A 60,479-nucleotide genomic window follows, 5' to 3' on the forward strand; every position below is an offset into this window, starting at 1 on the left:
ACCATATTCTCGTTGTCTGCTGGTAACTAGTGATTTTCTGTCTTCCTGCAGGCATTTAGTCACTTCTCGTTTGAGCGTTCGGCCCACCAGCTGATCGTGGTGGACATCCAGGGGGTGGGGGACCTCTACACGGACCCCCAGATCCACACAGAGAAGGGCAAAGACTTCGGAAACGGAAACCTGGGTACGGCTTTCTCTCACACAGTCACACTGTTAGCAACACAAAGGTAGACTGACATTTTCAGTTGTGACCCACCTAGCGAAAGACTTTCAAATAGATTGCAACATACTTGTGTGTGTATTACAGGTGTGCGGGGCATGGCGCTGTTCTTCCACTCCCACCTGTGTAATAAGATCTGTAAGAGTATGGGCCTCACACCCTTTGACCTCTCCACTGCAGAGAAAAGCCAGCTGGACTGCACCAACAGACTGCTGGTGAGACCATATAAATATATTGAAGTAGAATCAAAGTGTGTGAGACCGATGACACATAGCATCACATATCATCCTAGTTGTAGCCACAGGCATCGTATTACCACAGAAATTATATTAGCACATCACAGACAGGATACGACCTCGGAAATTATTTCAACACAGGCCCGAGACGTCATGCTACTGTATGCAACTTTTATGCAGCTATTTAGAAGTGTCTTTTAGTCGTCATATTTAACAATATTTTCAACCCTCCCCTCCAATCAGAGGTCGGCCCAGACGGTACTGAGGGGTAGTGAGGAACAGTGTGGTTCAGCTCGTGTTCGTACCATCTCAGTGGGCCGTGCGCCCCCACTTCTCTCCCATCTGTCAGAGACCTCGACTGGGGACGACACTATAAGTGACTCCATCCCCTGCTCGCCCCTCTCCTTCCCTGGCTCCCCCCTAGGACAGCACTTCTCTATGGGCTCCATGGGCAAGTCTACTCTGGGTAGGAACAGGGCTTAGAGGTTATAGTTCACCCAACTAACACTTATCTAATTTTATGTTAATCTAGAAGGTTATCTGTGGGCCTGTAATGTCAGTGACCCAACATCTGGGTTTGTTTTATTAGCTGCAGCCCAGCATTAGCATGACGTTCCAAATAGCATGCCTAAAGCCCCATTAAAAACTAACTAAACGGTGTTGTTATTTGATACCCTAGACTAGAGGTTGAATGAACAAGGGCTCTGTTTGAGATACAGTTGAACTACTTCAACTCTTTAAAAGAAAATCTGCCATTCTTCTACTCTAACATCTGGTTTCCCTCAGGTTGGTCTTTCGTAAATGAGAGGGATGAACGGGAGAAACACAACAACCGCAGCCACAGCCCAGAACACAAGGTCAGTGAAGGCTTTGTGGGAATGGCTCTTACGATCCTGATCACAAGAATGACATTAGTTGTGGTTGACATAAACTGAGGCCTGTGCTTGTTTTCTGTAGGACTCAGAGAATGGAGGAGACAGTGGGTGTCCAAGTGAGAGGAGGAGTGAAGGGGACCCCAACAACCATGCAGACGGGGGACATTACTCTTCTCTACACCAACACTCAGTCTTGGTGAGCTTGTCAGTCATAAATACTTTATGACAACAGTCAACTACTTCCTCTTTAGTCTTGTATTGTTTATAGCTGACACCAAAGTTATTGTTTGTTTGCTCACCATTTACATTTTAGTAATTGAGCAGATGCTCTTATCCAGAGCGACTTACAGTAGTGAGTGCATACATTTTCATACTGGTCCTCCATGGGAATCAAACCCATAACCCTGGCATTGGAAGTGCCATGCTCTCCCAACTGAGCCACACTGGACCACCATGACATGGATTCTCTGACGCCCCAACATCAAAAGCTGTTAACCTATTACTCTCTATATAGCCATGTGAGTGTGAACCTGGCCTTCTCTTTAGCTCCGTTTATGTCACCGTGTAGGCCCGCCCCACCTCTACAGCAGTCTGAGTCAGACGGGTAAACAAAATAAATGACCATCATCAAAGCCACCTTCGCTATAATCAAATAACCCCTTGCTCATCTTTGTCGCCCCCTATCCTTTGCTCACTAATGTAGTGTTCCTGCTGTCTAATCTATGGCTCCATTCCATGGGATAACCGACAGCTAACTGGGTTTTTGCTGCTGTGTCTGTCTCCTTGCTAGAGAAAGGTTCCTAGCAGATCCTCCCTTAACCCAAACCTAAATTCTCTTGCTGTAAACGTCTCCAACAGCCAACAGCCCTGGCCTCTGCATGAAGTGGTCTAACCCAGGCCTTTGCAGGGTGGAGCACTGACGTTGCACTGTGTCAGCTGATGATTTGACACATGCTTGTTTTCTAAGGATGTATGCTTAGTAGGGGCAAAAGTTCTATTGCACCCAAGAAAAGGAATGCAAACTCAGTAGCCGCCCTGTGTTTTGGTCTTATTCTATGTGTGTCCTTGTTTGGCCTCTCCATGTCAACATGTTCACCTGCCCCCTCCCTGATCAAATCACCTAACCAATCAATAGGTCTGTAACTGCCTGTTCCATCTCACTGCATACCTGGGGTATGATTAGCATTAGTGTTAAATCAGATATGTACACGTTGAGGCTTGAGTACTATGAACATGCATACATATACAGTGCTTCATTGACCTTTTCTATGCTCTCTGTCTGTCTAGCTGACAGATGAGAAATGGAGTGTCTACCACTCTTCTCGTTCTCACGTCCACCGGCCATCCTGTGTTGCTGTGGAGATGGAGAGACTCGACTCTATGATCCTGGAGAAGAAGACCGGGAAGTCCATCTTGGGGAAAGTGAGTGGCTGGAACACACACACACGCGTGTACACACACTAAAAACACACAATAAATCTCCTTTTGCCTCTTCCCCAGGTCCACCTGGCGATGGTGAATTACCACGAGGTTGGTCGGTTCTGTGAAAAGGAGGAGCAGTGGGACCAGGACTCAGCCATGTACCACCTGGAGACGGCAGCCATGTGTGGGGAACTAGAGGCTATCATTGCCCTGGGACAGTGTTACCTACAGCTGCCACACCATATACTGTCAGAGATTGAGCTAGAGGTATCTCTTTCTCTCTATCTCTCTAATACACAATGTGTATTTTGACCCCTTCTCTATGTTGTAATTCCATGCTGTATGTTGTTTCCTTGTGATCAGGACACCTCAGGGAGCCGTATGAAGGCTTTTAAGTTCCTGCTGCAGGCTGCTGAGGCAGGAGACAGACCCTGTATGATCCTGGTGGCCAGGGCCTTCGACACCGGCATCAACCTCTCACCAGACAGGTCAGAGACTGGGGGGACATATCAGATATCAACTAATGATGGGACCATCTATGATGAGAAGCTATCAACCCAGAACAATACAGATTACACAAATAAAACTAATAGAGAGCAGTCCCCAAGACACAGACTATATCAGGACTGTTAAATGGATGTTAAATGAAAAGCGCTTCTTCATAGAAAACCTATAAAAACCTCTGTGGTTCTCAGGTCCCAGGACTGGAAGGAGGCGGTGAGCTGGTACGACTGTGCCCTGAACATGACGGACTATGACGAGGCAGGCGAGTTTGACGGCATGCAGGATGAGCCTCCCTACCTGCTGCTGGCCAGAGAGGCTGAGATGTACCAGGAGGGGGGCCCTGGCCTGGACCGAGACCCACAGAGAGCAGGTAAGTAAGCAGAGAGAAACACAGCTGAACTTAAACTAGAACTAAACCCTAACTTGAGCCCTCAGTGTGATAACCTCTGTTGTACTTACAGTGACTAACCACAGACTCTCTCTCTGGCCCAGGTGATCTGTTCACACAGGCAGCAGACGCAGCCATGGAAGCAATGAAAGGCCGACTGGCCAACCAGTACTATATGAAAGCAGAGGAGGCCTGGGGCATGATGGAGGAAGAGGAGTAGGATACAGAGGGGACGTCACTCTGCAAGGCCAAAGGAATCGGCTAATGTAGTGATGGATACTTGTCCCTAATGTTTTAAAGTTTACAGACACTTTTACTGTGATTTCCAAAATGCAGTGTGAGTGTATGATCTGTGTGTGACCAATTATGCAGCTGTCCTCTGGCCTAGCTATGTTTCTTGGTGATAACTGAAGGAATTGTCTTTATTTTACACTCTTTCTGTTTGGAGCTGGTCTTTGTCTTTTCATCCATTTTCCCCTTTTCTATTCCTGTCCCCATTGCCCTTTTGAATATAGTGTATTCAGACCTCTTGACTTTTTCCACATTTTGTTACGTTACAGCCTTATTCTAAAATGCATTATTTTATTTGTTTCTTCTCATCTATCTACACACACAACCCCATAATAACAAAGCATAAACAGGTTTTTAGAATTCTTTTGCAAATTTATATTTAAAAAAATAAATAAACGGAATTATCACATTAACCTAAGTAGTGAGGACTTTGTTGAAGTACCTTTGGCAGTGATTACAGCCTTGAGTCTTCTTGGGTATGACGCTACAAGCTTGGCACACCTGTATTTGGGGAGTTTCTCCCATTCTTCTCTGCAGATCCTCTCAAGCTCTGTCAGGTTGGATGGGGAGCATCGCGGCACAGATATTTTCAGGTCTCCAGAGATGTTTGATCGAGTTCAAGTCCGGGCTCTGGCTTGGCAACTCAAGGACAATCAGAGACTTGCCCTGAAGCCACTCCTGCATTATCTTGGCTGTGTGCTTAGGGTCATTGTCCTGTTGGAAGGGGAACATTTGTTCCAGTCTGAGGTCCTGAGCGCTCTGGAGCAGGTTTTCATCAAGGATCACTCTGTACTTTGCTCCGTTCATCTTTCCCTCGATGCTGACTGGTCTCCCAGTCCCTTCCGCTGAAAAATATCCCCACAGCATGATGCTGCCACCACCATGCTTCACCGTAGGGATGGTGCCAGGTTTCCTCCAGACGTGACGCTTGGCATTCAGGCCAAAGAGTTCAATCTTGGTTTCATCAGAACCAGAGAATCTTGTTTCTCATGGTCTGAGAGTCTTGAGGTGCCTTTTGGCAAACTCCAAGCTGGCTGTCATGTGCCTTTTACTGAGGAGTGGCTTCCGTCTGCCCACTCTACCATAAAGGCCTGATTGGTGGAGTGCTGTAGAGATGGGAGAACCTTCCAGAAGAACAACCATCTCCACAGAGGAACGCTAGAGCTCTGTCAGAGTGACCATCAGGTTCTTGGTCACCTACCTGACCAAGGTACCCTTCCCCAGATCTGTGCCTCGACACAATCCTGTCCCGGAGCTCTAAGGACAATTCCTTCGACCTCATGGCTTGCTCTGACATGTACTGTTAACTGTGGGACCTTATGTAGACAGGTATGTGCCTTTCCAAATCATGTCCAATCAATTGAATTTACCACAGGTGTACTCCAATCAAGTTGTAGAAACATCAAGGATGATCAATGTAAACAGGATGCACCTGAGCGCAATTCCGAGTCTCATAGCAAAGGATCTGAATACTTGTGTAAATAAGGTATTTTTTAAATATATTTACAAACAATTCTGAAAACCTTTTTTCACTGTCATTATGGGGTATTGTGTGGAGATGGATGAGGAAAAACAATCCATTTTAGAATAAGGTAACAAAATGTGTTAAAAGTCAAGGGGTCTGAATACTTTCTGAATGCACTGTATGAATGTGGTTGCAATTTAGAAGCAAATTACTAAACTGAAAAGAAGTTATTTGAAGTTTGATTTGTAAAATGAACATTTCATGAACAAATAGTTTTTGTTGACTTTGTTGGTTTTGCCTAACACTTCTGTATGTTAGTAATAGACTTATCGAGTGCACTTGTTGCATTGTTTGCATGCTTGTGTATAAATTAATGCATGGAACTAGCTATATGTAAATGTCTCTTTTGGAATAAATAAACGTCTATTGCATTGTAAATTTGAGAATATAGTACCAGTCAAAAGTTTGGACACACCTCCCCATTCAAGTTTTTATTTTATTTAATTTTTTTACTATTTTCTACATTGTAGAATAATAGTGAAGACATCAAAACTATGAAATAACACATATGGAATCATGTAGTAACCAAAAAAAAAAGTATAAATATATTTTAGATTCTTCAAAGTAGCCACCTTTTGCCTTGATGACAGCTTTGCACACACTTGGCATTCTCTCAACCAGCTTCATGAGGAATGATTTTCCAACAGTCTTGAAGGAGTTCCCACATATGCTGAGCACTTGTTGGTTGCTTTTCCTTCACTCTGCAGTCCAACTCATCCCAAACCATCTCAATTGGGTTGCGTTCTGGGGATTGTGGAGGTCGGGTGATTGCGGAGGCCAGGTCATCTGATGCAGCACTCCATCACTCTCCTTGGTCAAATAGCCCTTACACAGCCTGGAGGTGTGTTTTGGGTCATTGTCCTGTTGAAAAACAAATGACAGTCCCACGAAGTGCAAACCAGATGGGATGGCGTATCGCTGTGGTAGCCATGCTGGTTAAGTGTGCCTTGAATACTAAATAAATCACTGACATTGTCACCAGCAAAGCGCCATCACACCTCCATGCTTCACGGTGGGAATCACACATGCAGATATCATCCGTTCACCTACTCGGCATCTCACAAAGACACGGCGTTGGGACCCAAAAATTATATTTTGGACTCATCAGACCAAAGGACAGATTTCCACTGGTCAATTGTCTATTGCTTGTTTCTTGGCCCAAGCAAGTCTCTTCTTATTTGTGTCCTTTAGTAGTGGGTTCTTTGCAGCAATTCGACCATGACGGCCTGATTCATGCAGTCTCCTCTAAACAGTTGATCAAATCAAATTATATTGGTCACATACACATGGTTAGCAGATGTTATTGCGAGTGTAGCGAAATGCTAAAGTTTGTTGAGATTTGTCTGTTTCTTGAACTCTGTGAAGCATTTATTTGGGCTGCAATCTGAGGGGCAGTTAACTCTAATGAACTTATCCTCTGCAGGAGAGGTAACTCTGTCTTCCTTTCCTGTGGCGGTCCTCATGAGAGCCAGTTTCCTCATAGCGCTTGATGGTTTTTGCAACTGCACTTGAAGAAACTTTCAAAGTTCTTGACATTTTCTGGATTGACTGACCTTCATGTCTTTTAAAGTAATGGTGGACTGTCATTTCTCTTAGCTTATTTGAGTTGTTCTTGCCAGAATATGGACTTGGTATTCTACCAAATAGGGCTATCTTCTGTATACCACCCCTACCTTATCACAACACAACTGATTGTCTCAAACGCATAATTAATAGGTGTGCCTTTTAACAAGGCACACCTATTAATTGAAATGCATTCCAGGTGACTACCTCATGAAGCTGGTTGAGAGAATGCCAGAGTGTGTAAAGCTGTCATCAAGGAGAGTCGGCCCGTAAAGCTGTCATAAAGCAGAGTGTGTAAAGCTGTCATCAAGGCAAATTGCCAGTTGGCCTGGACACCTTTAACTGCCGATACGGAGCCCCACCGATCCATCACGACTGGACTACCGACGTAATTTGCCCGAGGGGGTTTTTCAACAGGCTCCTCCGTCACGACGTCCCCTGAATGCCCGCCTGCTAGCCGCGGCCCGCTAGCTGTCTAGAGCATATCGGACTGTTAGCTTAAGATGCCCATCAGCCAATTTCTTTGGCCACTATACCTATTTTGCCAATTGGCCTGGACCCCTTTTACTACACGGAGCCCTGCTGATCCATCACGACTGGTCTGCCGACGTAACTGAACAAGGGGGCTACAACAGATTTCTTCCGTTGCGACGTCCCTCTAAGGCCCCTCTGCTAGCTTGCTAGCCCCGGCCCGCTAGCTGTCTGAATCGCCGTGTCTCCAGCCCGCCTAGCTACTAACTGGACCCCTATGATCACTCGGCTACGCATGCCTCTCCCTAATGTCAATATGCCTTGTCCATTGCTGTTTTGGTTAGTGATTATTGTCTTATTTCACTGTAGAGCCTCTAGCCCTGCTCATTATGCCTTAGCTAACCCTTCAGTTCCACCTCCCACACATGCGGTGACCTCACCTGGTTTAAATTATGTTTCTAGAGACAATATCTCTCTCATCGTCACTCAATGCTTAGGTTTACCTCCACTGTATTCACATCCTACCATACCTTTGTCTGTACATTATGCCTTGAATCTATTCTACCGTGCCCAGAAACCTGCTCCTTTTACTCTGTTCCGAACGTACTAGACGACCAGTTCTTATAGCCTTTAGCCGTACCCTTATCCTACTCCTCCTCTGTTCTTCTGGTGATGTAGAGGTTAATCCAGGTCCTGCAGTGCCTAGCTCCACTCCCATTCCCCAGGCGCTCTCATTTGTTGACTTCTGTAACCGTAAAAGCCTTGGTTTCATGCATGTTAACATTAGAAGCCTCCTCCCTAAGTTTGTCCAGGTCTGTGCTCAAACAATTTGAGCTTCTACTTTTAAAAATCCACCTTTCCAGAAACAAGTGTCTCACCATTGCCGCTTGCTATAGACCACCTTCTGCCCCCAGCTGTGCCCTGGACACCATATGTGAATTGATTGCCCCCCATCTATCTTCAGAGCTTGTGCTGTTAGGTGACCTAAACTGGGACATGCTTAACACCCCGCCCATCCTACAATCTAAGCTTGATGCCCTCAATCTCACACAAATGATCAATGAACCTACCAGGTACAACCCCAAATCCGTAAACACGGGCACCCTCATAGATATCATCCTGACCAACCTGCTCTCCAAATACACCTCTGCTGTCTGCAACCAGGATCTCAGCGATCACTGCCTCATTGCCTGCGTCCGTAATGGGTCTGCGGTCAAACGACCACCCCTCATCACTGTCAAACGCTCCCTAAAACACTTCAGTGAGCAGGCCTTTCTAATTGGCCTGGCCAAGGTATCCTGGAAGGATATTGACCTCATTCCATCAGCAGAGGATGCCTGGTTATTCTTTGAAAGTGCTTTCCTAACCCTCTTAAATAAGCATGCCACATTTAAAAAATGTAGAACCAGGAACAGATATAGCTCTTGGTTCACTCCAGACCTGACTGCCCTTGACCAGCACAAAAACATCCTGTGGCGTACTGCATTAGCATCAAATACGCCCCGCGATATGCAACTTTTCAGGGAAGTTAAGAACCAATATACACAGGCAGTTAGGAAAGCAAAGGCTAGCTTTTTCAAACAGAAATGTGCATCCTGTAGCACGAACTTCAAAAAGTTCTGGGACACTGTAAAGTCCATGGAGAATAAGAGCACCTCCGCCCAGCTGCCCACTACACTGAGGGCTCTCTTCTCTGTATACATCAATGATGTCGCTCTTGCTGCTGGTGATTCTCTGATCCACCTCTACACAGATGACACCATTCTGTATACTTCTGGTTCTTCTTTGGACACTGTGTTAACTAACATCTAGATGAGCTTCAATGCCATACAACTCTCCTTCTGTGGCCTCCAACTGCTCTTAAATGCAAGTAAAACTAAATGCATGCTCTTCAACCGATCGCTGCCCGTAAAAGTTTGAGTGTTTTAGATGACAAGCCAAATTTCTTCAGCCTCCTGAGGTTGAAGAGCCTCTGTTGCGCCTTCTTCACCACGCTGTCTGTGTGGATGGACCATTTCAGTTTGTCCGTGATGTGTACGCCGCGGAAATTAAAAAACTTTCCACCTCCTCCACTACTGTCGATGTGGATGGGGGGGTGCTCCCTCTGCTGTTTCCTGTAGTCCACGATCATCTCCTTTGTTTTGTTGACGTTGAGTGAGAGGTAATTTTCCTGACACCACACTCCGAGGGCCCTCACCTCCCTGTAGGCTGTCTCGTCGTTGTTGGTAATCAGGCCTACCACTGTAGTGTCGTCTGCAAACTTGATTGAGTTAGAAGCGTGCATTGCCACGCAGTCATGGGTGAACAGGGAGTACAGGAGAGGGCTGAGAATGCACCCTTGTGGGGCCCCAGTGTTGAGGATCAGCGGGGTGGAGATGTGGTTTCCTACCTTCACCACCTGGGGGCGGCCCGTCAGAAGGTCCAGGACCCAGTTGCACAGGGCAGGGTCGAGACCCAGGGTCTCGAGCTTAATGACGAGATTGGAGTTAAATGCTGAGCGGTAGTCGATGAACAGCATTCTTACATAGGTATTCCTCTTGTCCAGATGGGATAGGGCAGTGTGCAGTGTGATGGCGATTGCATCGTCAGTGGACCTATTGGGGCGGTAAGCAAATTGGAGTGGGTCTAGGGTATCAGGTAGGGTGGAGGTGATATGATCCTTGACTAGTTTCTTAAAGCACTTCATGATGACAGAAGTGAGTGCAATGGGGCGGTAGTCATTTAGTTCAGTTACCTTTGCTTTCTTGGGAACAGGAACAATGGTGGTCATCTTGAAGCATGTGGGGACAAGACTGGATAGGGATTGGTTGAATATGTCCCTAAACACACCTGCCAGCCTACAAATCGATCCCGCTCCAGAGTACAGGCCTCGTTGTAATGCTCATTCCTCGGACGATAAGCGCGAATCTGACCCTCACCCCTGGTGAGACAAAACCACGACTTGTCAGTGAAGAGCACTTTTTGCCAGTCCTGTCTGGTCCAGCAACGGTGGGTTTGTGCTAGAGGTCGACCGATTAATCAGGATGGCCAATTAATTAGGGCCGATTTCAAGTTTTCATCACAATCGGTAATTTATGTTGAAAAGTTTTAATATATTTAAAACATTAAATATATTTTCTTGAATTACAATTATTTCATTTTCAGACAAAGTGGATGATACTACCTCCTATAAATATTACTGCTTATACAAATTCGTACTCCTAAAAATGTGCCTTTAGAAGTGAACAAGCAATCACCCAGTTAGTGTCTTCCTCATTATTGTCCACCTCCCCACAGAAGCGGCACAGTTGGCTCAGGTCATGTAGCAAAACATAATGTCAAGTAGTCTATAACATCTTTACATGTATTTTTCTGAGCAAACAGGGAACAGGGAACAAGGGAATAGTATAGGTTTCTTGTAACATAATTATTTAAATACATGTGTTTTAATGGCCATCTAGTCAGAAGTTGGATCAATGATAACCTTGAAAGATGCTTATAAATTTTTCTTTTATCTACAATTATATTGAATTATAAATTGAACATACCAGTGTTGGAGGAGAGTGACTGCTATTTCTTCTCTCATGATGTTAACATCTTTGACCGTATTTGAAAAGGATCAGGGGAGAATCAATGTACCTTTAGCAAATCAAATATATTTGGAGTTATCAATTTGTACAGTATATGCTGAAACCATAAATACATGTTATGGTAGATGTCATATTACATTATGAAATCTACCATGTTCTAAAATGTAACATATACAGTAAATTATATGCAATATGTAGAAAACTGCTACCTAACCTGTTCACTGCTAGAGTAAAAGCACAACAAACATATGTTTTTATTATAAACATAGAGCAACAGGTAGAAGTGTATTCCAAGACCAAAAGTAAATCAGAATCAAAGTGGTTAGGTGGTTATTGAATCAGCATTTACAAACAGCAAGGGACTTTGCAGTTATGATGCCTGCAGCTCAACTCATTCAACCAATTAGGCAACAGTACACAGTGAAGTCTTGGTGATTGTCCACTGAATCCTTAAAGAGAAGACAACTTCAAGAATGACACAATTGTAGATCACAGAAAAAGAAAAACAGTACATCACTTTATCCAGACCAAGAGGTATTAAGGAGCTGGTCATTTTCTGGCCCTGTAGGCTAGAATTAGAATCCTGAACATAATGTGAGCTGCAATAGGGAGGCCATCCAGGGTACAAATCAGTGGAGGGGAATCAGAGAATGCAGGGATTCCAGCAGGGTGTGAGTTGAAGTAGTGTTAGGAATTTTGTTAATAATAATTAAAACAATTTCTAGATTTAGATAAAACTATAACTAATTGAACTCTGCACGCCTAGTGAAAAGAGATTTGTGCTGTGGGTTATAAAGTAAGCAGAAAGGGTCGTTAAACTATGGTTGAACTGACCCAACTTAGCCCTGAGATGTTTAGATAAGGTAGTGAGTAACTTTTTAGGTCTTCCATTATCTTGAGTTGTCTGCTAAAGTGGTAATAAATTATAGTGAGCCTTCAGGAGAATAGATTATATTGTGTGTCATGTGTGTGCGCTGGGAAGTTGGAATGAACTTTTGAACCTGTTTTATATTGGTCAGGACGAGGAGATTTATTCTGTAACCTATGACGTCATATCTTGTATATAAACTGTTGTTTATGGTCAAATGGTAGCGTGCTCCGAGAATAAATACTATTATCTAATTTTAATAAGACTGTATCCTGTCTATTTTATGTTAATAAGTATCTTACAAATTCTTATAAATAGACAGATTGATTTTAATTAATGAGTACATTAGAGGAATTATTTAATTCCCTCAACAAGTAGTCAAATCTGGAGCTAACAAGGCTCTGATTTAGCATCTTGGGGGCATCGCTGGATGGTGTGGAAGAAGAAGCAGAACGTTCATGTTAGGCCTGAAATGTAAATGACGTGATCATCTCGGATTATCTAACATCTGAGAATGGGCAGGCATTCCCTCGTATGAAGAGCATCTTGCTGATTATGTGATGTCATCCAGGTGGAAATGTCACCTGCATATCTGATGTAGGAAAAGAGATAAGTTGAGTGTCCTGTGGATATGTATATGTACTGTACATCTGTGTATGTGTATATATATCTTGGTATATATTTTTAATTTTTTTATTTCAATTATTATTATCATTATTGTGTTTTGTGGTTGAGAGGTGGGGGAGGTTGATGGGGATAGTGGATGTGCTGGGGGTGTCCTATTGAGGGCGAAGGGACCTATTGGGGAGGGGATTCTTCTTGGAGGCACATTCAGTCATAGTTTTGTTTATTATATTATTATATAATATAATATTTTTTATGTTCTATTATTATAACAGTTTACTGTGATTATGGATATGCGCTCATGTTGACTTATATATTTGAACTTTCTTTTTTTGTCCAGAGTACAAATGTTTGATTTATTATTATTATTATTATTATTACTACTGTACCTACATTTTTAAAAACGAAAACAGAAAAAGTGTAAAAAAATGTAGGAAAAGCCTTTAGAGGGAAAATCACGATGGGATGGGGGATTGAGGAATGGGTAGAGAGAACAGTAGAGGGCTCTGAAAACTATTATTGCTGAAATAACCACTTCCTTTTGTGACTAGAGTCTAATACTTCCTGTGGCACACATCAGAGGACATGATAGGTCACCAAATGATTATGAAGTGTGCCAGGCCTTGCAGTCCCAAGATAGAGGGGGGGGGGGGGTTCAGCAGACAAAATGGCCTTACCAAAATCCTCCTGCCCTTCTAATTTCCTTAATTTTGTGGCTAAAGTCAAATACTTCCTGTGGCACACACTACTGGTCAACATGAGCTACCAAAAGGATTCTGAAGTGTGCCAGGCCTTGCAGTCCCAAGATAGAAGGGGGGAGAGAATTTAGGCCGGCAAGAAAATAGCCTTGCCAAAATCCCCCCCTTCTAATTTCCTTAATTTTGTGGCTAGAGTCAAATACTTTCTGTGGCACACATCAAAGTAAAATACTTTCTATAGAACAAACTTCACGTCAGGATAGGCAACTGAAATTAATAGTTGATGTATGTGTGTTATATTAAACATAGATGGCGTAAAATGTAGGCAAGCAATAAACATTTCAGAACAACTACTAGTCGAATAAGACGTGAGAGATGACGAATTTTAGCAAAGAGATTTATTTAGACTAATACACTTGAAACATATAGCCAAACCGAAAGCTGCGAGATAAATAGAGATAAATAATTAAATGAAACGCAGCCTAACTTGTTCAGAAATCTCAACGAGCAACAAGTCGCAGCAATGAAGAATTGATTGCGTGCGCGTTCACGCGAAAGGGGGAGGTTCTGGCAGGGGGAGTTTATCGGCACAACCCGGCCATCGACAATTGCCAATATATCCTCCAAACACCTGCTTTTCCGGCATTATCACTTAAATACCATAACCATACTTAGCGGACTGATGTGATGTGTCATGTCACATCGCATTTGGAGCTACTGGCTGGAAGTCATTTTACAACATTTATGAATCTATTAATCTTGTCATATTCGGTGGTACTGGTACATGATAGCGTGGCCGAGCGGTCTAAGGCGCTGGATTAAGGCTCCAGTCTCTTCGGGGGCGTGGGTTCGAATCCCACCGCTGTCAGGAAGATTTTTCGGATCGCGGGCTATCTACTTCGGCAGTCCAGTCCAGTGAGTTGGAAATCGCGACATGGTCATAAATCCTTATGAAATATTAAACATTTTAACACAATCTCATGTTAAACGCCTTTGCGACATATGTAGGCTAAAAACGTAAACCCTTATCGCTTTGCATTGTGGGAATACAAATAGCAGCTCCTCCCCACGTGTCTCTGTGGAGCCAAGCAACGACATGGCAGCGCTCAGATAGCCACAGCTACTCACTTCTTTAAAGCTCGATCACATGAAGTATTTCAACATAGCAAATCCATTAACATACGTCAATGAAATAAACTGAGGGGAACGGTGGTGTGCAGGTGAGATCTAGCCCTTAACTATTATTGAAATACCGGGAAAACTCACAAAATCGAGGCCTGGCAAATGACTTCCAATTATATTTGATAGCTTGCAAGCTAGAGTTTCGAGCAAACGTTAGCCAACACAACCGGGTAAATTGCTAGCCAGTACTTAAGTAAACAGCCATATCTAAAGATTTAGCTGGTTAGCCATAATTACTTAACGTTATAGATTTTTTTACGTGTTACCCTGGTTATTTTACGGATTAGTTTTGTTTTTAGCGTTGGTTTGGCTCAAACGGTTTGATCGAATAAGTAGCTCACCAACACAGCCGCTATGCTAAGTAGTTACCTATTAGTCGCCTCTAGCAGATGACTTGTCATGTTGTCAATGTAAATTAGCTAACTAATGTACGGTAGCTAGTTAATTTAGCGACCTTAAACTTACAATGAACTGCGAGGACTACTCACGATGATAAAATGTATTACTTGGTGCTGGGCTGTTAGATGAATGGTAACGTTAAGACGATCGATCTGAGGGAGGTGCTGTTTTTTTAATTTATTTTTTAAACATTTTGTGCATATGTATTTCTTATAAACATATCCGTTTGTTGGCAATGTCAATTCATACACATTTTTTAAAAATACTTACTTTTATGTAAGCTAGCTGGACAGGCAAACGCCGTAGAGTACTAAACTGTAAAACCGAGCAACTCGTAATATCATGTACGTTACTATCACAGATAGAACAAAGAGACAGATTTCACCGGATGTATAATTGTGAAGCATCCGCTTGGCGTTTCCATTCGCTACCAAATATGGGAGAAGATGGAACAACATGGGGTTTGACCGATGAAACATCTGATCTCTACAGTTTTCTGTTCCCAAAACTATAATATGTTACGAACAGAGTGGACTTTACCCTTTGCCAAAGTTTAAAAAAAATTGTTTAGGAGTACCAAGGCGAATTTAGTTATTGCACACGCTCACTTCAGAGTGGGCGTTCCTTAACATACATATGCAAATAGTGGTAGAACGCGCAAATAGGATCTTGCAAGCTCGTGCTTGGCTCTGCCCACCTTGCTTGGTCTGCCAACTATGACTCAAATGACCCATTTGAAACAACAGGCTGGGGTCTCTTGGCTTCGGTATAACAAATCTTTGGTAGTAGCTCTGCTGATCACATCTGCCAATCACGTTATCTGTATTTAAGGTAGTAGACAGAGATCTGCTTCAGACTAACTGTTATCAGTTAGTCTTTTTCTTGTTGTAATCTAACTATTTAGTTATAGAAACGTGATTATATATATAATTTTTTCCCACCTTTATTTAACCAGGTAGGCCAGTTGAGAGCAAGTTTTACATCTGCGACCTGGCCAAGATAAAGCAAAGAAGTGCGACAAAAACAACAGAGTTACACATGGGATAAACAAACGTACAGTCAATAACACAATTGAAAAATCTGTATACAGTGTGTGCAAATGAGGTAAGGCAATAAATAGGCCAATAGTGGCGAAGTAATAACAATTTAGCAATTAACACTGGCGTGATAGATGTGCAGATTAGGATGTGCAAGTAGAAATACTGGTGTGCGAAAGAGCAGAAAAACAAAAACGAATATGGGGATGAGGTAGGTAGTTGGTTGGATGGGCTATTTACAGATGGGCTGTATACAGCTGCAGCGATCGGTAAGCTGCTCATATAGCTGATGCTTAAAGTTAGTGAGGGAGATATGTCTCCAACTTCAGTGTTTTTTGCAATTCGTTCCAGTCATTGGCAGCAGAGAACTGGAAGGAAAGGTGGCCAAAGGAAGTGTTGGCTTTGGGGATAACCAGTGAAATATACCTGCTGGAGCTCCTGCTATGGGTGGGTGTTGCTATGGTGACCAGTGAGCTGAGATAAGGCGGAGCTTTACCTAGCAAAGACTTACAGATGACCTGGAGCCAGTGGGTTTGGCGACGAATATGAAGCGAGGGCCAGCCAACGAGAGCATACAGGTCACGTTGGTGGGTAGTATATGGGGCTTTTGTGACAAAACGGATGGCACTGTGATAGACTACATTCAGTTTGCTGAGTAGAGTGTTGGACATTGCCGAAGTCAAGGATCGGTAGGATAGTCAGTTTTACGTTTTACATGTCTGCAAACATTATTTTATTCATTCTTGTCTCGCACTTTTGTCTCACATGATCTATTCAGCTTCCCTGTGTCCTGCTCCCAGAGATCAAACAAGTGCTGTTCACCAAGCTTGGGCTGGTTCACTCGCATGTGAGAACCATCCTGCTGCAGTTTGAACTAGCCTTTCCGTCACTATATAGACATTGAGACCATGTATGCATTTCCCTGTTGTGTTTTGTTTGTGGGTTTAGTTTTAGACAGTCTAATGCATTTTAGAGTTGAAGAACTCCAACTACAGATACACGTGCTTGTTTGAGCATCTCAAAGACTAAATTCATTATTGAATCAGTTTAGCGGGTGACAGATTATTTTACTATTGTAACATGCAGTGGGGAGAATTCTATTGTTCCTGTCAGGAGCCCAGGCTTTTGAAATAGATCAGGAGTGTAAAACTCATTCCATGGAGGGCCTAGTATCTGCGTGTTTTTGTTTTCAATTAAGACCTAGACAACCAGGTGAGGGGAGTTCTTTACTAATTAGTGACCTTAATTCATCAAGGGAGGAGCGAAAACCCACAGACACTCAGCCCTCTGTGGAATGAGTTTGACATGTGCCATAGATGAGAGTTCTCGTCTCTGGACCACATACGGCTTAGATTTCATTCTGCTAAGGCACTTGTCACTCTCTACATCGGTCAGTTACATTGGTGACCAGGGGGATCCTTTCGATACGCCTATGGGGCCTGGGCACACACATGCTCCTGGAGAGAAAGGGTAATACTGCATGAGTTGATGACAGTTCGATGGTCTCCATCAGAAGTCCAGGCTTTTGGCGTAGATTGTAAAGTGCTCATTTCTGGACTGCAGTATTGTAAGATTGTGCCCCCCACGGCACTTGATATACACTGAGTGTACAAACATGAACACCTGCTCTTTCCATGACATAGACTGACCAGGTGAATCCAGTTGAAAGCTTATTGATGTCACTTGTTAAATCCACTTCAATCGGTGTAGATGAAGGGGAGGAGACAGTTTAAAGAAGGATTTTAAAGCCTTGAGACAATTAAGACATGGATTGTGTATGTGTGCCATTGAGGGTGAATGGGCAAGACAACAGATTTAAGTGCCTTTGAATGGGATATTGTAGTAGGTGACAAGTGCACCGGTTTGTGTGTCAAGAACTGCAACACTGCTGGGTTATCATGCTCAACAGTTTCCTGTGTGTATCAAGAATGTTCCACCACCTAAACGACATCCAGCCAACTTGACAAAACTGTGGGAAGCGTTGGAGTCAACATGGGCCAGCTTTCGTCACCTTGTAGAGGCCATGCCCCAACAAATTGAGGCTATTCTGAGGGCAAAAGGGGTGCAACTCAATATTTGGTTCACTATATTTAGATATTTAAAATACTGCCTGAGACACCTTTGCTATTTGTCTTCGTACTCAATGAATAGTGAAACACTTTCTGATGGTTATTTGTTTGAATTCATATGCATGAAACGTACATTATGGAAAACCTGTCTCGCACTGTCATGATTAGTAGAATAATGAATGGATTGGCAAGACTTTGGCACTGACAACTTTTAGGTTAGTAGGAAAGTTAATAATTTAAACACTTAAATATACTCACATTTAACATTTAGTATTTCACGTTCATTTCTCAACTGGTTTTTCTATAATCTATATCTATATTCTCCGTACCTTATATCCCAGTGCATCCAACGTTATGCATGTCCACCATGGTATTGGAGAACTCATCTGGTTTAGAACACTCATCTTATTACAGAGCACTTTGTACAACTGTTTTTAGAGAAGATTATATTGCAAGGTATGCTATATGTGTAGGCTATGCCATCTGTATTGGCTAATATGCACATGACACACATCCCTTTCTATCTACATGCATTTATTTGGGTTTCTATGCAAAGTACAGTGTCTTCAGAAAGTAATCGGGCCCCTTGACCTTTTTCCACATTTTGTTACGTTTACAGCCTTATTCTAAAATGGATTAAATAAATACAAATCCTCAGCAATCTACACACAATACCCCATAATCACAAAGGCAAAAGTTTATTTATTTTTTGCAAATGTATTAAAAATTAACATACCTTATTTACATAAGTATTCAGATCCTTTGCTATGAAAATTGAGCTCAGGTGGATCCTGTTTCCATTGATCATCCTTGATGTTTCTATAACTTGATTGGAGTCCATGTGTGGTAAATTCAATTGATTGGACATGATTTGGAAAGGAACACACCTGTCTATATAAGGTCTCACAGTTGACAGTGCAGGTCAGAGTAAAAACAAGCCATGAGGTCGAATGATTTGTCCGTAGAGCAGCGAGACATGATTGTGTCGAGGCACAGATCTGGGGAAGGGTAGCAAAACATTTTTGCAGCATTGAAGGTCCACAAGAACACATTGGCCTCCATCATTCTTAAATGGAAGAAGATTGGAACCACCATGACTCTTCCTAGAGCTGGCTGTTAGGCCAAACTGAGCAATCAGGGGAGAATGGCCTTGGTCAAGGAGGTGACCAAGAACCTGATGGTCACTTTGACAGAGCTCCAGAGTTCCTCTGGAGATGGGAGAACCTTCTAGGAGAACAACCATCTCTGCAGCACTCTACCAGATCAGGCCTTTATGGTAGAGTGGCCAGACGGAAGCCACCCCTCAGTAAAAGGCACATGACAGCTCGCATGGAGTTTGCCAAAAGGCACCTAAAGACTCTGACCATGAGAAACAAGATTCTCTGGTCTGATGAAACCAAGATTGAACCCTTTGGCCTGAATGCCAAGCGTCATGTCTGGAGGAAACCTGGCACCATCCCTACGGTGAAGCATGGTGGTGGCAGCATCATGCTGTGGAGATGTTTTTCAGCGGCAGGGACTGGGAGACTAGTCAGGATCGAGGCAAAGAAGAACCAAGCAAAGTACAGAGAGATCCTTGATGAAAACATGCTCCAGAGCGTTCAGGACCGCAGACTGGGGTGAAGGTTCACCTTCCAACAGGACAACGACCCTAAGCATACAGCCAAGACAATGCAGGAGTGGCTTCAGGACAAGTCCATGCATGTCCTTGAGTGGCCCAGCCAGAGCCTGGACTTAAACCTGATCGAACATATCTGGAGAGACCTGAAAATAGCTGTGCAGCAATGCTCCTCATCCAACCTGACAGTGCTTGAGAGGATCTGCAGAGAAGAATGGGAGAAACTCCCCAAATACAGGTGTGCCAAGCTTGTAGCACAATACCCAAGAGGACTCTGATGCTGTAATCGCTGCCAAAGGTGCTTCAACAAAGTACTGAGTAAAGGCTCTGAATACCTATGTAAATGTCATATTTCTGTTTTTTATTTTAAATAAATTTGGTAGAATTGATAAAAACCTGTTTTTGCTTTGTCATTACGAGGTAGTGTGTGTGTGTGGATTGATGGAGGGGGGGGGGGGGAAACAATTGAATACATTTTAGATTGAGGCTGTAACGTAACAAAATGTGGAAGAAGTCAAGGGGTCTGAATACTTTCTGAAGGAACTGTATATGATTGAATGTTTCTGTTTAGCCTGCCGGTACAGTGCATTCGGAAAGTATTCAGACCCCTTTTTCCAAATTCTGTTCTAAATGGATTAAATTGGTTTTTTTCTTCGTCAATCTACACACAATACCCTATAATGACAAAGCAAAAAAAGTTTTTTTACATAAGTATTCATAGGCCTGATTGGTTGAGTGCTGCTGAGGTTTCTAGAAGGTTTTCCAATGTCCACAGAGGAACTCAGGAGCTCTGTCAGTGCACCAGCCTGACCAAGATCCTTCTCCCCCGATTGCTCTAGGAGTCTTGGTGGTTCCAGACTGCTTCCATATAAGAATGATGGAGGCCACTGTGTTCTTCTGGGCCTTCAATGCTGCAGACATTTTTTTGGTACCCTTCCCCAGATCTTTGCCTCAACACAACCATGATTCAAAAATGTAATTTACTGACAGAGATGGCTAGTGAAACACATTGACATTTACAGTAGCCGGCTAGGCTAGTCAAACGGACTTTTTGCTAGCTTTCAATAAATTGGCTACGTGGTCAAGACAACTTGTATTGCATGCTGCATATTTCAAGTGCACTCAAACAGATATTTATCTTATTTCAGTCTGGGAGCTAGCTATATCTGTTCCTCTTCATCAGACAGCAGCTTGCGTTTTCAGAAGAAGCTGTTTACGTTTTAGATTGAAGCAGGCCATTGGCTGCCTTCATCCCGGGGTGTATGTACAGGATTTCTGATTGGTTCCAAGTTTAGCTGTTCGGCAAATTTGCCTGAGCAGACAGTGTTAGAAATATACTTTTTATGTGCAAGAATTTAAGGTGCCAACATTGTATAGTCATCATAAGAATGTTTTACTGTCATATACCAAAAAATGTGCTCCTCCCTTGACGGGGTTCGATCAACTTCAAGTTTTTCAGCTTCGGCCCACCACTTATACACGTTACATCATTGCACAAGTGTTAGCTAGCAAGCTAGATGGCTAAAATAGCCATGTTGCTGATGTGATGTGTCTGTCTAACGAGCTCGATGGTACTGGAATGTCGGCGTTTTGAATGATGTATTGACTGCTAGCTAGATAGCCAGTGTCACTGTTTCTGGCTCACGTAACGTTAGCTATTAACAATTCCTTTAACGTTAGATTTACTTACTGTCCTATTACGTCACCATATTTTGGCAGCATCACTCGGTCACTCACTCACATCAGACAATAGTCACAAGCAGAGTTATAAAAATGAGCTGTGTGTGTGGTCAAAAGACCAAATGGAGAATAATTGCTCAGAATTGGCCAACCTGGCTCAACACAGCCATAGTAATGAGTAGTGACACTGTATTACGTTGCTACTTAGGTTGTCGGTCACTCAGCATCACTGTTATCCTAGGTTGGCTCTCCGGTGGTCTCCTGCTGCTCTTCTGTGACATCTCCCCCAGCCCCCTCCCCTCACCATGGCCAGCGGGGAGGACGATGACCCCATCATACAAGAGGTGAGTGACCAGTTTCCCCAGCACTCCTGTTTACCAGTCTGTTTCTTCCCAAACCTAGGTTTTATTGTCTTGGTGAGAAAGAGAAAAGTGATGGAAAGAATATGAACCTAAGATTCCTCTCTCTTTCTGTGTCTTTTAGATTGATGTATACCTGGCCAAAAGCCTTGCGGACAAGCTCTATCTGTTCCAGGTAAGTTCTGCATCTACTCTGCAACAAGCTGTATGGATTTGATATGTTCCTGGTTAAGATTTTGTACAGCTATCTAATCTTCATTTCGCTTGTTTTTTTTCTCCTTCATAGTATCCAGTACGCCCTTCCTCTATGACCTATGATGATATCACTCATCTGTCTGCCAAGATCAAGCCCAAGCAGCAGAAGGTGTGACGGGGCTCCCTTGTTTAAGAGATTTCCATCTCATATGGATATCCATCTCATTTGGACACACCTACTCATTCCAGTTGTTTTTCTTAATTTTTTACTATTTTCTACATTGAATAATAGTGAATAATAATAGAATAATAGTGAAGACATCAACATTATAAAATAACACATGGAGTCATGTAGTTACCAAAAAAGTGTTAAACAAATCTAAATGTATTTTCTATTTTAGATTCTTCAAAGTAGCCACCCTTCTTCATGAGGTAGTCATTTCAATTAACAGGTGTGCCTTGTTAAAAGTTCATTTTCAATGCGTTTGAGCCAATCAGTTGTTGGTCCATATTATGGCAAGAACAGCTCAAATTATTATAAATTCTTATTTTTTTATTTAACCTTTTTATTTAACTAGGCAAGTCAGTTAAGAACAAATTCTTATTTACAATGACAGCCTACCGGGGAACAGTGGGACTTGTTCAGGGCCAGAACGACAGATTTTTACCTTGTCAGCTCGGGGATTCGATCCAGCAACCTTTCGGTTACTCCCAACGCTCTAACCACTAGGCTACCTGCCGCCCCAAATAAGCAAAGAGTAACGACAGTCCATCATTACTTTAAGACATGAAGGTCAGTCAATGTGGAAAATTTTAAGAACTTTGAACGATTCTTGAAGTTCAGTCGCAAAAACCATCAAGCGCTATGATGAAACTGGCTCTCATGTGGACCGCCACAGGAATGGAAGACCCAGAGTTACTTCTGCTGTAGAGGATAAGTTCATTAGAGTTACCAGCCTCATAAATTGCAGCCCAAATAAATGCTTCAGAGTTCAAGTAACAGACACATCTCAAGGAGGAAACTGCGGGAATTAGGCCTTCATGGTCGAATTGCTGCAAAGAAACCACAACTAAAGGACACCAATAAGAAGACTTGCTTGGGCCATAAAACATGAGCAATGGACATCAGACCGGTGGAAATCTTTCCTTTGGTCTGATGAGTCCAAATGTGAGATTTTTGGTTCCAACCACCGCGTCTTTGTGAGAAGCAGAGTAGGTGAACGTATGATTTCCGCATGTGTGGTTCCCACCGGGAAGCATGGTGGAGGTGGTGTGATGGTGCTTTGCTGGTGACATTGTCAGTGATTTATTTAGAATTCAAGGCACACTTAACCAGCATGGCAACCACAGCATTCTTCAGCGATACGCTATCCCATCTGGTTAGTTCTTTGTGGGCCTGTCATTTGTTTTTCAACAGGACAATGACCCAACACACCTCCAGGCTGTGTAAGGCTATTTGACCAAGAATGAGAGTGATGGAGTGCTGTATCAGATGACCTGGCCTCCACAATCACCTGACCTCAACCCAATTGAAATGGTTTGGGATGTGTTAGACCGCAGAGTGAAGGAAAAGCAGCCAACAATTGCTCAGCATGTGGGAACTCCTTCAAGGCTGTTGGAAAAGCATTCCTCGTGAAGCTGGTTGAGAGAATGCCAAGAGTGTGCAAAGCTGTCATCAAGGCAAATGGTGGCTACTTACAAGAATCTAAAATCAAAATATATTTTGATTTGGTTAACACTTTTTTTGGTTACTATATGATTCCATGTGTTGTTTCATAGTTTGATGTCTTCACTATTATTGTACAATGTAGAAAATAGTAAAAATAAAGAAAAACCCTTGAATTAGTAGGTGTGTCCAAACTTTTGACTGGTACTGTATGAAGGCCAAACCATATTATCCATCTTCCCTAGCCTGTCCTATTATTAAACAATATTCTCAGTTTATCATTTGTGTCTTTGTGTAGGTGGAGTTGGAGATAGCCATCAACACTCTGAGTCCTAACTACTGTCGAAGTAAAGGCGAGCAGATCGCCCTCAATGTGGACGGAACTACCTCAGAGGACTCCAACACCTACTCTGTGTGAGTGCACTACATACAGTGGTTGCTCCACTGAAAGTTTTGTGATTATGCTGTGGTACTTAGAGGTAATTTGTGGTTTAGTACGGTACCCTGCGTCACCACTTCATTGCTCCAGACCAGCACAAGGGGGAGTTAGAGCACTGATTATGCTTTGGGGTCCTACTGTGTCTCTAACTGACAATGAATGGGCGGCATAAACCTACATAGAAACTGATAATTGTGCACAACTTCAGTATTACTTACTAAAACTGTTGTTACACTAAGGTTTTTATTTTATTTTGTTAGGATTATTTTGCTCTTACTGTAGTACTGTAGACCACTCCCGTCCGGTCACGTTATACAGCACCTGAGTGGTGCAACGGTTTAAGACACTGCATAGCAGTGCAAGCTGTGTTGCTACAGATGCTGGTTCAATACCTGTGCCGGCCTCGACTGGGAGACCCATGAGATGACTAGGTTTTTGGTTTCTCTCCCTCTAAAAACAGAAATTAATCATTCTAAATAACAAACTGGCTTTATTTACAAATTAGGTGCAATGTCTCACCCCATGTTCAATAATGGCCTTTTTCTCCCTCATTTTACGTTATTTGAAAACAAAATCATCTCCAAAATATTTTTTTTTAAACAAAGCGATTCATTATTTATTATTAATTTATAATTATATAAAAGCCCCTTGGATATTCTCACAGATATATTATTAACCCTGTTATTAGCAGGACAATATATATTGGTCATGGCTCCCGAGTGGCGCACAAATGGGATTGCCTTGCAGTTCTCCAGCTGTATCCACGGAAAGTGCGCGAGGTTCAAGGGATGAGGGGCAGGAGGCACGGGATGAGCCGCAGAGTCGCGCACAGAAGACAGACTTAGCCCATGGGGAACGGAGGAGGAGAGGTGGACCCCCGCCACACTGGGTAGCACAGAGCAACACTATAAGGGGCGTTGCACTAATAATAGTGCTGACTAGAGAAACGTTCCTGCTGTTCTAGCAGGTAGCTGGACAATAGACTTGCCAAGATGGAGGGTAGGAGGATAATTCTATTGTCAAATGTTTTTCTAAGTTAGGTTCTATGTAGTAGTAATAATAATAATACGTATCACATCCGACTGTGATTGGGAGTCCCATAGAGCGGTACATAATTGGCCCAGTGTTTCTCGCCCTCTAAAAACAGAAAAAAATGTTTTGGCCTTTATTCAGATTACTATCACTCACTTGCGTTTTTTTGAAAACGAAGCAACCTCAAAAATATTTGGATCAAAATAAATAAGTCCCAACATTCTTTCTGATAGTCTTTAATAAATGCATGTTTTGGTTATCCTGACCTGGACACCATGTACAGTATTATAATAGCCTGTTATCGGCTAGTAGCAGGACAATGTACCTTTACCAACACCTCTCTGTATTTTGATACTTTGTGGATGGGGCCTCTCTTGCTACAGATACCCTTGCCGGCCGCCACTGGGAGACCCGTGAGGCGGCTTTTGGTTTTAATTTAGAATCCTCCAATCCTCTATGTAATTATGGTCGGAGAGTCACCGCATATTTTTCAATATACTGTAGGCCTACTGTAGGCGACATGAGTCTCGCTAGTGTTGTGTAATGTGCTGTTAAAAGTGGTGTAGGTCTTATTTATTTAAAGAGCATATTGAAGTTAGAAGCAATAGCCTACAACTATTTTCTCACCGTTTCGCGCTGCTCTGAGACAAGCATGGGGACGGGTCTTGATAAATCAATGAGATTTTTATTTTGACTGAATCTCCGTTTGGGTATTGGTTAGACTACAATTAGGGTGTGGAAATGTTATGCTCTTAGTGTAACCTTTATTTAACTAGGCAAGCCAGTTAAGAACAAATTCTTATTTACAAGGACAGCCTACTCCTTCCCCACCGCCAGGGAATTGAACCCCGGTCTCCCGTGTGCCCGCATGACACAGGGATCATTTAGCTCAATAGCCCAGCACTGTAGCCTACTCCCGACCGTCACGTTGTACAGCACCATATTTTACGTTCCATCCTAACGGAAACCCAGAGGGTTTTTCTTGGAGTAGAAACACCATAATATTAATCAAATGAATTAAGCAAAATTTCTTAATCAGTCCCATATACTATGTATATAAATGTAAATCTCCTGTAAATCTCCTGATTGAATTGGCTCATATGCTGCCCACCCATAACTTTGTACACGTTGTGTTGGTTCATTTCTTAGTACTCGGTGTTAGTCTCATTTGTGTATGTCATCTGTCAAATGCTGTGTCTGTGACATGCTGGTCATTGATCAATCTCCTTGCAGGAAGATGATGGACAAGCAGACGTTCACATCCATCCAGTCCACGACCAACACCTCCAGATACGCTGCTGCCATCTTCAGGAAAGGTAGCTGTGTTTCTGTACATTCATATCCATCAGCACTGTCATTGCTCTCCTGCGTGTGTTCATGTTAGTCTTGATATCTAAATGTTTGTCTCTGACTCGGTGTGATGTCACTGACGGGTGTTGATGATGTCATCAGGTGAGCTCCACATCACGCCGCTGCAGGGCATCCTCCAGATGCGACCCAGCTTCTCCTATCTGGACAAGGCTGACTGCAAACACAGAGAGCGGGAGGCTGCTAACGAGGGGGGAGACTCCTCTCAGGATGAGGCAGAGGAAGATGTCAAGGCCGTCACTGTAAGGAAACACACACACAATAACAGTTCACACAATGGCTCTCTTAAATCAATTGTTGAGCTCTGTTTTCTTTGTCAGTATTGGGATGGTCAAATTAAACCTGTCTCTTTCCTTTAGGTGAGGTTTTCCCGTCCTGAGTCGGAGCAGGCTCGTCAGAGGCGTATCCAGTCGTACGACTTCCTTCAGAAGAAACAGGCAGAGGAATCTTGGGTCCACCTGCACTACCACGGCCTCAATGTAAGGAGGCGCTACCACACACTGTTTTATGTGACCTCTGTTCATCCAAGTCAATCTCAACTCAACACCTACTTTGTGTGTGTGTGTTTAGGACGGGCGTTCGGACCACGAGAGGCAATACCTGTACTGCCAGGCTATGGGAGGTTCTGAGAACACAGAACTGGTGAAAACTCCAAAGTGAGTACTAACACGTAGTGTCCCTATTTGAAAGTGGCTTCTTTTGTTAAATTTTTGTGCCGTTTTGGTTTTTTGAACTGTCAAGTTGCTTTTGTGTGTCATTCCTTCTCTCTTCCCTCCTGCTCCCTTTATTCATCCCTCTCTTTTCTCCTGCTCCCTTTATTCATCCCTCTCTTTTCTCCTGCTCCCTTTATTCATCCCTCTTTTCTCCTGCTCCCTTTATTCATCCCTCTTTTCTCCTGCTCCCTTTATTCATCCCTCTTTTCTCCTGCTCCCTTTATTCATCCCTCTTTTCTCCTGCTCCCTTTATTCATCCCTCTTTTTTCCTGCTCCCTTTATTCATCCCTCTTTTTTCCTGCTCCCTTTATTCATCCCTCTTTTTTCCTGCTCCCTTTATTCATCCCCCTCTTTTTTCCTGCTCCCTTTATTCATCCCTCTCTTTTTTCCTGCTCCCTTTATTCATCCCTCTCTTTTTTCCTGCTCCCTTTATTCATCCCTCTCTTTTCTCCTGCTCCCTTTATTCATCCCTCTCTTTTCTCCTGCTCCCTTTATTCATCCCTCTCTTTTCACCTGCTCCCTTTATTCATCCCTCTCTTTTCACCTGCTCCCTTTATTCAACCCTCTCTTTTCTCCTGCTCCCTTTATTCAGCCCTTTCCCTCTTTTCTCCTGCTCCCTTTATTCAACCCTTTCCCTCTTTTCTCCTGCTCCCTTTATTCAACCCTTTCCCTCTTTTCTCCTGCTCCCTTTATTCAACCCTTTCCCTCTTTTCTCCTGCTCCCTTTATTCAACCCTTTCCCTCTTTTCTCCCTCAGGGAGTACCTGGCAATGCTCATGCCTCCTGTCGCAGAGGAGAAGATGTAAGTCAAACTTGCATGGTGTGTAATGTATTAAGCCATGTAACATTTCAGGTATGAAACTGATGAGTCCTTGGTGTGTGTGTGTGTCAGTGTGAGGCCCGTAGGTCCCAGTAACATGCTGTCCATGGCCCAGCTCCGGACGCTGCCGCTTGGTGACCAGATCAAGACCCTGATGAAGAACGGTACACTAACATTACTTTTGCTCCAATAAATCTTTCTTTTCCCCAAGGGAAATGTTTTCAAATCAAATTTATTTGTCACATGTACCGAATACAACTGGTGTAGACTTAACTGTGAAATTGTTGCTTACGAGCCCATGTTCTCCATCTTATTCTTTCCATCATTTCTCTCTTCCCCTCTAGTTAAGGTGATGCCGTTTGCCAACCTGATGGGTTTGCTGACCCCTGGGACAGACTCCACTGCAGTGCTGCGCTGCATCCAGCAGGTGGCGCTACTGGTGCAGGGCAACTGGGTGGTCAAAAGGTGAGACAAGCAGAGCAGGATTGTGGCGGACCAGGTTCACAGATCCAAATTAAATAGATCCAAAAAAGTCTTCCTTCTTCTGGTTTAATTATTCAAGATCTAAATGTGTGATTTCATGAACAAAGATTATGCTTGGATACTTAAAAAAAAAAATAATAATACATGACCAGAAATATTTCAGGTCATGTCCCTGAAAGCAGTTGAACACTCTTTTGTTCCTTCAGTGACGTGCTGTATCCTAAGAACAGCTGTAGTCCCCACAGTGGTGTGCCTGCTGAGGTGCTATGTCGAGGAAGAGACTTTGTGGTGAGTCACACTTTTTATACCCCTACCATATCTCCGAGCAGATCTTCCTGCACAGGTCCACAGTACAATTGTGCATGTTCATTGACAAGAGGTTCAAATTTCAAGACTTCATGGTGAAATTTAAACGGGAATAGAAACATGTTTTGTGTATATATGTGTGTGTTTTATGTTCTTGTTTCTCTTCTCAGATGTGGAGATTCACTCAGGATCGCTCGGTGATGAGGAAGGAGATTGCAGCCATCATCAAGGTAATCATCAACTGTTTAAACAGTTCACTGCACCAGGAGGTGCTACTGAAGCCACCTGCAGTGTCTCACACCTGGCCAAAGATGCCCAATTCAAATACCACTTTATTTAAAGTATATGGTGTAACATACTTCACAAGTGTTCCTATAAGTCAATCAATCAAATTATTTATAAAGCCCTTACATCAGCTGATGTTTCAAAGTGCTGTACAGAAACCCAGCCTAAAACCCCAAACAGCAAGCAATGCAGGTGTAGAAGCACGGTGGCTAGGAAAAACTCCCTAGAAAGGCCAGAACCTAGGAAGAAACCTAGAGAGGAACCAGGCTATGAGGGGTGGCCAGTCCTCTTCTGGCTGTGCCGGGTGGAGATTATAACAGAACATGGCCAAGATGTTCATAGATGACCAGCAGGGTCAAATAATAATAATCACAGTGGTTGTCAAGGGTGCAACAGGTCAGCACCTCAGGACTAAATGTCAGTTGGCTTTTCATAGCATCTCTACTGCTCCTGCTGTATCGAGAGAGTTGAAAACAGCAGGTCTGGGACAGGTAGCACGTCCGGTGAACAGGTCAGGGTTCCATAGCCACAGGCAGAACAGTTGAAACTGGAGCAGCAGCATGGCCAGGTGGACTGGGGACAGCAAGGAGGCCAGGTAGTCCTGAGGCATGGTCCTAGGGCTCAGGTCCTCCGAGAGAGAAAGAATCGAGAGAGAGAGAGAGAGAAAGAATTAGAGAGCATACTTAAATTCACACAGGACACCGGATAAGACGGGAGAAATACTCCAGATATAACAGACTGACACTAGCCCCCCGAGACAACCTACTGCAGCATAAATACTGGAGGGTGAGACAGGAGGGGTCGGGAGACACTGTGGCCCCACACCACTAGTGGGATATCTTCAACCACCAACTTACCATCCTGAGACAAGGCCGAGTATAGCCCACAAAGATCTCCACCACGGCACAACCCAAGGGGGGTGCCAACCCGGACAGGAAGATCATGTCAGTGACTCAACCCACTCAAGTTTAAGTTTGTTCCTCCCCTCAGTAACAGTTACCCCCAGAGGGTGTTACTAAACATCTGGAGCTATAGGTGGATGGGCTCATTGTAATGGCTGGAATGGAATTATGGAACGGTATCAAACAAATGGAAACCACATGTTTGACTTTGTTCCATTTATTCCACTCCACCGTTACAATGAGACTGTCCTCCTATAGCTCCTCACACAGCCTCCTCTGCTCCAGAGGGTGTTGCTAACTATTTGTCCTCCGTTATTTCCAGCTCCCCCCGGAGGACGTGAAGGACTTCCTGGAACATATGGCGGTGCCTCGTATCAACCGTGGCTGGGAGTTCCTGTTGCCAAGCGACGGCGCCTTCATCAAGAAGCACCCTGACGTGGCCCAGCGGCAGCACATGCTGTGGATGGGGATACAGAGCAAGTAAGACATGACATACGCAAACACACACATTATCACTCACTGTTTCCCTTGGTAATGTAACATGGACAGAGATTGTTGATTTTATGTTTCATGTTTTGTTTGCAGATTGGAGAAGGTCTTCAACTTTTCTAAGGATGACCTGGTATCCAAAAAAGACCTAGAAACAGGTGTGTGTGCTTATAGCAGCGTCTTTCTGGCATAATGTGTTTTATAATTGTCTCTAGCTGAAAACTGTTTCTCTGTCCGTTACAGAAACTGTGCATGTGAGTGGCGAGCAGCGGCTGAAGGCTGCCCATGAACGTGCACGGCATAACCAGCCCTCTCTTGAGAAGGACCTGAGCGCTCGTCGACAGGGTGGCGCCGGGGGGAGTGGCGGAACTGGGGTTCGGGTCAAAGAAGAACCCGTCAGTGAAGACGAACCCATGGACTCGTGCTCATCCGTGCACCCTAATGGTTTGGGTAACGGTTACCCCTCATCCTCCGCTACCTGCCCCGCCTCGAACCCTCGTAACGGGCACGGCGGGACCCCAACTCCCTCACCGTCCCCTGAGCTGAGGGACTTTGTGTGGAACACGTTCAGGAAGCAGCACGTGCTGACGCTGAGCGAAGTCAAGAGGCTGTTCAATCTCCACCTGGCCTCCCTGCCTCCCGGACACAGCCTGTTCCACTCCATCTCAGACCGCCTGCTACAGGATACTATACTGATGAGTCAATGCAAACAGATACTGGTGCCTGTGAGTATTAGACCCTATCCCTGCTGCATGACTACCACCCCACCAGGGCTACCTCGGGTTTTGGGTTTTGAAACTGGCATTAGATGGGGATAGGGGGTTGGGGTCAGTTCCCCTGGAAAACAGACAACCCCCTGTGGTACTGGAGAATTTCAGTTAAAGATCGGCCCATTCTTCCACCCGGTGAGTAAGTCTGGATATCCAGAGATAAAGATCCTCTCCTTGGACTAAAGAGATCAGCTTTTGGCTCCCGGCCAGATTAAACTCAGCCTGCCCGGGTTCTCTTCTCCGCTGCAATGATGGTCTCTTACTTGCCTCAGGAGTGCAGCTATCACATGTCCTAAACAGAACAACAAACTAACGGTGGTTTTGGTGTGTGATCTATCCCTGTAGCAGCACACCGGCTTTACTCCTGAGGGTAGTAGGTAGGAAGTAGAGTGAGAGCAGTGAGGCGATGGAGGGTTGGCCTTCTCAGGTTCAGCTCTCTGAATAGAGCCTGATGGCTGTGTGATTGTAGAATCTAACTGTTCAATTTTATTACACCCCACCAGCCTACACTGTACCTTAGGGGAAGCCTACATTTTCCTAATGAGGTGTGGTTCTTTAAACGTTGCTCTCATGGTTGTCTTAATGCCATAGTACGCATCAGAGAAGTAGTTGAATTTACATTGTTAGCATTAATACCCATGACACTTACCTATTGTATTCAGGTCTGAGACACTGCTACCTATTGTATTCAGGTCTGAGACACTGCTACCTATTGTATTCGGGTCTGAGACACTGCTACCTATTGTATTCAGGTCTGAGACACTGCTACCTATTGTATTCAGGTCTGAGACACTGCTACTTGTTGTAGTCAGGTCTGAGACACTGCTACCTATTGTATTCAGGTCTGAGACACTGCTACTTATTGTGTGGATAAGGAGCTAGTCTCCTCCCTTTGAGTATCAAATCCCCCTTTTTAACCTGGCTTAGGTTCTTATCCCCCTTGCGCTCCTCGGGATGTTGTAGGATTTAGATCCTGGAAGGAGGAATGAGGTAGGGAGGTATGGGGAGGGGTTGGACGGAGGAAACTGTCCACTGTTAAATAGCTTCTATTATTGGCTGAGAGCACAAAGCCTATTTCCGTTCCAGGAGGAGTTAACCATTAAGCCCTGTGTAGAATTTGCCTGTACACACACATCTAGGATCAGATCCCACTCCCCAAATACTGACTAAACTATAGTCAGATGAACGCAAAACTGACTTTGGATCAGCTTCGAGGGGCAACTTTATCCTATCCCAGCAGAGGTTAATGCTTTCTGGGAGTGGAGAGGGTTGAATCAGGGATTTGCTTAATGGTCTTGGGATGGATTAGAGATCCTGTTACATTTACATGTTGGTCATTTAGCAGATGCTCTTATCAAGAGTGACTTAGTCATCTTCTTAACACAGCATGCCTGTTTTGTTGATTGGGAATAACTTAATCCAAAGTGTAGTTTCTTGTAATATAAGGTATCCCGTGTCTGTAAAGCCCAGTGCTATAAGACTCGGGTCACTGCAGTGGTTTCACTCCTGTCCCCTCTCCTGCAGTTTCATCAGTTGTTTTTCTCCATGTATTTTCATCGGTTTGGTCTCTCTTTTTCCCTGTAGTTTCCAGCCCAGAGCACGGCAGCTGCGGATGAGCAGAAGGTGTTTGTTGTGTGGGAGACAGGAGAGACCTTCGACAAGGTAACAACACCTGGGGTCAGGGTTCTTCTTCTAGTCAAGTCTGTAATAATTTTGTTTTCCTTTTCACTCATCATTCCACATGCCAACTGCACCCACTGGATCACTTGGAGTGTGTATGTAACCTGTGTTTTGAAATCATGCAGAAATACTCTGATCACAAGTCTGCATGTCTTGGCCTGTACAGTGGCTTGTGAAAGTATTCACCCCCCTTGGCATTTTTCCTATTTTGTTGCCTTACAACCTGGAATAAAAATACATTTTTTGGGGGGTTTGTATCATTTGATTTACACAACATGCCTACCACTTTGAAGATGCAAAATATTTTTTTATTGTGAAACAAACAAGAAATAAGACCAAAAAACTGACCTTGTTCGCATAACTATTCACCCCCCAAGTCAATACTTTGTAGAGCCACCTTCTGCAGCAGTTACAGCTGTAAGTCTCTTGGGGTATATCTCTATAAGCTTGGCACATCTAGCCATTGGGATTTTTGCCCATTCTTCAAAGCAAAACTGCTCCAGCTCCTTCAAGTTGGATGGGTTCCGCTGGTATACAGCAATCTTTAAGTCATACCACAGATTCTCAACTGGATTGAGGTCTGGGCTTTGACTAGGCCATTCAAAGACATTTAAATGTTTCCCCTTAAACCACACGAGTGTTGCTTTAGCAGTATGCTTAGGGTCATTGTACTGCTGGAAGGTGAACCTCTGTCCTAGTCTCAAATCTCTGGAAGACTAACAGGTTTCCCTCGAATATCCCTGTATTTAGCGCCATCCATCATTCCTTCAATTCTGAACAGTTTCCCAGTCCTTGCCGATGGAAAAACAGCCCCACAGCATGATGCTGCCACTACCATGCTTCATTGTGGGGATGGTGTTCTCTGGGTGACGAGAGGTGTTGGGTTTGCGCCAGACATAGCATTTTCCTTGATGGCTAAAAAACTAAATTGTAGTCTCATCTGACCAGAGTACCTTCTTCCATATGTTTGGGGAGTCTCCCACATGCCTTTTGGCGAACACCATACGTGTTTGCTTATTTTTTTCTTTAAGCAATGGCTTTTTTCTGGCCACTCTTCCGTAAAGCCCAGCTCTGGAGTGTACGGCTTCGTGGTTCAATGGACAGATACTCCAATCTCCGCTTTGGAGCTTTGCAGCTCCTTCAGGGTTGTCTTTGGTCTCTTTAAAAAAAAAAATGCATTTTCCAATTAAGAACATTCAAAACAAAAATGAAAAGATATTAGTGACAGTAACAGATGAGCATAATATTTTTTTTTTTAATTATATATACAAAAATACAAAAGTCCTCTTTTTTTATTTTTTTATTAAACAAATAATGAGACATTGGATCATGATATCTTTGGTCTCTTTGTCTCTCTGATTAATGCCCTCCTTGCCTTGTCTGTGAGTTTTGGTGGGCAGCCCTCTCTTGGCAGGTTTGTTGTGGTGCCATATTCTTTCCATTTTTTTATAATGGATTTAACGGTGCTCCGTGGGATGTTTAAAATGTTCTGATATTTTTTTATAACCCAACCCTGATCTGTACTCTCTACAACTTTGTCCCTGACCTGTTTGGAGAGCTCCTTGGTCTTCATGGTGTCGCTTGCTTAGTTGTGTTGTAGACTCTGGGGCCTTTCAGAACAGGTGTGTATATTTAGAGATCATGTGACACTTAGATTGCACACAGGTGGACTTTATTTAACTAATTATGTGACTTCTGAAGGTAATTGGTTACACCAGATCTTATTTAGGGGATTCATAGCAAAGGGGGTGAATACATATGCACACACCACTTTTGTTTTTAATTATGACTCTTTTTTTTTGGAAACAAGTAATTATTTTAATTTCACTTAACCAATTTGGACTATTTTGTGTATGTCCGTTACATGAAATCCAAATAAAAATCAATTTAAATTACAGGTTGTAATGCAACAAAATGGGCTCCCGAGTGGCACAGTGGTCTAAGACACTGCATCCCAGTGCAAGAGGCATCACTGCAGTACCTGATTCGAATCCAGGCTGTATCACATCCGGCCGTGATTGGGAGTCCCATAGGGTGGCGCACAATTGGCCCAGCGTCATCCGGGTTTGGCCGGGGTAGGCGGTCATTGTAAATAAGAATTTGCTCTTAACTGACTTGCCTAGTTAAATAAAGGTTCATATTTATTTTTGTACATTTTTTTAAATAGGAAAAACGCCAAGGGGATGAATACTTTTGCAAGGCACTGTATGCCCTCCCTTACTTAGTTTCAGAAATGTGGATGTGTCTGAGCTCCCTTTTCGTTTTTCTGCCTCTACATTTTAAAAGATCTTCATTATTGTTGTGTCATCCCCCCCAGCACCGTCAGGTCCTGTATGAGATCTTCATGAAGAACTACCGGGTAAGGAGGAACGTGATCCAGACCAGGCTGACGCAGGAGCTGGGAGACCAGACTACCAAGGCCGACATGGACCGCCTGCTCAAGGTACGACTGGCCTCAGAACAAAGTGTAGAACAGACTGCTGAACAGTATCTAGAACTGGCTTTAGAATGGGCTGTTAACCTCTCTAGGTAACGTCCCACCTCATCAACAGCCAGTGATCATGCAGGGTGCCATATTCTAAACAACAGAAATCCCATAATTTAAATTCCTCAAACATACAAGTATTTTACACCATTTTAAAGCTACACTTGTTGTAAATCCAGCCAAAGTGTCCGATTTCAAAAAGGTTTTACGACGAAAGCACACCAAACGATTATGTAAGGTATGAGCCAAGTCACAGAAAAAGACAGCCATGTTTCCAGCTAAAGAGAGCATTTACAAAAAGCAGAAATAGAGATAAAATGAATCACTAACCTTTGATAATCTTCATCAGATGACACTCATAGGACTTCATGTTACACAATACATGTATTTTATGTTCGGTAAAGTTCATATTTATATCCAAAAATCTGAGTTTAGGCAAGACGCTACTGTATCAATTGGCAAAAAGCCTGAGAAAATGCATAGTGCCACATTAAAATGAATGACTATGAAAATGACTATAAAATCAAACTTTCATTAAATCACACATGAAAGATATCAAATTAAAGCTACACTGGTTGTGAATCCAGCCAACACGTCAGAATTCAAATAGGCTTTTCAGCGAAAGCATACGATGCTATTATCTGAGCATAGCACCATTGTAAACAAAAGAGAGAGAACATTTCAACCCTGCAGGAGCGACACAAAACGCAGAATAAAAATATAATTCATGCCTTACCTTTGACGAGCTTCTGTTGTTGGCACTCCAATATGTCCCATAAACATCACAAATGGTCCTTTTGTTCGATTAATTCCGTCGATATATGTCCAAAATGTCCATTTATTTGGCGCGTTTGATCCAGAAAAACACCGGTTCCAACTTGCTCAAACATGACGACAAAATATATCAAAGGTTACCTTTAAACTTTGCCAAAAAATGTCAAACTACTTATGTAATACAACGTTTGGTATTTTTTAACGTTAATAATTGATACAATTGAAGACGGGATGATATGTGTTCAATACAGGATTAAAACGATATGTAGCATGCCTTCTGTTTGATTGAAACGCATGTCTAGGACACCAGGAGTGCCTCGACTTCAAGATGGCCGTATTTCTAAATTACATAAAGGAATAACCTCAACCTATTTCTCACGACTGTTGACATCCAGTGGAAGCCGTAGGAACTGCAAGCAAGTTGCTTAGAAATCTGGTGTCCCAATGAAAACTCATTGAAAAGACAGTGACCTCAAAAAAAGAAATCTGAATGGTTTGTCCTCGGGGTTTCACCTGCTACATAAGTTCTGTTATAGTCACAGACATGATTCAAACAGTTTTAGAAACTTCAGAGTGTTTTCTATGCAACTCTACTAATAATATGCATATCTTATCTCCTGGCGATGAGTAACTGGCAGTTGAATTTGGGTATGTTTTTCATCCAAACGTGAAAATGCTGCCCCCTACCCTAGAGAAGTTAACCAACTTTAGAATAGGTTCTGGAACCATCTTCAGAACCGGTTCTGGAATCTGCTCTAGAGCTGGCATTGAGTAGCTGAGTGGGCTGTAGGAACACCATTTAGAACTGTCTGAAGAATCAGATGTGGTAATGTTAAACTGTCTGTTTGGTCCTGTCTATTTAGGAGTGCTGTGTGAGCTTAGGTGGGATGTGGTACCTCAAGGGTACCCAACAGTCCTGACAACATTGAGGACACGCCCATGTGGCCGCCACCACCCAACCAAACCCACTCCCCCAGAGCCTAGTGGGAGAGCTCTGTACGGGGAGGCAGGGCAGTCAGACACACGAACCAATCGCAACCCTCCTGCCCCCAGCTCTCAGGACCTGGATTGGAGGACTGAGACGTCCATCTGCTCCTGTCAGAACATAATGCTTGTTATTGCAGCTGAATAAGACACTTGAGCATGGTCCAAATGGAGGCGGCCTGGTGGACAGAAGACCTTCCATATTCACAAGGGCTGGAGCAGGAGCACAGATGTCTGTGTATTCGAGTGAGACAATACTGAAAAACTAGATTTACAATGCTATTATTTCCCAATCTGTACTTTAGTAGCCCAAGAACAGCTCATTGTGCTCTAGCCCAGAACAGGTCAACTTGATTCAACTAATGTGGGTGGGCTGGTTAAGGTCTCAGCACAAATGTGCAGTCCTGGAGGTACTCGAAGAATGGATTAGGGAACACTACTATGCCATTGAGAACTAGACTATATTTTGAATTCATAAAGTGACGCTTTATTTTGTTTTTGAATTAACTTTATTTTACCAGACTGAGGGTAGTCTAAGGAGTTCAGTTCAGTCCTGTAGTTTTATCCTGACGGTGGCCTTTGGGGGGAAAAAAGAAACACATTTGAGTCATTTTACCATTCAGTTTAAGGCCTTAACTAGGGTAGCACATTGCTAGTTTGAGTTTAGTTTTTTCTATTCTTGTTCCTCTTTTCTTGACTTTCATTCAGGGAGAAGGGAGGAATGATAACTTTGGTTTGATATTCACTCCACGCACTGTCACTGATAAAGGCCATACAGAGCGATCAGCACAGCGATCAATCAATAGCTGGATCAACCTATATAGCAACAGGCACTTTAAACTACTGTTGTGAGTGGACTAAAAGCAGGAGTTTGCTTACAGGAGTGAATTGATGTTGAAGTGATCGCAATCATTTAAAACAAAACTGTTTTGACCTGAGGTTTTTTGTGCAAATCCTTGAAACTTAACCCAAAGTTTTACCATAAGGTGGAGGTGAATTTTACTTTCACACATTCATTTTATATTTGATACAGTTAAACTAGACAGTCAGGGCGGGTAAGGCCTGTTTCGAGTTGCAGAGAAGCACATGGAAGTGGAACTCATGGAAAATGTGAATTAAAAACTATTGAGAATGATTGGTTTGCGGTTATTGAATGTCTGGGAGATGAATTAATTTTAAGTTTTGTTGAATTCAAAGGATGCTAATACAACAAAAGTTCAAATATTGTTGGACATAGTTTTAGGCTGTGGAATGTTGTCCCACTCTTCAATGGCTGTGCGAAGTTGCTGGATATTCCAGGAATTGTGTACAGATCCTTGCGACATGGGGCCGTGCATTATCATGCTGAAACATGAGGTGATGGAGGCGGATGAATGGCACGACAATGGTCCTCAGGATCTCGTCACGGTATCTCTGAATTAAAATTGTGTTCATTGTCCGTAGCTTATGCCTGCCCATACCATAACCCCACCGCTACCATGGAGCACTCTGTTCACAATATTGACATCAGCTAACTGCTCGCCCACATGAAGCCATCTGCCCAGTACAGTTAAAACCGGGATTCATCAGTGAAGAGCACACTTCTCCAGCGTGCCATCGAAGGTGAGTATATGCCCACTGAAGTAGGTTACGACACCGAACTGCAGTCAGGTCAAGCCCCTGGTGAGGATGACAAGCACGCAGATGAGCTTCCCTGATGTTTTTTGACAGTTTCTGCAGAAATGTTTTGGTTGTGCAAACCCACAGTTTCATAATTTGTCCGGGTGGTTGGTCTCAGACGATCTCGCAGGTGAAGAAGCCGGATGTGGAGGTCCTGGGCTGGCGTGGTTACACGTTGTGAGGCCGGTTGTACGTACTGCCAAATTCTCTACAACGAAATTGGAAGCGGCTTATGGTAAAGAAATTAACATTAAATTCTATGGCAACAGCTCTGGCAGACATTCCTACAGTCAGCATGCCAATTGCACACTTCTTACATCTGTGGCGTGTGACAAAACTGCACATTTTAGTGTGGCCTTTCATTGTCCCCAACGCAAGGTGCACCTGTGTAATGATCATGCGGTTTAATCCGCTTCTTGACATCACACACCTGTCCGGTGGATGGATTATCTTGGCAAAGGAGAAATGCTCACTAACAGGAATGTATACAAATGTGTGCACAAAATGAGAAAAATATGGAATCTTATTTCAGCTCATGAAACATGGGACCAACAATTTACATGTTCCGTTTATATTTTTGTTCAGTGTAGTATAATAAAAAGTAGGAGCTGGCACATACATAGTCAGCACCTCCACACAAAATAATTTTCTCTTAACGGTGAATAAACTAAGCTACAAAAACAGTCGCACACTCCACATATAACCTCCCAGTAATTGATTGGGTAAAATAATGAGAGCAGTTCAGTCTCCAGGACTTGGCATTGCATCCTTGCCAGTTGTCATCAAACTTGTCTTTTCTATTGATTCCTTTGTATGCCACTCCTATATGACCCATTCTCCACTCCAGTCTGCCTCCCAGTAGCATCTCCCAAACAAACCCTCTACACAGCACTTGTTTTGAGTGGTCAAATCTTTCAGGATGGTTAGGATATGGCTTCTCCTCCCTCACCCTTGTCACCTTTCTGTTCCCTTCAGACAGCAAGAGCAGTCTGTGTGCTGTATTCGGCTCCAGTGTGAGCTCACAGTGATCTGATTGAAAATATGAAACTGGTTTAGGAAAAAAAACACCATTCACAGAACGTCTATCAGTTTTTTCCACTCAACCCTGCACTGAATGTTAACTCGAATATGTATCGTTTTCCACAGGAGAAAAAAAATAGCCTTGTAAAATGTTAGTTTTCTGATATTCAACCAAATTGGTTCTCAGTTTGTACTATTGTTTTGCTGACTTCACAGCCATATTGTCCACATCAGTCATGACTTACATTTCCTAAGCCTGAAGTTGAGCCTGCTCTCTTCAGCAATGTCCATTCTGTTGAAAAACAGACAATGATTTATTGGCACATGCAACCGGTAGGGGAAATATATTATGTTACAAAAATCGAATTCATTGACCCAACCCCATATTCATTTTTACTTTCGATTTTTCAGTTTACAGCGTGGATCAGCCAGTAAAGCTGAGAACAGATTCACTCCCGAGTCTCCTGGGTAATTGAAGCTCAGGTCCAGCTCTCTTAGTTGCGAAGGGTTTGAACTGAGAGCTGAAGCCAGAAAAGTACAGCCTTCTTCTGTAACATTGCAACATGTCAACCTGCAAGAGGTAAAACAATCTGTAAAACTAATATTCCCTAAAAGCAAGACCTCAGAGTGTATCTTACATCCCATGTGTACTGACCTCTGAGTCTTCAGTTGACAGTGTAGATTTTCCAGTCCAGCAGAGAGCAGCTTAACTACTGAATCCAGCAGGTTATTGTGACTCAGGTCCAGCTCTCTCAGGTGTGAGGAGTTTGAGCTGAGAGCTGAGGCCAACGCTTCACAGCATTTCTCTGTGATGTAGCATCGATTCAGCCTAAAATACAAAATAGTTGATGGAATGTTTTTCACTGTTAAAATGACCAAGATATTGTAAAAATAATGATCTATCCCAGAACTGAATGAATATTGACTGTGGTATCTGTAGTTTACAGTGTGGATTCCCCAGTCCAACACAAAGCAGCTTCACTCCTGAATCCAGCAGGTTATTGTGACTCAGGTCCAGCTCTCTCAGGTGTGAGGAGTTTGAGCTGAGGCCAACTCTTCACAGCATCTCTCTGTAAGGTTACACTGATTCAGCCTGAAATACAAAATAGTGTTGAACAACAAACACATTGGGTTACTCAATCTGAGCAAGTAATTAAAACACCAGTATCATTTCATATTCTGTGATTTTGATCTGGTACTTACAGAGCTGTTCTGGATGCTTTGACTACTGGCAGCAGCCATAGAAAACCCTCCTCTGACGTGGAGTATTTCCTCAGGTCAAACACATCTAGCTCCCTTTCTGAAGACAGCAACACAAACAACAGAGCCGACCACTGTGCAGGTGAGAGTTTGCCTTCTGAGAGACTTCCTGATCTCAGGTAGCATTGGATCTCTTCCTCTAGAGAATAGTCATTAAGCTCATTTAGACAGTGGAACAGATTGATGCACCTATCTGGAGAGAGATTCTTTCTGATCTTCTTTTTGATGTACTTGACTGTTCTCTCCATGCTGGTTGAGCTGCTTCCTGATTCTGTCAGTAGACCGCGTAGGATAGTCTGATTAGACTCCAGCGAGAGGCCAAGAAGGAAGCGGAGGAATAGGTCCATATCTCCATTCTCACTCTGTAAGGCCTGATCAACTGCACTCCTGTGTAAGTCGGTTAAAGTTTTGTGTCCAAATGATGATTTTCTAAGCTTACTGGATAAGGATCTCTGTTGGACCAGTGGACTTTTGTCGCCATTCTTGAAAGTGAGAAACATACAAAGCAGCAAGCAACTCCTGGAAGCTCAAATACACAAAGCAGTACACCTTCCCCTGGTACAGTCCAGACTCCTCTCTGAAGATCTGTGTGCACAATCCTGAGTAGATTGATGCTTCTCTGATATCAATTCCACACTCGTTTAGATCTTCCTCATAGAATATTAGATTGCCTTTCTCTAGTTGCTGGAATGCCAGTTTTCCCAGCGACAGGATGCTCTCTCTCATCCACAGAGGATCTCCACTTCGCTCTCCAACGTACTTCTGATTCCACTGTTTGGTCTGAAAAATCAGGAAGTGCGTGCACATTTGAGTCAGAGTTTTGGGGATGTCGGCACTCACTGCTTCATCCAAAATTCTCTCTAGAACTGTGGCAGAGATCCAACATAGCACTGGTATGTGGCACATGATAAAGAGGCTCCTTGATGACTTCATGTGTGTGATGACTCTTTTGGCCAGGTTCTCATCATTGATTCTCTTCCGGAAGTACTCCTCCTTCTGAGGGTTGTTGAATCCTCATACCTCTGTCAGCAGGTCAATATACTGAGAATGGATCTGATTGGCTGCTACAAGTCGGGAGGTTATCCAGATAAGAGCAAAAGGAAGCAGATTCCCCTTGATGAGGTTTGTAAGCAGCATGTCTATCGAAGTGGACTCTGTGACGTCACAACAGCTCTTATTGTTCTGGAAGTCTCGAGGAAGTCTGCACTCATCCAGACCATTAAAGACAAACAAAACTTTGCACTTGTCATAGTCAGAGGAATCAACGTTTTTCATCATGATAAAATGACCAAGAAGCTCAATCAAACTGTGCTTGTTTCCTTTCATCAAACTCAGCTCCCGAAAAGGGAACGGGAATATGAACTGGATGTCTTGATTTGCTTTTCCTTCAGCCCAGTCCAGAATGAACTTCTGCACAGAGACTGTTTTTCCAATGCCAGTTACTCCCTTGGTCATCACACTTCTGATTGGTGTGTCTTGTCCGGGTAATGATTTAAAGATGTTGTTGTATTTGATTGGTGTCTCTTGTGTTGCTTGTCTCCTGGATGTTGTCTCGATCTGTCTCACTTCATGTTCACTGTTGACCTCTCCACTTTCACCCTCTGTGATGTAGAGGTCTGTGTAGATCTGGTTGAGACATCTTGTTGGATTTCCTTGATCCCCCGATTCCCTCAAATACATGTTCAAACTTCTTCTTCAAGGTAGATTTGAGTTTCTCGCCAGACCATAGCAAGCTCATCTAAAAACCAAACAAGTCATAAAACATTTAGGCTACATGTCAAAAGATATTTTATATGGTGGTTATGACTGCTCCAATCAGATGTATAGCGACTGTTAGTAACTCTTCTCATCTGTGGAACCACATGGACAAGGTCAGAGGTTCCCAAACTGGTTTGCACCAGGGACCCCTTTTGTGATAGCAAATTCATCAGGGACCCCCTCATAATATCAGAACACAACTCCTACTTTAGAGTGAGATAAAAAGCAGTTTTACTATGACTTCTGCGGTGCATGTCCGGACATATCAAGTCTCGGGCCCTGGTAAAGAACATTTTTGCTAATTTATTAAAAATGAAAAACACTCATATTTTATACAAATATTCAGACCTTTTGCTATGAGACTCGAAATTGACCTCAGGTGCATCCTGTTTCCATTGATCATCCTTGAGATGTTTCTACAACTTGATTGGAGTCCACCTGTAGTAAACTCAATTGATTGGATATGATTTGGAAAAGCACACACCTGTCTATATAAGGTCCCACAGTTGACAGTGCATATCAGACCAAAAACCAAGCCATGAGGTCGAAGGAATTGTCCGTAGAGCTCCGAGACAGGATAGTGTCGAGGCAAAAATCTGGGGAAGGGTAGCAAAACATGTCTGCACCATTGAAGGTCCCCAAGAACACAGTGGCCTCCATCATTGTTAAATGGAAGAAGTTTAGAACCCCCAAGACTCTTCCTAGAGCTCGCCGCCCGGCTAAACTGAGCAATCGGGGGAGAAGGGCCTTGGTCAGGGAGATAACCAAGAACCTGATGGTCACTCTGACAGAGCTCCAGAGTTCCTCTGTTAAGATGGTAGAACCTTCCAGAAGGACAACCATCTCTGCAGCACTCCACCAATCAGGCATTTATGGTAGAGTGGCCAGACGGAAGCCACTCCTCAGTAAAAGACACATGACAGCAGCTTGGAGTTTGCCAAAAGGCACCTAAAGGACTCTCAGACCATGAGAAACAAGATTCTCTGGTCTGATGGAACCAAGATTGAACTCTTTGGCCTGAATGCCAAGCGTCACTTCTGGAAGAAACCTGGCACCATCCCTACAGTGAAGCATGGTGGTGGCAGCATCATGCTGTGGGGATGTTTTTCAGTGGCAGGGACTGGGAGACTAGTCAAGATCGAGGGAAAGATTAACAGAGCAAAGTGCAGAGAGATCCTTTATGAAAACCTGCTCCAGAGTGCTCAGGACCTCAGACTGGGTAGAAGGTTCACCTTCCAACAAGACAACAACCCTAAGCAAACAGCCAAGACAACGCAGGAGTGGCTTCGGGACAAGTCTCTGCATGTCCTTGAGTGGCCCAGCCAGAGCCTGGACTTGAACTCGATCGAACATCTCTGGAGAGACCTGAAAATAGCTGTGCAGCAATGCTTGCCATCAGACCTGACAGAGCTTGAGAGGATCTGCAGAGAAGAATGGGAGAATCTCCCCAAATACAGGTGTGCCAAGCTTGTAATGTCATACCCAATAAGACTCAAGGCTGTAATCGCTGCCAAAGGTGCTTCAACAAAGTACTGAGTAAAGGGTCTGAATACTTATGGAAATGTGATATCAGTTTTTTATGTGTAATACATTTGCAAACATTTCTAAAAACCTGTTTTTGCTTTGTCATTATGGGGTATTGTGTGTAGATTGATGAGGGGGGAAAAATAATTTAATTAATTTTAGAATAAGGCTGTAACGTAACAAAATGTGGAAAAGGTCAAGGGGTCTGAATACTTTCCAAATGCACTCTAAGCCCTTTTGTTGGCCCGCAGAACAATGTCCCAAAAAATTTAAAAAATACAATTATAATTGGGGGTGGCTCATTCATCACTAAACCCACTGATGCCAACTACTTTAATGATTGGCAAGGTTAGCTCACTTAGGCATAACATGCCCACAACACATTCTGAACCCACACAACCATGCATAACTGACCAAATTATGAAAGACAAGTATTGTAATTTGGAATTCAGGAAAGTGAGTGTGGAAGAGGTGAAACATTTATTGTTGTCTATCAACAATAACAAGCCACCTGGGTTTGACAACTTGGATGGAAAATGACTGAGGATGATAGCGGATGATATTGCCACTCCTATTTGCCATCTCTTTAACAAGGCAGGTCCTAAAGGCCTTAGTTTGGTCGCACCTGGACTACTGTCCAGTCGTGTGGTCAGATGCCACAAAGAGGGATTTAGGAAAATACCAGTTGGCCCAGAACAGGGCAGCACGGCTGGCCCTAAAATGTACAGGGAGAGCTAACATTATCAATCTCTCCTGGCTCAAAGTGGAGGAGAGATTGACTTCATCACTACTTGTATTTGTGAGAGGTTTTGACATGTTGAATGCACCGAGCTGTCTGTTTAAACTACTAGCACACAGCTCAGACACCCAGGCATACCCCACAAGACATGCCACCAGAGGTCTCTTCACTGTCCAAGTTCAGAACAGACGATGGGAGGCGCACAGTGCTACATAGAGCCATGACTACACGGAACTCTATTCCACATTTAAGTAACTAATGCAAGCAGTAAAATCATACAAAAAAAATAAATAAAGAAGAAGCGGGACTGTGAAAAAACACAAACATAGGCACAGACACATGCATATACACACATGAAAACATATGCACTATACACACATGTACACATGGATTTTGTGTTGTAAATATGTGGTAGTAGAGTAACGTTAGTGGCCTGAGGGAACACACTTAATGTGTTGTGAAATCTGTTGTGAATGTATTGTAATGTTTTTAAAATTGTGTAACTGCCTCAATTTTGTTGGACCCCAGGAAGAGTAGCTGCTGCCTTGGCAGTAGCTAATGGGAATCCATAATAAATACAAATACAACCCCTCTGAATCAGAGGTGCGGGGGCTGCCTTAATCTACGTTCACGTCATCGGCGCCAGAGGAGCAGTTGTTGTTGGAGGTTAACTGCCTTGCTCAAGGGAAGAACTGCAGATGCATCAGATTTTTTGCTGTAGGTAAAGAGGATCTAGCCTCCGACCAACAAAGACTTGAATTCTTACGTTTCTCCAGCGAGTCAGCCAGCTCCTTCTGGTTCATGTTCCTCAGAACGTGCAGTGTGATCTTCAGAGCCCCTTCTCTGGCACTGCTCTCCTGCTTCTCAGTATGTTTATCTGTGTAATCATTACAAAGAATCCTCTGGAACCTCTTAAATTCATTCTTCACAAAAGTGATGACATTGCATTCAAGCAATTGCAACAAACAATTCAAAATGACAGAGAACTAAGTCACAACAGTCTTGGAGGTAAGAATCGAGGTTTCAAAGCCATTTTCCAGCACGAGCAAATTAAGACAGCCCACCTTAAATATGGAGAACAGGTCCATTTCATGACTTGGGGCAGACTGACCATTTGGAATTTCTGACTGCCTTCTCATATTGGTCTCTGGGAACTCTGTGTAGGAACAAGGCAAGTACCGTTGCTTAGCTTTTTTTTTCTCTGGAAATCGCACTGATTTCTTAAAATGACAACACAAGACTTCTTGCTCTTGTTTTGGAGGAAAGTCTCCACTCCGGAATTCTACAGGCTCTCTCTTTGACTGTTCACTCTTCATGGATATACCACTGTGTACAGGGGAGTCTGGTCTCTCCTGCTGGACCCTGTTAAACACCAGAACAGACATCTTCAATCAGGAGACAGTAGACTTACTTTTAAAATGGGTCTGTGTTAGTATGTCAACATTTTGAGAGAGACAACCTGGTCCTGAAGCACTTACCTTTGGTCAGTTAGAAAAGGTCCTTCTCTGAAATCTATAGGTTCTCTAATGGACTGGTTACTCTTCATGGACACACAGCTAGGTACAGGGGAGTTGGATCGATCCCTGTCAAAAGCATAATATCGACATCTGTTCAGCAATCAAGCTACAAAATAAAAACAAGAAAATACAGGGTATTAAAATGTTTCCAAACCAAACTACTTACCCATTTTTAGGAGAGAATGGTCCCTGTCTAAATTCTATAGGTTCTCTCTATAGGTTCACTCTTCATGGACACACATCTGGGTACAGGTGAGTCTGGTCTCTCTAGTTGGATTTTGCTTTGATACAATAAAGAAACACTATTGATCACAAATGTATTTCCCATGATGATAAATAGTGAAGGATAGGGTACTTGGGGATGTTATCAATACATAGAAAACATGCTATAAACTCAATTGAATCCAGCACAATCAAAAACACTCCTCTCACCCCATGGGTTCATCAGAGTTGTTCTCCTCAGAAATACTCATTTTGGAGGCAGGGTTTCTCTCCTCTCCTCCCCCAGAGAGACTCCTGCTATTACCAGCCTACAGTAAGCACATGAGTACAAACATGAAGACTTAAAAGTGAATGAATGGTTTACCAGAAAGTTAACCTGCAGTCATATTTCACTCCTTAAGCAAAAAGTGACACTGAAGTTCACCATTTGTTTATTTGCACCATATTTGCTTATAAAATATGGTTCAAATGGGGTGGCAGGTAGCCTAGTGGTTTGAGCGTTGGGCCAGTAACCAAAAGGCAAGATCGAATCACTGAGCTGACAAGGTAAAAATCTGTCGTTCTGCACCTGAACAAGGCAGTTTACCCACTGTTCCTAGGCTGGCGTTGTAAATAAGAATTTGTTCTTAATGGACTTGCCTAGTTAAATAAAGGAAAAAATATATATATTTTTTTCAAGCAGTTGATTTCTCAGTGAGAAACCATATCTTGTTCACCAACAAGTTTGTCAACATTCCATTCAGTGCCATCATTAGTAAGCATAAAAAAATGACACCATGAGGAAATGCCTTTGTATTACTCTAGTTTCCTTGAATTTACCTTAAACCCCATCCCCCAGTCTCAAGAAGACATATTACCATATTTATGTACTGGTAGAAATCTAAGTGCAAATTCAATTCGTAATAGCATTTTTAGACAGAGGATGATTGCTTTGTGTGGTTGTTTGTAAGGCCTATGCCATCAAACAATGATAAGTACTAAATCTCCAGATTCTTGTCTTACTTTGCATTTACATTAAGACTAGCCTGACCTTTAACCCTTGTATAAGGTGCCTAACCTGTGAATCAGTCACTAATATGTAGACAAAAACACACTATCTCCCACCCTGCTGTGCTCTCCATTATGTCCCTGTCGCAAAGTGAGAATTGTGTCCCGGTCTTGTGATGATGATGCTCCGCCCTGTATGAACCGCGTTGTTCAGATTACATAGATAATAATAGCTACCACCTTGACAAACCACGGGACTTTGCAGTTATAATAATGGACCAATAGTGACACAGAATCCTCTGAGTTTGCATTTATCAAAGATTATACATGTACTGTATGTATTTACAGTACCACTCAAAAGGTTGGACACACCTACTCATTCAAGTGTTTTTCTTTATTTTTACTATTTTCTACATTGTAGACTAATAGTGCAGACATCAAAACTATGAAATAACATATATGGAATCATATAGTAACCAAAAAGTGTTCAATTAATCTAAATATATTTTAGATTCTTCAAAGTAGCCACCTTTTGCCTTGATGACAGCTTTACACACTCTTGGCATTCTCTCAACCAGCTTCACGAGGAATGCTTTTCCAACAGGGAGTTCCCACATGCTGAGCACTTGCTGGCTGCTTTTCCTTCACTCTGCAGTCCAACTCATCCCAAACCATCTCAATTGGGTTGAGGTTGGGTGATTGTGGAGGCCAGGTCATCTGATGCAGCACTCCATCCCTCTCCTTCTTGGTCAAATAGCCTTACACAGCCTGGAGGTGTGTTGGGTCATTGTCCAGTTGAAAAACAAATGATAGGCTCACAAAGCACAAACCAGATGGGATAGTGTATCGCAGCAGAATGCTGTGTTGGCCATGCTGGTTAAGTGTGCCTTGAATTCTAAATAAATCACTGACAGTGTCACCAGGAAAGCACCCCCACAACATCACACCTCCTCCTCCTCCATGCTTCATGGTGCGAACCACACATGCAGAGATCAGCCTTTCACTTTCTGTACTCTGCATCTCACAAAGACACGTAGGTTGGAACCAAAAATCTCAAATTTGGCCTCATCAGACCAAAGGACAGATTTACACTGGTCTAATGTCCATTGCTTGTGTTTCTTGGCCCAGGCAAGTATCTTCTTATTGGTGTCCTTTAGTTGTTTCTTTGCAGCAATTTGACTATGGCCTGATTCACACAGTCTCCTCTGAACAGTTCATGTTGAGATGTGTCTGTTACTTGAATTCGGTAAAGCATTTATTTGGGCTGCAATCAGAGGTGCAGTTAACTCTAATGAATGTATCCTCTGGGTCTTCCTTTGCTGCGGCGGTCCTCATGAGAGCCAGTTTCATCATAGCGCTCGATGGTTTTTGCGACTGCACTTGAACTTTTAAGTTCTTGATGTTTTACGCATTGACTGACCTTCATGTCTTACGTAATGATGGACTGTCATTTCTCTTTGCTTATTTGAATTGTTGTAATATGGACTTGATCTTTTACCAAATAGGGCTATCTTCTGTACACCACCCCTACCTTGTCACAACACAACTGATTGGCTCAAACGCATTAAGAAGGAAAGAAATTCCACAAATGAACAAGGCATACCTGTTAATTGAAACGCATTCCAGGTGACTACCTCATGAAGCTGGGTGAGAGAATGCCAAGAGTGTGCAAAGCTGTCATCAAGGCAAAGGGTGGCTACTTTGAAGAATCTCAAATATAAACTATATTTAGATTTGTCGCTTTTTTGGTGACTACATGATTCCATGTGTGTTATTTCATAGTTTTGATGTCTTCACTATTATTCTACACTGTAAAAAATTTTTTTTACAAATTAAGAAAAACCCTTGAATGAGTAGATGTGTTAACTTTTGAGTGGTACTGTATCTAATACATTGAACAGGAATTATTAACAGCACTTCTTATACAGTACAGTGGCTAGCTACATAAAGTGTCAGAAAATAACATCCCTGTGCAAGTCTAAAGTGCATCATTACAATGTGATTTTACAGTGATGTCAACTAAGGGGGTGTTTATCATGATACATTAGGATAGCATGAGTTAGGCAGCAAAAACAATTAACCGGACCGTTTGACAAACCATTGGAAAAAGACTTAGTTTATGAAATGTCAACATTGTATTTGGAAAGCACACTAATATCATAGCACATAGCTGAGTTCTGGTATAGCCTCATTAGATTATATTGCTAATTACTACATCAATCATGTACATACAACTCAGTCTTCATACCCAAATACTTTAGGTTTTACATTTTAGGATCATGCTAACTTTTTTGAAGACATACAGTACAAATCTGAGATGTAAATTCACATAATTTGTCTTTACTCATCACCAAGAGTAAGAAACAGTGGCGTTTTTGAGGCACAAAGATGATACAAAGTTACCGTTTTGACCATCAGGCTCAGACATTGTCACTTTAAAAGGATATGTAGCTTTTGATTGAACAGTGCATAGAGGTACCATGGAAAAGCACTAGTCCACAGAAAGTTTCCAGAGGTTCTTGGTTCCTGAGAGTAGAAGAACATTGCCCCTAGACGCTAATCTAAGGGCAACATGGCTCGGGTAGGGCTGGTTGATTGAGGCAGAATGATGTAGACTGAATGTTAGGCACAGTTCGTGCCATGCAAAAGAGCTGGTGTATCAGCTGATGTTTGTTGCCTTTCTCTGGCTGCTCCAGCATCCATAGATAGAGATGAGCCCTTAGAGATGGTAATCGATTCAGCTGCAGTTCCACCAGATACAGACACAGTACATCAGTTACCAGGCCTTACAAACAATTTGTAAGGCGCTTGCTTAATAGCTCACCTCCAACAAGAAACAACTGCATGTCCAGCGCAAAAGCAGAGCAATTTTTGCGTGTTTACTACGAAAGCCATACTACGCCAACTGCCAGGGCTTTCCTCTGTTCTCACTCAGGTCCTCTTTTGTTTTCTGGATGCAGGTAAATATCTCCTTGAACAGGGCCTTGTACTCAGGCTGGTGAAGTTCATCCTCCTGGCCATTCGTGTCTGTGCCTGCAGCCTTGCGAAGGGAGGCTGGGGCTGGGCTTTGTGGGCAGTCGAACGGGGCTACGCTGGGTGTCTGGAGCTCCTTGTGGTTGTTCTGCTGGTTTGGGTACGGCTCCCCCTGGTGGCAGAGCTGCAGCAGCGCATCATATTTTACCTGCAGGGCGCTGTACTGAGCGTCAACCTCGTTGAGGAGGGAGATCCCACGCTGCTTCACCACCTCTGAATGGCGGACGCACGAACGCTCATGGTCATGACTCTCGTCTACCTCTGACCCATCACCCCGTGGTGACCTCAGCTGCTTCTCGCTGTTGCATCTCTTCAAGACGTCACAACCTTTCGGGTTGGAAAGGTAGCTGACGTCCAACACGTCTTCCTCGCTCTCTCCATCCTCCCCCATCCCCCTCTCCTGGTTCAGGGGGAAGAAGAGGGTATTGGGCAGCATTGTCAGCCTGACCCTTGACCTCCAAGCTTTGGTGGCATGGTTGGCTCTCCACAGCTGACGAAGCTCCTCAGCCTCACACTCCAGCTCCGCTAGTCTGGCCTAGACAGAGAGAGACAGAGAGGATTCAGTAATGTAACTTGTAACTACCATTTCACTACATACAGTAGGAGCAAACAGATTGCATTGGCTTAAAATTATGCTCTGTGTGAGTTGCTTCTCTCCCTCACCTGGCACCCCGCCATCATTCCCAAGCGCTGCTCCAGCACCACATTCTCATTGGCTAGCAGGTCTGCATCTCGCTCCGCCCCCTCCCTCCGAGCACGTTCATTGGCCAGCTGGGTCTGTAGAGAGCGGAGCGATTGCCGTAGCGACTCCTGCTCCTCCTCTAGCCACGAGAGGTCAGAGGGAGACCAGCGGTCATCAGATTGGTCGCCAGAGTTGTAACTCGAGTACCTGAGAGGGGTCAGAGGAAAATCTAACTTTATGTTTTTTAAGTATTGGGAATCAACTTTTGTTTCAGTCCAGACCAGCAGTTACACACCTAATTAGTCTTATTAAGTTACTGATAAACTGCCAACAAGTTATTCAAGCATGCGTTTGATGAATTGGTAGCAAGATATCCTGTATCAAACAGACTAATCAGAAGTGATCTTTCGTGTAGGGCAGAGATTAGTGTCCTTACGAGTGGACTATGACCTTTGGGTGACAACTGTGACCACGTTTCAGTGAAGTCAGTAGGGAGAGAGTACTATAGTCTGCTTGGCATGTGTTTTGATCAGTGATCTACGAGCTTTGGCCTGGATTAAAGGAGGGGCCCAACCCTAACTGGATTACACAGTCTGAACTGCTATGGCCTCAGAGGGCAGGAAGAGGGCTAGAGTACTAGCAGTAGTACTAGTCTCCTTAACCAGTGTGAACAGCAAGAGAGGTAACACACAGAGACAGAGCCAAATCACACCACTAGAGCAGGGCCAAGAGGGACTTTTGGAAGTCAAAGTGGAATTGAATGAATGCCATCTAGAGTAGGGTTTAAGGCCTTAGGCCATCTAGAACAGAACTAATGGCAACTTCAGGTGGGCTAGTCTTTTCTACGTATTTTCAACAAAAAGTTTTTTACCTACAGCTTAAAAACAATGAATAATGCACAAGCTATTGAGTTCTAAATGCATAAAATGTTAATCAATTTAGCATCATTTTCCATTTGATGAATCTGACCTTATTGTGCCATGTCTATTTAACCCCATGCAGACCTGACTGATCTATATAGCTTTATATTACGTCAGAAGATTAGGTGAAGGAGAGGGTATAGAGGAGAGTTCAGACAGGAAGTAACAGAGAGTAGCCAGACACCAGCTCCAGTAAGAGGAGCGCACAGATTCTATCTTCGACAGACCAGTGCTGGCCCACTTGTTAAAGTATGTGTCTATTCCAGCTCAAGGAACAGTACAGATTGTCCAGATCTAAAAATCAGTGTGTTGAGTGGGTTATGTTTGTATTTCATGAGTGCAGTGATCTCACCTCTGTGTGGGTTGCAGGTCATTCAGGCAGTACACACTCTGCGCTCCGTAGGGCCGACATGCCTCTGTAAGGGGTTTCCTATTGGGATTGGCAGGGGTGGTCTTCAGATCCTCTACCTGACATTGAAGATCCTCCATCTGGGTCTGTAGAGCTTCGATCATCTCGGTCAGCCTGAAGAGAGAGAAAATAATCCTCACACATTTAGCTCTCCTCTCACCAACACATGTTGTTTTCCATTCCATCTCTAATTATCTGGAGAAAGACTGCGTCCCGATTCTCCAAACCGCCATGGATTTAGATGAATAGGATTAGCATAAGCATTGGCTGGAGGGAGTTTCCACCATTGTTAGATCCATGTGAGAAAAGTGTGCGAGAAGGGTGAAGAACTGGAACACAGCCTCAGGCTTTAAACCCAACAACAGCCTTACCCCTGGATCTTGTGCTGGGCGGCCCTGTTGTCCTGTACCAGGCGGGTGTTGCTCTGCTCCAGCTCTCTGGAAGACTGGTCAAGCTGCTCGTAGACCTTAGCATGCTGGTCATTCACATGCCTCAGGAGGTCCATCTGCTTAGTCAGGTACTGGAGAAGGAAGATGGAGTAGAAAACCAGGACTCAATATCATCACATAACCCACCTTCAAATTCACAATTTTACATTGAATCAAGATTACACCATTGTACTTGTTCAAGTCAATACGATTGGTTTTAAGCCAAGGCATACACATGATTTATTTTGGTTGCTTATCAAACCATGAACGAGATCAAACTTGCAAGAATCAATGACAACTACCTCCTGTCTGGGCGACTATTATTGCTTTGATAGCAACATGTCTGTACTAGCCTCTGCTGGGCCAAATTAGTATTTGTAAGAGCGCAACACCTCTGATGAGGAATATAGAACGGCACCAACACACAGTAAAGGTCAGGCTCTTCTTATTAAGACAAGTTGATTCATACTGAGGTGCTAAAGACACGAGCACAGTGGTGCTGGTATAACATAACTATCATTCTCCCTATACTCTTCTTTCCATCTATCCTGCTCTTCTCTGGCTCAACCTGTTCTCAATGGAAAAGGGCAATCTTATCAGGGTAAAACGGGGAGAATGCCATAGACAATATAACAGTTCTATCTATGGAGAACGCTGTGAACCTTAAGCTCATTAAGATCCTGATCAGTCACAGAAAGCTAAACTTAAAACACCAATACTACTACACTAAATGGGAGCTGTACATTATCTTGCAATGCTACTCAGTTACAGAACAACATTCTTTGGAATTCTGCATGTTAATCATACAATTATAAAAAAGTGGCAATTATCTATAGTGTTTTTCCTAGAGTGAGAGAGGTCAATGTTCTAAAGGCAAGATAACGTTATAATTTACAGCATCAGGCTGTTTCTACATGCAGTCAGGTCATGAAATGGATGGCGACGTTAGAGAGATTCATTCTGTCAGTCAGCAGTTTCAAAGATGAGGGGAAGGATTTAGGAGTTGACCCTACTCAAGGAAATTAAATCCAGAGCTCATATGGAAGTGAATGGCTGCTGCTGACCATACAAGATGGTTTCACTGGTGATATAAGAGAGAAACCACAAAGACTGTGAATGTGATATTTAAATACAACATAACTGGTTAAATATTTTGATTCTCTAGCATTGAGAGGCTATTTAATCTCTAGTTGCTATAAATCACAACAATTCAATGGTGACTATGTGAGTGTGTCAAAGGTTCAAAGGTATATCCCCCCCCCCCCAAGAAAAGAGGACAACTGATATGGGCCATCTTTATCTTTCCTGGTCCTCTGAAAGTTCACTGGACAAGGTGAAAAGCAATGAAGTATGTTGTTTTCAAAGGAGTGAGAGCCCCACTGTTCCTCTACTGTTTGATAATGGTGGTGTTGTAATCCTGTACATGGAAAAACAAAAGACTTATTCCCTGGGGCTTTACAGTATCGAAAGACAAGGATTCGTATATGGATTTTGCAGTCTTGACAAAACCATTTCAGTCAAAACGTCTGCATTATACATTTCACATTCTATTCCATGACCTTTGTGCTTCTAGGGTCATACCCTACATGGACCCATGGTAAGCAACAGGTCCAGCAGAGAGATTAAGTAATTAATCAGGATCAGACCCACTAATCTCTTCTTCAAAGGAAGTTAATGGGGTGGCAGGTAGCCTAGTGGTTAGAGCATTGGACTAGTAACTGAAAGGTTGCAAGGTTGAATCCCTGAGCTGACATGGTAAAAATCTGTCGTTCTGCCCCTGAACAAGGCAGTTAACCCACTGTTCCTAGGTCGTCATTGAAAATAAGAATTTGTTCTTAACAGACTTGCCTAGTTCAATAAAGGTAAAATAAAACAAAAAAAATGGAAGCCTGCCTTTTGTAAATCTGGAACACTTGATTTTATTTGGGAGTTAAAGGAGCAGAAATATGAGGTGAGTTTCTATTGTTTTCAACACGCAAGGAACACACTGATGCCTAACGGAAAGGCCTCAGGTTTGCCAACTAGTGCTTGATTACCTGGATACTGTGTGCTACTGCTGGGCTGGAACAAAAGCCTGCAAACACTACAATAGCTCTCCGAAAGTGCCTTTAGCTGCAGTTAGGGACTGTGTGTCCACATACTTCTGATTGGTCAAACCGAGTTATCGTTACCCTGGTAGTTACAGCTTGACTGGTTAAAACCCTTACCTCTATCTCCTGTAGCTGTTCCTGATTGGTGGAGTACATCTGCTGATGACCCTGCTCCAGCTCTCTGTTCCTGTCCAGCAGGGTCTTCCCCAGCTCAGCAGCCAGGTGGAGGTCTGCATGGGAGGAAAGAGAGATCACAGAAGAGGCTCTATAAATAACTTATCAAATGAAAGGTTGGGCAAAGATGAAGCCATTAGTGTGACAAGACCTGGCAGACACATCTAGTGCATCTATGGCTGTGTCTGTGCATGTGCCTCAATTCTCAATGACAGGTGGGTAAATCGATCTTGCAGACATCCTAGCTGCATTTGTGTGTCAAATACATGTTACTTGTGCTGCCCTTGATTTACAGTAGTTTGCTTACAATGGAACATGATCCCAAAAGGGATAAATCAAGCGCACCTCAAATATATTTGAGATATGTAAGCTATTTGACCCAAGTCAGGACATTTACAATCAGAAAGGTACAAAATAAATCTACCTTAATCACTGTGGCCTAATTCATGCGTTGTGAAATGGTCTCTCATTTACAGGATGTGTGCCGGGGAGTTTCTCTCTAAGCATGAAATATAAACTGAATATCTTCTAATCTAGAGAGCACCACTATATATTTCCCGATTTCCTTTCCTTAGATTTCTATTCCAGAATTAATTAAAAAATGGTCAATAAAAGATCTTGAACTAGGAAAATTAGTGGAACAAAACCTTATTATATGCAGAGTAATCTCTGCAGCATGCGTAAAAAAGAGACTGCCCACATCTGGTTTTCAGCGGGAAGGGAAAGCTACTGTAGGTTGAATCTAGCTGCCTTGAAAACCGGATGCATCAGGTTGCTTGCAACTCCGCTAAGGGTGTGTTAACCATAGATGATAGAGGACTCATCTTTGGATCTGTGCCATTATAGTGCCTGTGACAGTGCCATTGAGGCAATCTTCATTTTGAAGTAGTCAATTTACTTCACGATTGGCTGATCCCTCCTGATGACCCAGTGGTCCATCTCCAACAGGGTCACCAGGAGGGATCAGTCAATGAAGTTGGAAGTCCCAACCAGTTGACTACATTAAAATGGTGGAAGCCCTCAATGGTGCTGCCCATTCAAATATGGCATTTTGGCCACTAGATACCTTTATCATTCTCTATCGCGGTAACCTAGAAGTAAAATCTCGCATAATTTGGTCAACTGCGCAATTAACTCCCTTGGTATACGGTCAGTGCTATACGGAATCATTGGGATGTCCCTACCCTAAACCATTTAACATTTCAACTGCAATAGGGTAGGGACGTCCCAAGGGTCCGCGATAGCACGTACCCTTGGTCTACATGCAGAATCTGCCCACGGGAGATTACATGCAGAGAAGACCATTGAAAAATCTGTAGAAAATTTAAGACAAAGGATGCATTGTTTCAAATGGTTGGTTACATCCGTGGCAGTGGAATGGTAGCCTCGGGTGTTCCAATTCTGCTTGAGATAACCTTGAAATATTTGGCTGAAGTCCGACAGTGTTTTCTGTCGCAGTACAGTAGGCTAGAGTTATACCTACCAATGTGTCCTGTAAAATGCATTCGTTAGTGACACCTGCACCTGCCCTATGAAAAAAGGGGTGCACCAGGCGCTCATTGATTCCACACCTGCTAGAAAATAATTTATTAGCCTAACGCTGCCGGAGTGTCAAATTGTGGTCACTGCCAGGTTGTAGCTGTCATTTGATACGCACAGCACAAGTGAGCCCGCGCTTTCACAGTCTCGGTCATCATGGATAGAAGAAGAATATTTACCATGCTCAAGGTCCTGGTTGTCATACCAAGGTTCTTCCTCCTTGATTTCGAATTCTTCAACCTCAATCATATCTGTAAGCATCTTCGGTCACAATGACTCACCGACATCAATAGTTTTCACTGGAATAGGGGGCTATTTTCGCGGAAAATGCATTAATCTGCCTTTGAGGTGTTCAATTTGCAACAAAGAATACACCAAGTGTGTTTCCCCTCATCAGCTGGCGCTGTCCAAAGCCGATGTCTACTCACCGGCTACAACTACAATATTATGAAACTGCTTAACCATCCCACAGCACATATTACCACCCGGTGTGGTGAAAGGTGAAACATCTCTCTTTTGGAACATGACGATACGAGCGTTTGTTTCAAAGAAAGCTCCGTAAACCACGCCTTAGTGGGCAGAGCTAGGCATGTTGAACTGGGACACGTTTAAATAGGGAGAAAAGCCTCTCATTTTAAAATGGGTCCCTGGTGGTTCTGTTTTGCCTAGTTATGCTAATATATTTGAGACCAGTGTATTACAGTTAATTTTCGTCTTTGACTCAATAAGTAAAATATATTTGATTAGTAAACAAGGAAAAAACGAGTCCCAGACAGTTCGCAATATATTGTTTTTATATATATTGTTATTATACATATAGATAGATATATAGATATTTTTAAGGTTCTTAAGGCAAAAGGTTCCTGGAGGCACCTTTAGGGGTTCTGCCGGTGTTGCAATCTGAGGAACCCCTAAAGGTGCCTTCAGGAACGTTTCCCTTTTAGAGTGTAGACGATTCTGTGCTTCCAACTTTGTGGCAACAGTTTGGGGAAGGCCCTTTCCTGTTTCAGCATGACAAGACCCCGTGCACAAAGCGAGATCCATACAGAAATGGTTTGTTCCATGTGGAAGAAATTGACTGGCCTGCACAGAGCCTTGACCTCAACCCCATCGAACACCTTTGGGATGAATTGGAACGCCGACTGCGAGCCAGGCCGTATCGCCCAATATCAGTGCTCGACCTCACTAATGCTCTTGTGGATTAATGGAAGCAAGTCATCGCAGCAATGTTCCAACATCTAGAGGAAAGCCTTCCCAGAAGAGTGGAGGGTGTTATAACAGTCAAGGGGGGACCAACTCCATGTTAATGCCCATGATTTTGGAAGGAGATGTTCAACGAGCAGGTGTCCACGTACTTTTGGTTATGTTGTGTAGCTACTCTGTCTAGCTTGACTTCCTCCACCCACTGCAAGGCCGTTAGTATGGCCATCAGCTCCACCTATATATACAGCCAGGTGATCTGTAATTAGTTTGTTTTGGCCCATCTGTGTAAATGGCCACAAAATCCTGATATACAGTATCCAAACGTCTATTAAACTACATGGAGGCAGGAGTAGCTATGGACAGACACATAGTAAAATGAAACATTTAATATTTAAAAAATGTTCACCCCTTTTTCTCCCCAATTTTGATATCCAATTGGTAGTTACAGTGTTGTCCCATCGCTGCAACTCCCGTACGGACTCGGTAAAGGCGAAGGTCGAGAGCCATGCTTCCTCCGGCTTTATTTGTATTAAAACGTGTTCCAGTGCAACATGCCTAGCTCTGCCCACTGGGGCGTGGCTTATTGAGCGCTCTTTGAAATAGGCGTTCGTATCGTCGTATTCCATCAGATCGAGTTATGCCACATTCACGTGCTAGTCGGAACTAGGAAACTTAGAAATGTTCGACTTGCTATCTGGTTGAACGTGGCACGTGTGTAACTACAACTAGTTAGCAAGTATCAAATTTTCATGTTCCGACTAGCATTTTAACGCAGCATTAGCTCACCAAATCAAATCAAATCAAATTTGATTGGTCACATACACATGTTTAGCAGATGTTATTGCGGGTGTAGCAAAATGCTTGTGTTTCTAGCTCCAACAGTGCAGTAATAATCTAACAAGTAATATCTAACAATTTCACAACAATACACACAAATCTTAAGTAATGGCATGGAATTAAGAATATATAAATATTTGGACAAGCAATTTTGGAGCGGCATAGACTAAAATACATTTGAATAGAATACAGTATATATATATGAGATGAGGAATGTTGTAAACATCATTATGGAATAATGTAAACATTATTAAAGTGACTAGTGTTCCAATTATTAAAGTGGCCAGTGATTTCAAGTCTATGTATATAGTGCAGCAGCCTCTTAGGTCCTAGTGATAGCTATTCAACAGTCTGATGGCCTTGAGATGCCATACAACTCCTTCCGTGGCCTCCAACTGCTCTTAAATGCAAGTAAAACTAAATGCATGCTCTTCAACCGATCATTGCCCGCACCTGCCCGCCCGTCCAGCATCACTACTCTGGACGGTTCTGACTTAGAATATGTGGACAACTACAAATACCTAGGTGTCTGGCTAGACTGTAAACTCTCCTTCCAGACTCACATTAAGCATCTCCAATCCAAAATTAAATCTAGAATCGGCTTCCTATTCCGCAACAAAGCATCCTTCACTCATACTGCCAAACATACCATCGTTAAACTAACCATCCTACCGATCCTCGACTTCGGCGATGTCATTTACAAAATAGCCTCCAACACTCTACTCAACAAATTGGATGCAGTCTATCACAGTGCCATCCGTTTTGTCACCAAAGCCCCATATATTACCCACCACTGCGACCTGTACGCTCTCGTTGGCTGGCCCTCGCTTCATACTCGTCGCCAAACCCACTGGCTCCAGATCATCTACAAGTCTCTGCTAGGTAAAGCCCCGCCTTATCTCAGCTCACTGGTCACCATAGCAGCACCCACCCGTAGCATGCGCTCCAGCAGGTATATCTCACTGGTCACCCCCAAAGCCAATTCCTCCTTTGGCCGCCTTTCCTTCCAGTTCTCTGCTGCCAATGACTGGAACGAACTGCAAAAATCACTCAAGCTGGAGACTCTTATCTCCCTCACTAGCTTTAAGCACCAGCTGTCAGAGCAGCTCACAGATCACTGCACCTGTACATAGCCCATCTGTAAACAGCCCATCCAACTACCTCTTCCCCATACTGCATTTATTTATTTATCTTGCTCCTTTGCACCCCAGTATCTCTACTTGCACATTCATCTCCTGCACATCTACCATTCCAGTGTTTAATTGCTATATTGTAATTACTTCACCACCATGGCCTATTTATTGCCTTACCTCCCTTATCTTACATCATTTGCACTCACTGTATATAGACTTTTTTTCCCCTACTCTATTATTGACTGTATGTTTGTTTATTCCAACTGCCAGGTCGCAGTTGTAAATGAGAACTTGTTCTCAACTAGCCTACCTGGATAAATAAAGGTGAAATAAAATAAAAAATGATAGAAGCTGTTT

General features: G+C 43.2%; 3 protein-coding genes, 1 long non-coding RNA gene, 1 other non-coding gene and 1 pseudogene across 6 annotated transcripts in view; 3 read left to right on the plus strand and 3 right to left on the minus strand.

Annotated features, from left to right (window-relative positions):
* Nucleotides 1–4,454, plus strand: part of LOC120046784 (eukaryotic elongation factor 2 kinase-like) — a 20,332-nt gene extending 15,878 nt beyond the window's left edge. The window contains exons 9-18 of the mRNA XM_038992290.1: nt 52–184; nt 308–435; nt 700–922; nt 1,243–1,313; nt 1,414–1,527; nt 2,619–2,753; nt 2,832–3,020; nt 3,117–3,241; nt 3,449–3,627; nt 3,750–4,454. Coding sequence (XP_038848218.1) covers nt 52–184; nt 308–435; nt 700–922; nt 1,243–1,313; nt 1,414–1,527; nt 2,619–2,753; nt 2,832–3,020; nt 3,117–3,241; nt 3,449–3,627; nt 3,750–3,865 — 1,413 coding nt within the window. The 3' untranslated portion in view covers nt 3,866–4,454. The remainder of the gene's footprint in view (nt 1–51; nt 185–307; nt 436–699; nt 923–1,242; nt 1,314–1,413; nt 1,528–2,618; nt 2,754–2,831; nt 3,021–3,116; nt 3,242–3,448; nt 3,628–3,749) is intronic.
* Nucleotides 4,455–10,246: 5,792 nt separating this feature from the next.
* On the minus strand, nt 10,247–15,190 carry LOC120046786. The gene is made up of 3 exons (XR_005476853.1): nt 15,106–15,190; nt 11,023–11,113; nt 10,247–10,415 (listed from the first exon to the last, which is right to left on the minus strand). It is a non-coding gene; the product is annotated as an uncharacterized LOC120046786 (long non-coding RNA).
* LOC120046785 (DNA-directed RNA polymerase III subunit RPC5-like) lies at nt 13,853–38,123 on the plus strand. 2 transcript variants are annotated; one of them, XM_038992293.1, is made up of 20 exons: nt 13,853–14,169; nt 21,481–21,583; nt 21,723–21,773; nt 21,885–21,962; nt 23,758–23,873; nt 26,164–26,246; nt 26,383–26,540; nt 26,658–26,777; nt 26,869–26,954; nt 27,768–27,812; nt 27,903–27,994; nt 28,175–28,295; nt 28,520–28,601; nt 28,790–28,849; nt 30,129–30,286; nt 30,392–30,453; nt 30,539–31,020; nt 32,650–32,727; nt 35,063–35,188; nt 36,868–38,123. In XM_038992293.1, the coding sequence occupies exons 2-20, from the start codon at nt 21,545–21,547 to the stop codon at nt 36,922–36,924; spliced, it is 2,094 nt and encodes a 697-aa protein (XP_038848221.1). In that variant the 5' UTR covers nt 13,853–14,169; nt 21,481–21,544; the 3' UTR covers nt 36,925–38,123. The 2 variants fall into 2 exon arrangements, with proteins under 2 accessions (XP_038848221.1, XP_038848219.1); XM_038992291.1 differs by lacking the exon at nt 13,853–14,169 and adding an exon at nt 14,319–14,474.
* On the plus strand, nt 14,041–14,122 carry trnal-aag. Its single transcript has one exon. It is a non-coding gene; the product is annotated as a tRNA-Leu (tRNA).
* A 1,937-nt stretch (nt 38,124–40,060) lies between the features above and the next one.
* On the minus strand, nt 40,061–41,833 carry LOC120045987 (annotated as a pseudogene).
* A 7,986-nt stretch (nt 41,834–49,819) lies between these two features.
* Nucleotides 49,820–57,405, minus strand: LOC120045712 (cerebellar degeneration-related protein 2-like). Its single transcript, XM_038990654.1, has 6 exons — nt 57,129–57,405; nt 55,354–55,466; nt 53,090–53,238; nt 52,662–52,832; nt 51,371–51,596; nt 49,820–51,242 (listed from the first exon to the last, which is right to left on the minus strand). Exons 1-6 carry the CDS (start codon nt 57,208–57,210, stop codon nt 50,571–50,573), a joined length of 1,413 nt encoding a protein of 470 aa, XP_038846582.1. The 5' UTR covers nt 57,211–57,405; the 3' UTR covers nt 49,820–50,570.
* Between the last annotated feature and the right edge of the window lie 3,074 nt (nt 57,406–60,479).

The sequence above is a fragment of the Salvelinus namaycush genome, chromosome 4, assembly GCF_016432855.1.
Source record: "Salvelinus namaycush isolate Seneca chromosome 4, SaNama_1.0, whole genome shotgun sequence".
Taxonomy (NCBI): Eukaryota; Metazoa; Chordata; class Actinopteri; order Salmoniformes; family Salmonidae; genus Salvelinus; species Salvelinus namaycush.

Coding starts and splice junctions, on each gene's coding strand:
- LOC120045712 (XM_038990654.1), bottom strand. CDS start 57,210: ATGCTTACAGATATGATTGAGGTTGAAGAATTCGAAATCAAGGAGGAA. Junction 51,597..52,661: donor GACCTGCAACCCACACAGAG/GTGAGATCACTG, acceptor GACCCCTCTCAG/GTACTCGAGTTACAACTCTG. Junction 51,243..51,370: donor GAATGATGGCGGGGTGCCAG/GTGAGGGAGAGA, acceptor CTCTCTGTCTAG/GCCAGACTAGCGGAGCTGGA.
- LOC120046785 (XM_038992293.1), top strand. CDS start 21,545: ATGGCCAGCGGGGAGGACGATGACCCCATCATACAAGAG. Junction 26,541..26,657: donor AAGATGTCAAGGCCGTCACT/GTAAGGAAACAC, acceptor TCTTTCCTTTAG/GTGAGGTTTTCCCGTCCTGA. Junction 26,778..26,868: donor TGCACTACCACGGCCTCAAT/GTAAGGAGGCGC, acceptor GTGTGTGTTTAG/GACGGGCGTTCGGACCACGA.